Source organism: Platichthys flesus, chromosome 14, assembly GCF_949316205.1.
Source record: "Platichthys flesus chromosome 14, fPlaFle2.1, whole genome shotgun sequence".
NCBI lineage: Eukaryota > Metazoa > Chordata > Actinopteri > Pleuronectiformes > Pleuronectidae > Platichthys > Platichthys flesus.
The window spans coordinates 11,614,516-11,671,224 of record NC_084958.1 but is presented as its reverse complement, the minus strand read 5'-3'; the positions used below and the strand labels follow the sequence as shown (position 1 = coordinate 11,671,224).

Here is a 56,709-nt window from a genome sequence, read left to right as displayed (position 1 = left end):
GAACATATGACCTGTATACAATGTGTCCAGTATCAAAAACTGGTTGGCAATATCCTCAAAGGTGATATTATGCTAATGTTGTTTCCCCTGAAGAGAGGACAATATTATTGAAGGCCTGATTTTAAGTTTTCAAATAATGAGTTTGATTGCAATAGCTCACACAGTCATATTTAGGAGAAGTGGAGGGGGGGGGGGGGGGGGCAGTCAGTGATGAGTCAGTTGGAGTGTGATAAATGGACACACCCTCCCTCATGGTGACCAGAGAGCCTCAAGTCAAAACACCAACTGAAAGTCAAATAGTTTTTTCTATATTTGCACTTGTCATCTTGCTTTGCATAGATCTTTCTCGGCCGCTGTTCTAACCTAACCGGTCTCACTTTTGAAAAGTTGCCATTTTCTCTCTCAGGTCCTTTCTTGTTTCCAATCAAGTTTAAAAGGTGTCGTGTTGCTGAGTGGGCGGGCGCTGTACCACTTGTGACAGCTGACGTCACAGCGGACGCCGCCATGCTGCAGCTCCTGCGACGCTCCGCGCTTTTGTGTCTGGTGGCGGAGAGAGGACTAGTACGAAGCATGGTGAGTGGACAGGACTCCTCCGTGTGTGTTTCCTCGTTGACTGTTTTTGTGTGGTTCAACCGTGTACGTGTCTGATGCCTGTTTAAACTGCGCTTAGAGGTCAGGCAAATCTAGGACGTCTATTTTTAAATGCAGTGCAACAGAGAAATAGGTCCGACTGTGATGCAGCTCGCGCCGCTAGCTTCCTGCAATAATGTCGGCATCTTGTATATACAGTCTATGGTCGGCCCGTGTAAATCCAACCAGATACTTTCGTGTTTCTGCTGTGATGTCGTGACTGCTGTCATCGGCCAGTTTCACTGAGACACCCTGAGATGAAGAGATATGGTTAAAGCTGCTGATAACATCCATTGAGATAAACTTTAAAAGCTGCGTGTGGTTAATCCCCTGATTTTGTAATTCCTTCACTTCCTTATTTTGTAATACCCTGTTCCTTTGTGAGATTTAATCACAGACATGTGTTTTCCATGTAATGTCATGGGTCAGGATGTGTTTTATGACACAAACAGGCCGAAGTGCACTGAGATTAGGGAGAAGTTGTGGACCTCCACGTCTTTCCTCACATCTGGATCAGTCATTTTCCTGCTGAATCACTCATGCCAAAACTTATACAGATATTATTATTTAAAGTCAGTCCATAACGATTATTATCTTGATGAATGTCACATTGTTATTACTTTTAAGTTTAAAGAAGAACTTGTGCTCCTGAGTGATCGCTGTAATTTTAAAGGATCGATTAAACAGCAAATCACAGAATCATCTCATCAATATAAGTTGAACCTATGTTTTATTTATACTGATTAACATAACGTTGCGATAATGATTGATATTGTTTTATTGCCCAACCCTGACTCGTCTTTTGTATTTCTCAAGTTGAAACCTATATTTGCCCTTTGGCTTGCCACAATGGACTTTAACCATGATAAGCTCCACTCTCCGTCTTACTCAATCATGCCCCCTCACCTTCCTCCACCTGTCTGCAGTGTGCTCAGGTGGGAGACCCGAAGAGCGCCAAGTCCATCTACGAGTTCTCAGCCAAGGACATCGATGGCAATGAGGTGTCTCTTGAAAAATACAGGTAAAGTGAATGTATACAACTTTATATCATACATCCTTATGCCCTAACATAGGCTTTATACAGTTCACTCAAACATAAAAATTAAGTGAGAACTGAGACAAGATCAGTGAGAACTGTGTTCTATAACAGAGGATATTTAGGCTGAAAACATGGTGTAAATGAGCCTTGTCCGAGTCAAATTTGAATGTCAGGGCTTACAGACACTGGGATGACACCACAGGAGCACTATGGAGGCATTTTATGTTTGTTTTTTTACATTGAAAGAAGTATTTGCCATTTACGCTGCTTACCCCTGAAGCTCCTAAAGTCTTTTAGTCGGAGTCAAACACTTGACTCCCCTCCATCGGCATAGTAATGAGTAGATAACTAGTGAACTTTCTTTTTTGGGTGAATTATCCCTTTAAGTTGCAAGAATTGGAATAGTATGGAGTTGAAATGTTTTGTGGTTGTTCTGACAAGACGTCATTACAAATATGACAAACATTCTTGTTTGCTTTTTGTTCCTGCCAGAGGGTTTGTTTGCATCATTGTAAATGTTGCCTCCAAATGAGGAAAGACCGACATAAACTACACTCAGCTAGCGAAGATGCACACTTCCTACGCTGAGAAAGGTTTAAGAATCCTGGGCTTCCCCTGCAACCAGTTTGGAGGACAGGTAACCAGCATAGCCTGATGACTTTTGTTTGTTAAATTTTCTCTATTCTTTACTGTATCACGAGAATGCTGCCCAGTGATGCAATTCATACAACACATCGCCCCTGAACTGTTAAACTATTGGCTGTTCATCTTGAACATTCCTTCCATTTCCCAATGTTTCCTGGTTGGATAAATATTTACATGCTTTTTCATCGTACCATTACACAGCTCAAACAGACAATCGTTTGTTTTCATTCCATGTAAAGCTGTATCAATTCAGTTGCAAAACTACGAGCAGTATAATCTTTGACTAATATATTTGTTTGTGTTGTTCAGGAGCCAGGGACTGAGTCAGAGATTAAAGAGTTTGCCAGAGGTTACAATGCAGAGTTTGATCTCTTCAGTAAGATTGATGTGAATGGAGATAATGCTCACCCTCTGTGGAAGTGGATGAAGGCACAGCCCAAAGGCAAAGGAACCCTGGGAAAGTGAGTTACTGGCCAACTTTACTGTCGACTTAATAAGTATGATGACATTGTGCACCAAACATGTTCATCAGCCAAATGTTGATTATTATCATTCCTCTGCAAAGGAGTCATACTGTGTGTTTGTTAGTCTATTACTATGATGTCTCAAAATGTTTTGAATCTTGTTATTTAATCACCATCAGTGAATTACAAACTTGGTTGGAGGCCTTCGCTTTTCCCCTTTTTGAATATAATATATAATTTATGTATATTTAAACAACCAATAATGAATGGCTTTTAACACTAAGTGGATTAGGAAATATGGTAATTCCTCACTTTGTCCTTCTTCAACTTAGCAATAGCTAAAGGCAGCTCATGATTAAAACACTGCAGGTGAAACAGCCTTGACCGTGTTTGCTCCGTTGCTTTAAAGGTTTGCTTCATTATTAAATCCAATGAAACCAACTGGAATTAAGTTGAACTCCACATACTGTGTTCAATGGAGGATGAAACGGCAGTCTTCGTGTTAATGGCTGCTGGTTGTGTTATAATAACCTTTTGCCTCTCTCTCCTCAGTAACATCAAATGGAACTTCACCAAGGTAATTCACTAATATACTTCCCATTAACCTTTTTTTAAACGAGCACACTCAGTTCTAGCTCTACTTTCTTACCGCAATTTCATTACAATTCATTTTTGTGCTAATGTGTTTTTGTCTCATTACTCCACAGTTTCTTATAAACAAAGAGGGACAAGTGGTGAAGCGATACAGCACAATGGATAACCCCGTTGTAAGTTGCATTCAACCCAAAATAGTTTTTGTAGTTTCATATTGCCATGCACTCATGCAGATGCATCATTTACACTATATGAAATATATGCATTTAATTTCATGATCTTTTGATTTAGTTGGAACATTATTAATCTCAATTTTTTTGGATTTTCGTCCCGCAATTTGTTGCAATAGATTTGTCATGGAAATAGTGGATTATAAAGGGAAGATAATTACTGATAAATAATAATCCATTGATCAAATATGTAATAAACAATTACTCTCTGCCCATGGTCTGTAAAGGTTGTCATTCATTATCTCTGTCATAGTAAAAGTTTCTACTTGTTTCCGTTTGCAGGTGGTGGAGAAAGACCTGCCCTCTTACCTCTAATATGACTTTGTCTTCGTTTGACCCTTGACCTCTTCCATGGACATGAGGGTATTTGTGGGTGTCTGGACCAGTGACGGCTTGTCTGTAAACCCAACATTGGGGAGGGCAAGCCTGATGATCGCCAGCGTGCAACTGACCTACCAGAACTCCCCCACAGCAAACCCTGTTAGACCATGTGAGAGGACAGTTTCAACAGTTATCAGAGTAGAGAACCTTCACATTTCACATCACCCTAAAAACGGCCATTCCTTTGTCTCACACAAACCCAATCATATCCTTTCTGAATGTTAGTTTACAAGCTTCTGCATGTTTCAATGTCAGTTTAAAGTAAGGATATAAGATGCCAGAAATCTCACATATTTCTGAAATACTACTGATAACATTATATTGTTCGTACTTAAGTTATGAAAGAGACTATATGTACCATATGAATCTGTTTAATTTGGAAAATAAATGCTGTGTGAATGGTTAATATGGTTGTCTTATTTTAATATCATATATTGTTTATTTGAATAGCTTACTTGCATTTTGTAACTGACATTAGGTTTTACATCAAACATTAAGATTAGATTTTAGTTAATAATGCTTCACAGTTATTTCCTGTCAAGTGTAAAGCTTTATAGCTTTTTTTATATTTCAATACAGTTTAATTTTCAGTATTACTCAAAGTACATTAAGAGACTATTTGGTACATTTTAATTGACTACAAGTGAAGCCCAATTGAACAGAAAAGTTTGAACCTCTAAAATGAGACATTACCTTAATTGGTATTGGTGGAACTATATATATATAAGAAACAATATGATTGAGTGAAGTCTTGTTTTAAGTATTGAACTAACAATATATAACTTACTGAGCGAAAGCGCCCCCTACAGTCACATGTCATTCATTTTGAGTAAACTGTTTCGATTTCTTGATATTTTATATTTCCTCACTGAATATTGGAGATAAACACTGTTTTTAAGATGTATTCATATATATGAATATTAGGTGGTAAATATATTTAAAAGAAACTCTTTAAATATATTCAGCTAATAATTCATGGCATATTTGTCATCTTCACATCAGAGAAGGACTACATCCAGATCTACCAAGATAGCATATTAGTGTGGTCTTCTTCAGGGAATGATGTGGTACATGTGGCCTTCTTGTGGTCCAGACGAAATGGAAGAGAGCCTGAAGTTTACCACTTGTAAAATGGCACATGTGTCCCAAACATCCCGAAAGACACGTGGTCCCTTTTTTGGAAAACACGTTGCACTCTAGGCAAGGTGTAATCTGGATTTGAACCTAACAGTGCAAATGGTTAATATGGCTCAAATAGCACAAAACAAATTGGCTGACATGTGGTATTGCTGTGATGAATTTGCGGTCCAGATGTGGGAAACACGCTAACACCGCCCAAGTGTCATCTTCATGTGGTACCTGGAGCGGATGTGGTTAAAAATTGGTCTCCATTGCAAAATATTTAGTTTTTATGCTGCTACTACACTGGCAGCCATTTACAACAGATGAAGAAAAGAACATTTATCAAAAATCTTGACTTGAATTAATAATTTATCCTTGTGTGATTTATTTATGTTTTAGAACAGGACAATTTAACTTTCATCGTGTAAGCTTCAGTTTTATTTGATTTCATTATGTTATCTGTAATGTGGGGGTTATCACTTAATTTCATACTCTAACAGGGCCGGCCCTGGCAATGTTGGAGCCCTAGGCAAGATTTCAAATTGGCGCCCCCCCGACATACATACGCAAATTGTCATGCGTCCCTAGGAAGTTTTGGACTGTATTTTAAGAGGGAAGCTGACAGGAAATATACTTGTATTTATTGGACTATTAGCACATCAACTCTATCCATCTCTCATGCTATGCCTTGATGTGTTGTTTCTCTACTTCCTTTGGACTATCCCTCCATTTTATGTCCCTTCAGAGTGTCTGATCGTACCTCAAAACCTTCTGGAGCTGTTTGCTGATATTGGCACAGAAGCACATTGTGTGAATAGTTTATTTTTATTATTTTTTTCAACTTAACTTGAAATAACTTTTGGATGCGACCCACCTTAAAAACTGTAACTGGCTTTACAGCTGACAATGATGCACCTATATACAATACACTGTTACACAAGTTCAGTTCTTTTTTAAAAATCCATTCTCACATTTCATAATTAATACTTGGCCTGCAGAAAGTTAGTTAATGTGCCCAGACAAGTATTAGGAATCCAAAGCTGTTTTTCAAGACATAACACACCTACACTTTGACAAGTGCATGTTTTATTAAAACTATTTCAGATAATTTTTGAAATTATTTAATTCTTTGCTTTGGGTTTTTAAGCCATATTAGGATTGCTCTGCAACAAGAAGGTTGCCGGTTAGAATCCCACTCTATCCCATCTTCATGCCTAAGTGTCCTTGGCAAGATACTGAACCCCTAAATGGGGGAGACGACAAGGCTGGAAACTACTGGGTTATTCTCTAACAGTAGGTTTTTAAAGCATGTTAAATCATCCAGTATCTAAAATTACCTTAATGTAATTAAGGTGTAAACAGAGACAGTTTCTCTGTTTGAGAAGGAAATTCTCTTCTTCTAATATTAATGATTTATCTACGTTCTTCTAATAGACCTGTAGTTTATCTACTTGACGGTTACTGAGAGGAAGGTCTTTTAACAGCTCATTTGTTTTGAATACCCAATTATCTACCATCGCTACAACTGTGTACCCATCATCCACATTGTTTTGTGTACGACTTTGAAGGAAGTTTTCTCCTGTTAGTACAAAACATTTGTGTCGTTTGTACTGTATGCAGTGGAATTCATTTTAATTTTCACCTGACACAGTATGCTTGTTGCACACAGAGTTCCAAAGGAGATGTGTTGGTATTAACATTTATTCCAGGATGCTGTGCTCTCAACGCATACTGCATGTGACTATGCAGTATTCTTTCTTTAGCAAAGCTCATTCTGCTGGAGTGCAGAGGAACCCAGCAGCCAGCAGGGGGCAGACTCAGGGCATCACATGGAAACAAGCAGCAGCTTGATTCTTGAAAGGCATCAGACGTAAAGGCTGGAAACTACTGGGTTATTCTCTAACAGTAGGTTTTTAAAGCATGTAAAATCATCCAGTATCTAAAATCAAAACATATAAAAGTCACTTTTAAGTAAGGCTGTCAAATATATGTAGAAAAGTAGAAAATATTTTCTCTGACGTGTGTCAAAAGCAGCATAGAATAAGATGGACACACACGATAATTTGTCCATCTTCTTAGAGTGCTTGAGAATCAGCAGTCTGTGTGGCCTAGTCGGTAGAGGGACTGTTCTTCAATAAGAATGTCCAGGGTTTGAGTCCCACTCTCAGACAACATGCTGGCAATTTACTAAACTAAACTTATTAATTGCAAAATAGCTTACACTATGTAAATTTAAATTAATTAAATAAAAAAACAGGAAAAAATTTAATTTAAATTAAATAAAAAAAAATAAACTGTGCGCAACTCCTGCGCAATGGCCTTCTGCACAGAATGTGTGCAGTAGGTTTCTGCGCAGGATGTGCGCAGTGGGTTTCTGCGCAGGATGCGTGCAGTTTTTTTTTTATTTATATATTTAATTTTGACTTTCCCCAGGAATTCAGTTGTGCTTTTGAAAAGCGCCTGCAAATTGTTGTGTGATAAAAAATAAAACAATCCAAAAAGACTGCGTGAAATGTGTTTGACGATGGAATTGTGAAAGTAAAGTTACAAAGCTGGTTTTATCGTAATGAGTCAAACAGCGCGGTTCCATTTGAAAAGATTCTCTGAATACAGTCGAGATGGGGAATGTCTCTTTTGAAATGTTAGGGACACAATTTGTGCAACAGTTGTTTCGCCCTAATCAAAATCCCCCCCATCCTCACCCATGATTTCGGACCCAGCTCCTGTGTCCACTGGTGTCCTGCTTCCACCCATGGCAGTGGCGTGGTGCTGGCTCATCCCCGTGGTCCATGGAGCGCATTTCTCCGCGCTGGTTCAGGGGTAAATGATGCCGGTCTTCACAGATCACTGACCTAAGCAAGCCTGTAGCTGCCACCCCTCCACTGGAGATTATGTGCTTGTGTGTGTGTGTGTGTGGCGCTTCCCTGTTCTTCCCGGCACTACGCTGCCGGTGCAAACAGCCCAAGTATTTAACATGGGCGAGGAAAGGAGGCGGACTGCTTTTCGCGGCGCTCCCGTTGATGCCGGTTAGAGGATGATGGTGTGACGTTACTGTATTGTTTTACATTGCATATGTGTCACGTCATGATAAATCAGTCTTTTGAGCCACCCTCTCGGCCATTTGCGCCCTAGGCATCCGCCTATGTCGCCTGTACCAGGAGCCACCCACCCCTGTACTCTAATATGAATATGTTCTAACTCGCTCAGACGGTGAAACGTCCCTCGTGATCTGGACACGACGATGCCGGAGCTGCACGCGCCTCATCCTTTGCGTGAGAGCGCTGACGCACAGCGGCAGCAGCGGCACAGATGAGCGGCACCGCTGCCTCTCAACCAGCCTCCGAGTCTGACGGGGAAAAAAACAGAGAGATGCACACGCCCGTGGAGCTACAGGCCAAGACCGCAGCAGCGAACATCGAACACGGTGACACGGCGGGATTGCTGGATTGAGTGGAGGCGCGCATCTTCTTCTGATTGAGGAGGGACACGGCTGCTCGTCCCGGAGATGGACGGGGGCACTGCGGAACCCGGAGATGACGGCTCTGCCAGCCTCAGCATACAGCTTGACCTGGGGGACACTGGTGTGTATGTCTCCGTCTGACTCATTCTCATATCCTTCCATCATGGCACGGGGTGTACCCAAACCTGCTGGTGCACTGGAGGAGAGAAGATGGATCTATAGGGAGCAGATCCTGTCATGCAGCCATATGTAAATGTGCTCAGACTGAAAATAGATGTTTTTATTCCCCGATGAGACAGAAACAGGAAATAGTAGTGAGAGGAACCTAAGCTGCCGAAATGAATAATCAATAGCTTGGTTAGATAACAGTGTCACAGTCAAGGCTGCTCAGCTGTGGATGCTCCACAGTGTTAGTGGTTCACTGCAGGTTGGCACAAACACAAGGTGTGTAGTGGCATGCATACACACAACTGTTTGCAGGTTATACACACACATGCACACAGCCTTGTACGTCTTTCCTAGTGTAGACACTCATTGGCATAATGCATCCCCCAGACCCTTATGCCATAACCTTAAACATCACAACTAAATGCCTTACTGAAACCTAACTCTGGGTTTAACCCTAAGTCGTAACCTTCAATCAGCCCACTGAAAGGGGGTCAGAAAATGAGGACTTACCAAAATGTCCTCACTTTACCATAATGTTCTCATTGCATATGGTTTATTATGTATTGACTTTGCATTGACTTTTCATTTATAGGACATCCTAACCAAAACCTGAACCTTAACCATGACCAATTCAATCATGGCCTATTCCTAACATTAATTTATATAACCACAAATCACATCTTTCCCATAACCTTAGATAGGACCTAAAATCTAACCTTTACCCTCATTAGGACTGGGCTGTGTTCCCTACTGCTCCTGACATGATTGATGTTTATGCTGTGAAAGGTCCTAAATATGCACCGAATACAGTAATTTGTATCTGCAAGAACAATATCTCTGTGTGACAGGGCCCCTCAGCACTATGATAAACACATTCTCCCTCCTGTGTCATTTTGTCCCTCTCCTCAACCTCTGTGTGTCTTCATAATTCTTCCCATGTCCTCTTTAGAGCTAAATCTGAAGAGTGCTTTACATAATCTGATATGGAATTATAGCATAAACCACACTCTAATCCCTCGTGGGTATCAATTTCCGGCAACTCTACAGTGTTTGTGGGCTAGAAAAAGAATGGCCGGATATCCTCGTCGGGTTTATGATGTTGCAAATATAATGTTCTGAACGGGAGAGAAGCAGATTTGTTCCTCGTTAGATGAACAGGTCCGACAAGTTTTTTTTGCATGTGCACGTTCGGATAAGGGAGAGATATAATCCTCTTATAAACACACATACAATTAGGTAAAACATCTCGTAATATTACCACACAATATTTTTATAGTGTTTTCCTAACACATTAAAAACACTCATCGTTTTACAAGTCGTCTGGTCCTCACATAATGGTCAAAACCACCAAACAACTGTTTGTTGCTCGCAGCTCGGTGGCACATTATTCTGGCGTGACCCTAATCCTACAGAGATTGTGTGTGTGTGTGTGTGTGTGTGTGTGTGTGTGTGTGTGTGTGTGTCTCAGGACACTCATTGTACTGTCTTACAGGCTCTAATGCAGCATTAATGAGGTTTCAGGTGTGAGTAGCGGTGTGCGCCAAAATGGATTCCAGGGATTTTTTGTTTGTGCAGAGGAATGCTGAATTTTGGCACCATGGTGGGTTATGGCACAATTTTGTTTCATGAACCAAAATACTTTCAGTGTTGTCCCTTTTTCAGCAGCACTAGTGGCATGGATCTAGGGTCGGAGATGTCAGATACTATGTTGGTCCAACCCTGGTCCTCACTCAATTTGCCATATCATCAACAGCAGAGAAATAATGTAAACAACAGACAAACTGCCACTCAATCAAAACTCAATATATTTACAGCATTAAAATGATGTTAATATGTTAAATTTGGAGCATAGATTTCAGGTTTTCACAGATTTACAGAGGTAGATAATGTTCTAATATAGGACCCTGCTTCTTTTAATCAAAAGGGGATTTCACTTTTACATTGATCGATAAAGAACTTGGCCGTTGACAATTTCTGTCTTCATGGGGCTCAACGTGTTTGATTGCTCCGCTCTGAAACGCTCTGTCTTTGTTGCTATATTTGTATGTCTTGCCTTTTTTCTTAATTCATTCTTATAGTTTTATTCCTTTGATATTTTTTAACTTAACAGAATCATAGTGGAAGGCAAAGTAAGAATTTCATCATAGGGATTGCAAATAGGAAAGTAAACGCTTTGAATTTGAACTTGGCTGATGATATTATGAGGTTTCAAGGAGAACATTTTTTCAAAATCTCTTCTATAATGTTTGAGGCCAAACTACTAAAGTGAATTCATGTTTCCCCCCCATTAGGACACAATGTAACGTGTTTTCATGACTTTGGTGATCTGCCGACTTGTCATCTAGCGCCACCATCAGGTCAACATTTGAAGTTCTCAATTTAGTTTTGACCAACTGAAATCTAATGAGGGACTAATTTGAACATTTAGATGGTAAACCCTATACCAGCAGAACATCAGCATGCTAACTGTCATTATGAGCATGTAAGACTCAGCATTTGACTGAAAGGAACAGTTCACCCAGAAGGGAACATTTTGGGTGAAGTGTTTGACTCCACTAAACCCTAATGCAATGGTTGAACTATCCCTTTAACGTGTCCCCAGGACCGTACTACCTCACCGTCAGGCTTGTTAGTTAAAATGCCATATTTCAGAGTATTATTAGAAGTCAACAGTTTTTATCATATTGTGTATGAATGGTCATTATATTTTTGGGGTCCTCAGTTATAACAACATCCGCTACAGTTGTGTGGTGTGTGCTGGAACATGGCTTAAAGATTCATTATCCCTGCACTCAGCAGCTCTTCTCTTAATCTTCATCCTCACATGACCTGAGACTCAGCTCCACAATGTGGAGTGCTTCGTAGTAACAGTGGAGAGCAAGTCAACTGTTCCTTTTCTCATTCACTTCCTTCCTGCTCAATCATCCTATTCAAAACACAGACGCGGTCCAGTTGTGTCCATCATGTCCGGTGGGAAAGATCCCTCCTAATCCTCCTCTGTGATTGGTCGGCGATGTGATCTGGTGACCTCGGCCAATGACAGCGCTCAGATTAGCGAGGAAGTCAATCCAATAGAGTTTTTACCTTCTCAGTACAAATCTGACTGATCCAGGGATAGAAAAACCAACACACCCTTATCTGCAGTGGTCTGACCGCTCAATGTCACAGGTTGGGTTTGACAGGTTTCTTTTTCTCTCTCTCTGGATGATCAAACTTTATTATTAATTACCTTCAGGCATTGAACTCTTCACCGGTGAGTTACGATTGTCTGGTGAATTAGTTGCAGAATTAGCTTTAAGTTGTATTTGGTGCAATAAAGGAATTGTGCATCCTCCTTTTAAAATAAACAGTAGAGTTAGAATGAGCTGAAGGATGTTATGGTGATATGCATAATATATATAATCTATATCAATCAATAATCAACGCATACGGTCCATTTGTAGCTGCTCTGGAGCTCTGGCTTTTATGTGTTTAACAGTTATCATTGAATAATATAATGTATTTGGAAATGTCTGCATTTCTGTATTGAAGATATTTAGATGATGATAGAATAGAGATATTAAAACTTAATGATTGCAAATTATACATTTCTTAAAATCAAAGAGAATTTTTATTTTTGTCCTGAGGCTGGTTGGTATTCATTCAACTGATTTTATCCGGTCACACTCGTCAACCCCCCAATCCGTTATCATTCATTTCTAACTCATGCTAAATATCAAAAACAACTTTCTCAATGTATTTCTCTCGGTTTCTGTCCACAGATTCAGCCAGGAGGGCTCAGACAACCGAGGTGAGCGGCCACTTCCCACTTCTCCGTTTGTTCCTTTCTGTCTCTCTGCATATGACCTCTGATAGGATCATAAACCATATCTGCTCTACTCCTTGTGACAGATGCCGTCCCCGTTCGGAGCGGGCCTAACCAACGAGAGGAAGATCGGCCACAGGAGGGTCGACGCCTCTGGAGAGACCACGTACAAGAAGGTGTAGACCTCTTCCTCTTTACTTGTCTTTTCTCTGTTTTTCGGTTGGCTTTGAGTCATGATTTCATCAAGTACTCTCCACCCACGCCTCACGCTGCTGTTCTCTTCCCTTCTCCACCTCCAGACCTCCTCCTCTGCCTTGAAAGGGGCCATCCAGCTGGGTATTGGCTACACCGTTGGCAACCTCAGCTCCAAGCCTGAGAGAGACGTGCTGATGCAGGACTTCTACGTGGTCGAAAGCATCTTCTTCCCCAAGTGCGTTTTGTATGCGTGTGATCACAAGTGTGTGGGAAGCGTCTTATGTAAAACTTCTGCGTCTTTTGCACTTTTGGTAACGACCCTGCCTTGCTCCACACAGCGAAGGCAGCAACCTCACGCCCGCCCACCACTACCTAGACTTCAGGTTTAAAACCTATGCTCCTATTGCCTTCCGCTACTTCAGAGAGCTGTTTGGGATCCGACCCGATGACTACCTGGTGAGACTTTGCATTTCTCTGATGACCCCCGGTGCCTTTAAAGAACATCTCCTTGATAACATGAACAAGGGAATTGTTTGCTGTCAAACAACATCATCCTGAATAATGCATACGCACACACCACAACATTCTTTGCGTCAGAACACCTATGATTAAACATTTGCTAGGACCTTCTTTCTTTTTCTGAAAACTGATCATGGAATGAAAAAGAAAGTACATGCAAAATTTATTTTTTGATTTTTGTTGTTTATTTTTCGTGTGTATTGGGTTTAAAATAACTGCTCAATACATGATTAAATATGACATAGTCAAAATAAATGCAACATAAGACAGCAACACACATTTATTTATTTTTATTTGTCAAATTAGAGTTCAGAGAAATCAGTGTTTTAACTTTGTAACCGATATCAGTGGGATATGTCACTGTATGATAAAAGTATATCAAACTTACAGCAGCTTAATGTGAGGGTCACATACGTGAGGGGGATGTGTGCACACACACATCCCCCCCTCCCACATGCGCTCACATGTATTGACATACAGTGAACTATGCTGCGTGTTTAAGCTCACTCTCTCCCTGTGCCAGAGGGAGATTAGAAGACTAAAGCCTCCTTTTTTAAACTCCCAAGTAGTGCAGCAGACAGTCAGGGAGTGGTGTGTGTCTGCATGTGTTTGTGTTGGTGGTGGGGTACCAGTGTTAATTGCATTGTGTGGACTGAGCCACAGAAAATAGAATTACTTGGTTACAAATTAGCAAAGCCAACAGGCACTTTCTCTCGTTTTTCAACTTAAGTCTCTTATTCTCATTTAAGTCTCTTATTGGCTGTGAGACGTCAGGTGTGAATTCCAACACCCTGGTGCTGCTGTTCACGTTGAGCTGACCATTGTGCAGTTTAATATTGTTCACTTCAGTTTAACGTCCTAATTTTCCCCTCTGCATTCAGCACAGACACAAAGCAATTGAAATCAGCATTACCACAGAAATCTTTAGAGTAACCCCCCAAAAAAGTATAGGTTTTACGGATGTTTGGGAATAAAAGTCAAATCGTGCCGCAGTTTACTCTCATAATCACAATCATCTCCTTACACGAGTAAAAACAAAGTTCAATTTTTGATGCTGATGAGCAATACTTTGTGTGGGGGTTGACATGTTGGTGTTTTGTTGGCTATTTGAAAGCTGTTTTCAGATACAACCTCTGCCGGAAATACTGACGTGTTAAACAACACCTCACAAATTACATTTAAAGACATTTTCAACATTATTTCTGCAGAGAAAGACAAGTTATGTCAAAAAGTAAAATTGCCTGACAGATTCTAATCTATATTCATTCCTCTATGTCCCTGCACCTTTTAGTATTCTCTGTGTAATGAGCCGTTGATCGAGTTGACGAATCCAGGAGCTAGTGGCTCCATATTTTACGTCACCCGTGATGATGAGTTTATCGTCAAAACCGTGCAGCACAAGGAGGCTGAGTTTCTACAGAAGCTGCTCCCTGGATACTATATGGTAAGTGTCTCTCTCATCGGCATCTTTTCAAATGCTTAACATTAATATTTATTTCAAACACATATTTCTGGAAACTAGTTATTTTAGATCTGTATTTACACTAGATGAAAGAAAATGTAAAATTACCATTCTGCACATATTGAAAAATGTAAAACCTTTTTGCCTCAAGTTTTACTCAGTACACAGTAGAAAATAGTATGCAGTCATAAGGCACACAGTAGATAGGAGGAGAGTAGTACAAATCTGAATAATGCAAAAATAGGTTGAGAGTTTAGAAGTACTTCATGGTAAATAATGTAATGATAGTGTGCTTGTGTACATGAGCACATGCTTAAGTGCAGTGCAGGGGCTGGAGCTTGTGCTCATCTTTATCCTCTTTACCCCTTGGTGTTGGCCTCAGTCAGCAGTGACGCCTGCAGGCGGCCCTGTAAGAGATAAGAGTAGAGAGCTGGAACCTGACTAAGACCTGGGCTAAGTACTTCATAACAGGTTAAGCATGCACAAAGCAGAGTCACAGTGCTGAGGGCTGAGGCCTGTTGGTGGACCACGCTGAGTGGCAGGTGCACGTTACTGGGGCTATAACACATAGACCAGGTGACTTGTGGCAAAACAATATTTCTTCATTTCTTGTCTCTTTTCCTTTGTCTTCTCCACCAACCTCTCTCCAGAACCTGAACCAGAATCCCCGGACCTTGCTGCCAAAGTTTTTTGGGCTCTACTGCGTCCAGTGTGGGGGGAAGAACATCAGAGTTGTGGTGATGAACAACATTTTACCACGCTCCGTACGCATGCACCTCAAGTTCGACCTGAAGGGCTCAACGTACAAGAGGCGAGCGTCCAAGAAGGAGAGAGAGAAGTCCAAACCTACTTTCAAAGACCTGGACTTTCTGTGCGACGTTCCTGACGGCCTCATTATGGACCAAGACACATACAATGCTCTGGTCAAAACGCTGCAGAGAGACTGTCTGGTGAGAGAGAGGGGGAGGTGGAGGGGGAGGAGTAGTAGAGAAGTAGAATTTATTTTATTTTACCCGTAAAGGATAAACAATCTAGATACTACATGGATGGACGGATGGATTTTTTTTTTTTTGATCTTATTAGATGAATTATAGAGCAAAAGGCAGAATAAAAGAGTAGATTATGTGGTTTATGTATTTCTAAAGCATATGTTAATTTTCACCATTGCCCCAGGCTGCAAAATTATAACATTTACATTAACTAGAATAGCAGTCAGTGGAGTACATGCCTCCATCAAGGCTCAGCAGTTCCCTTACGAAACCTTATTGTAATGACTTATATTCCATAAACAACACACACATTAAACGTGCTTAACTTTTCATTCATCAAGATCAATGAATTAATAGAATTTGAGGATAATGTTGAAAAACACCCTATCCTGCAATGTGAAGGAAGTGGAAAGAAAAACGATCTGGGTTCCTCCCTGATCTTAATCCTGACCAATTTTGAGTGGGTTCTTCTTTGGGTCTCTCCATAGCAATTCATGTAAATCACATCAGTAGTTTTTGTGTAATCCTGTTAAACAACAAACAAACATAACCTTCTTGGCAAACGTAAACGTGTTATTCTCTTGGAAGCTTGTTTTAAAGTGTTGCTCCCGTTGTGTTTGTCATTTGAGGTTCTGGAGAGTTTTAAGATCATGGACTACAGTTTGCTGCTCGGTGTCCACAATAAGACCCAAGCAGAGAGAGACTATCAGTCCCAGGGTTCGCCTCCGGCTGGGGGGGATGACAAGAAGCCGGCAGCCCAGAGAGCCCTGTACTCCACTGCTATGGAGTCTATACAGGGAGGCTCAACATGCAGGGACACACTGGACCATGACGACACGTGAGTTCTAATCTCACAAAGTTTATCCTCATCATCACATTTAACTGTTCATGCGATGGTAACGTTCTCCTCTCTGTCTGCAGCATGGGTGGCATTCCAGCAGTCGGTGGTAAGGGAGAGCGCCTCCTGCTGTTCATCGGGATTATTGATATTCTGCAGTCCTACAGGTGGGCAATAAAAAAGCATCAGTTGAAGGTCTTTCACAGTTTACCTTTGTAATATCAATAAATTAATACATAATTTAAATAAATGTGAATTTAAAGAGAAACTTTTCCATTTTCCCAAAGTGCAAAATGTCTGCAACTCGCTTCAAACATTTAAATTACTAATGGACACTTATTGACAACTAAGGAAACACAAATCCTCTCCTTGAGAATTGATATTTTCATTTAAAAAGACAGGGTCTGACCAGGTTCATATTTTAATGGCTATATATAAATGTTTTAAGTTACCTTCTTAGTCTGAGGTTTAAGTACTAATTCAAATTTATTTTGTATATTATTATTGGACATCTAAACACATTAAAAGACAAAATATATATTTCTCCATGGCTTCACACTGAGGATATGCTCGGGTTTAGCTGACAGGCTTGATGTGTCTACAAGGAAATATAAGAAGATGATGAGAGATCACAGGGAAACAGTTCATGTCTGACTTTGTTTAAACGGAGAAAAAACAGAACTGTGAAGTGAAAACATACAGAGGTGTGAGGGGTCGGTCACGAAATACAGTCTTTTAAAACAGATCTATATCTGATAAAGCAAGTAGGACGGCAGCCTCTGGTTCAGCCTCGGAGTTGCCAGGTAACCACAGTAGTCACTGGTTGAGCTAAATAATTGATTGTCTTGTCTGACAGACTGATTAAGAAACTGGAGCACTCCTGGAAGTCGCTCATCCATGATGGGGTGAGTAGCTTTCACACAACTGGTGTACTATACAAGCTAAACAAACCTCATGAAGTCTGACAAATCTAATGTTTTGCCACTTTTAGAAATGTTGGTCTCTTTCCGTCCACAGGACACAGTGTCGGTCCACAGACCTGCTTTCTATGCTGAGAGGTTCTACAAATTCTGCAGCACCGTTGTGTTCAAGAAGAGCAGCTGTGAGTCTGCAAAATGTGCACGACCCTTATACCTTTCTACATTCTTATGTTTGATGACAACATTGCAAATAGTATCCACATGAGAGTATATGTGTCTCCTGCTGCCACAGCATTGCGATCCTCTCCATCTAAGAGGGGCCGAGGGGCTCTCTCCATGTCCAAGTCCAGTGGACAGAGACCCTCAGTGAGCGACGAGAGGCAGGAGAACCTGGACAACCTGGAGAACCTGGATAACCTGGACAACCTGCGTGGAGCTCACAGCTTCCCAATGCTGGAGGACAACGGTAGGACTTCTAATTAACTCTTAGTCCACTGTGATTGAAAGACCTGAAGTACAATGAAGGGATTTAAGCACAGGGTTCAGGGTCTTCACTTTTCACTCCAAACAACACAAGAAGTTCTTTGTCTGACACTGTTAAGAGGCTTCAGTCTCCATCCCTTGACAAAATTTCATAGAAAAAAGATTAATAGTTTTTATGTAATACTCCTAAATAACAAAAAAGCAAAGGAAACAAACACTTTTACTTTCTTGGCGAAGGTAAAAGTGTAATTCTCTTGGAAGCAAATCTCACAAGGTTAAAGAAAATGGAAAAAGAGATTGTGATTCACATCCAGACCAATTTGAATGGGTTCTTTCCCTGAAGTAAATAACCTCCTTGACAGAGGTGAAGAGAGTTAGCGTGTCCTCAATTCCTTGTGTCTTTCTAAATTTAGCACGTTATTAGCTTCACTTTTGTGCAGTTGAGAGCTGCATTTTCTCTTTAAATGTCATGAAGCGACTCTTTAATCGATCCCTGAGGAGAAATAAGAGCAGCAGCGAAATAACAGAAACTGCAGTAGAATCAAATTAAAACTGAATCTAAACGAGTTGAGACTGGATAGACATATAATGTGATCCAAATGCAAAACGTAAAGAGTAACACCATTGACAGTAATTATCTGGGAAGTGTTGAACATCTAAATGGCAGTTTGCTTGAATTGTTATTGTTAATTTTTATCTTGTTCATTTTCATTGCATGCCGACGTGTCCTTGGGCAAGACACTGAACCCTGAACGGCCCCTTCTCATAGAGAAAGTGAATGGCAAAAACTGCACTGCAACTCGCTTTGAGTGGTGGTGCAGACAAGAAAAGCTCGGTACAAATACAGAGCTTTTACCATCCGTCTGGCACATGTCTTATCTTTTATCAAATGTTTTTTATCAAATGACAGGGAGAGAACCACCCTGCACTCCGCCGTCATTCGAAGACGCCACCACGGCGTCTATCGCGACCACGCTTTCTTCCAACAACTCCTTACCCACCACCCCCTTCGATACTCCGGAGCACCCACGCTACAGGAGGCAGCTGCACTCACCGAATGTGGTCAGGTGAGAATATGCAGCATCATATCTTATTCGTGATATTCTGCCGGGAAAATGTACAAATGTAAAACATGAGGGCAACATCAAACTTTGTGTTTTTTCAGGTCACAAAAAGAGGTGGTTGAGGTTCATGGGGAAAAGCAGGACACCATAACAGTGGAGGTGGAGTTAAGGTGAAAACACATACACAGGATTGTAGATCTCCAGAGCTGCCTGTGTGACAGTATTTTAACAGTGTTACTCGTTCTGCCTCATATAGTAAAATCCCCCAGAGCACGGAGCTCACCCAGATGACAGAGATGACCTCCCCCGGCCACCTGTCACTGGATCATCCGGCCGGCGCCTTCGCTCCCTCCACCCCTCCCTCTGTCAGTCCATCCGCAGCACATTCCTCCTCTACCCTTCCTCCTTGCTTCGTATCTTCCTCCTCCGCTGCCCAAGCCGCCGGGAGGTCCTCCTCCACCACGCTCTCCTCATCCATCTGTCCGTCCACCAAACCACTCACCTCTCCCACGGCGGCTCAGGCTTCCACTCCCTCTCCTCTGTTCTCTCACTCAACCGCACCATCCACACGTCCCACCTCGGCCAACGCCTCCACGCTCCCTCCCGCCTCGGCATTTACTCCCATCTGCCCTGCTTCTTCTTACTCCCCCGCCCAAAGCTCCTCTCACCCTCTCCCCTCGACACCTCCCTCCTCTCACCCTCTCCCCTCGACACCTCCCTCCTCTCACCCTCTCCCCTCGACACCTCCCTCCTCTGTCCCTCCGAGCCCCCAGGTGCCTCGGCGGGAGCCGCGCACGTCGTGCAATCAGCTGTCCTTGTCCAGCAGCCACAACTCTTTGGATGGAGAGGTGCAGGTGTCCGACATCTATTTTGTAAGTTTGCTCTCCTTCCATTTATTTTGGCGCCTTTCTTATGAAGAACTGTTTCAAAGAAGTGAAGTTAAAGGTGTAGTTTCAAAGTAGAAAACGAGGTATACATTATATCAATAATGGATGAGTCCACTTCCAGAGGGTAAAGGGTTTTCTTCTTCCTCTGTTTTCCTTTTGTCCACTGGGTCTCTTGCAGTGGAACAGTCAGGACAGCGTGGTAGAGTTGTGATGGTGAGGGCGTGGGATGTTTGTGTGTGTGTGTGTGTGTGTGTGTGTGAGTGTGTATGTGCGTGTGTGTGTGAGCGTTTATGTGCATGTGTGAGTGTGCATGTGCGTTTGTGAGCGTGCGTGTGAGTGTGTGTGTGTGTGTGTGTGTGTGTTGCGGTATGCACGTATTACGCGGTGCTCTCGTTCTCCAAAATGCTTTTGATCTGAGTTCATGCCTCTGGATGCACCAGCAAAACACTGGGGTTGTCTTTCCTTCCAGCATGATGCATTTCTATCTGTCAGTCTGCATTCAATTGCCTGTCACTGTCATGCACAGCTCTCCATTACTCTGTCTTTTGTATGACTTTCTGCTCATGCATTATTGCGTTTATTCTCCATTTCAACTTTCTTTCTTCCTCCCAACCTCTAATAATCGCTTCACATCATCCATTGTCGTTCTCCTTTGTTACTTGTGTAATATTTAAATTCCCTTTCTTTTCCTGCCCACACATTATCTCTGTGTTCATCCGTGTGTCTGTCCATCAGTACGCAGACGGCAGATACTGGGTGTACTCCCCAGTGCTTGGCCGTCGTAAGCTAAACTCTAGCTTGAGTTACAATGTAAGTCGCCACCAGGGTAGTGGGAGTCCTTTGTAATGCTGTGAGATGTTCCCATAGACGGAGGCATTTCTGGTGACTGTTTTGAACTGTCACGAGAAACAGATCCTCAGAAGGATTTAAAAATAAAAGCTACAGCGCATTATACATGACTTATTTACTGTCATGTGCAAAAAGAAGTACTGCATGTAAAAACTGCACCTTCCCATGCAGCCTCTCCATGCTTTTACAGGGAGCATGAATCTGCACAGAGCGCATTACATAAACTGGGAATGAAATGTCTGAGGATCTTGCCCTGCAGTTCGTCACCTGTTGTCGCTTGTATTGGCTTAGTGATCCCTCGAGGTTACGCCCCCTGGCACCCAGGTAGAACAGAGGAGCTGATCACTGTTGTCCGTGCTTGGCTACAATGAAATCTCCTCTGTCACGATGAAAATCCCCTGTTTATTAAAGCTGAACATGACAGTAGAGACAAGAAATCATAAGCACCCATTAAATTTAATTCTAATGTTACTGAACTCTGATGCACTTGACATTGAATCATTAAGGGAATTAAGGGTCTGATATAAAACTAAAATTAGACTTAAAATGCTGAGCTCCTTGTGGATCGTAGTCCCAGTTACCTGACTGAGAAAATATGATTCCACTGTCTTGGAAGTAAAGTTGCACTCATTAACTCAAATTTCTACCATTCAAACAGAGACTCTGCTGAGTTTCCTTGTTTCATCTAAATTAAATTGCGGTTTAAAATATAGGCCCATTTCTACAGACAAGAAGTGATTAGTATTTAAAACATAACAAATCATCCTCTGGACAGTAAGAATGAGTCACATACCGACTGACCGATCATATGAGATCACACAGTTCAGCTTTAATCAACTCAATGTTTTTATTAATATGTCTTTTCCAACTCACTCCTCTGCTCTCGTCCTCTGTCCCCCGCTGCTGCCCTCTGCTGGATGGATGTGACCACAGCAGACTCAGGAGGATCGGAGCTGGGTGTACTCTCCTCTGCACAGCTCAGCAACCAGAAGGGGCTCAGATGGGGAGAGTGAGACAGTGAGTGTGCATCTCACTCAGGAGTTACAGCTAATGCACAGAGCAGAGTGCACGTGTTTGCTTTGCCTCGTTCTTGTTATAATCTCCTGTTTCCCTCTCAGTAACTCAAGGTGAAGACGGCAGTGACAGGAGCTGAGAGGTTTAATAATAAAGGCGCCAGGACTCGATGAAGATTCGACCCCGGGTGGCCAAGCTGCACGCGGACACCCCGCTTCGCCAACTGTGACAGACTCGAAGGAATGAATTTAGAAGTATACAACAATACACAGACAAACAGTTATACAAATATTATGCAAGAAAACGTATTCATAAATCTTAAACTATCGATTCACAGACAATCTGACTGACATCAGGTGGAGAAATGAACAAGGGAAGATTTCTGTGGCTTCTTAGTCAGGTGGTGTTGTTGGTCCTGCTGTGGAGGTGTGTCGTGTCCACGAGTCACATGCACTGTGCCAGCTCTGGCTATGCAATACAGACGTACAGGACGGGATCTCGGTTCCTCTTTTTGACTGATTATGAGTTTATCCATGCTTTTATTTTCCATTAGGGGCATGTCGATGCTGTATATACTCTTAATTGTTTAGCACTTTATCGGTCATTTGAAATCATTTATGTTGGTTATTATGTGAAAAAAACTGACACTGAAATTGTCAATGATGTTGTGTGTCTGCACCGTGTTCTGTTTCTCCAGTGGTGTGTGGTGATCCACTTGATCTGACAGTGAATGGTTGTGTTTCAAAATGCCTTAACGACAAACTCGTTTTTTGATATTTCAGTCCCATCGTTTTAAAAGCAATCATTTAAAACTAAAAAAAACAGTAAATATATATACAAAAAGTATTATATTATGCATATAATATATAGCAGCCATGCATTTACACCTTATCAGGTTTAAAAAATGTACATCAAATGAGAGAGAAGAAAAAAAATCTAATTATCTTTTGTATATTGTGGAGAAAGTGTGTGTTGTGTGTGCTCAGGCACATGCATGTAAGTCTGTACGTGCCCTCATGTGTCAGTGTGTGCATGTGTGTGCATGCATGTGATACGTGATGGGGAGATTTTTCTGTCTTCCCTAATTGTCAAAATGTCAAAAGCTTAAATGTAACGTCCATTTAATGTTATGAACCGTGAAGGTCTGAAGCAGCTATGAGCATGTTGGCTGTGACATATCTGAGAAACTTCAAACAGGACGTGAACGACGCTGGATCAAACAAACTGAGCTTCTCTGTCCAGTTTAGTGAGAAACCACAGAAAACATGTTCCTCCTTCCATCCATCATACATGGTGATGCTTGGTGAAACCAACCTGCCCGTGTTCAAACTTCCTGTCTGTGTCGGTGAGCACTGCTGTAACTTATTACTGTATCATGTGAGTGTGCTGCCGCTAACCTGCCAGTTTGTGAGCGACAGTGTTTGTAGCTGATCACTGTGTAAAAGAAATAAAAGATTATATTGTGTAAAAAAAAATTGGCAGTAGATTTGAGTGTTTCCTTATTATTATTATTATGAGACGCACAACGCAAGCATCAGTGTTTTTTTGCATAATCAGCCACTAGATGGCACCATAATGTCCCACACAATACATTTCTCAGCATTGCCTCATATTAAATTGAATCCTTTATATTCAGTCTATGATTGAATCCCATGTTGCACTACTGGAAAAATTCAAAAACCTTAGTTGCACTGTAAAATGAAATTGCACGAAGACATCTGCCAGCCTGCTGAATGCCATAATTCACTTTAGTGTGTTCTTGATGGATCCCAACAGATTAAAGGCTCACCCTGCACATCGCTGTGACATTTAACACAAACAAACATAACGAGATGAAATCTTGATTGTTTTACTGGAGCTGGCCGTTTTTTTCTTTTTCTATATCTACAGAGGCTTTGCTGCTTAAAATAAACTGAAATAAAAAAGTTAAGGATCAATATGGCTTCAACCACAGCAGCCCAAGGGGATGTTAGCTCTCTCTCTCTCTCTCTCTCTCTCTCTCTCTCTCTCTCTCTCTCTCGCCCCCCTCTATATATACTCACATACATAAACCCATACATTCATACATGCCAAGAAAACATTACAGTGAGTCGTGTGTGTTCTCTATGTTGCACATACAAGTGTGGGTTCACATTGTTGTGTGTGTGTGGGTTACGCGTTGGACAGAGTTGTGAACACCACTCAGTGTGACTCAGTGTCAGTCATGTCAGGTCAGGATGGAATGTGGGATGTATCAGTAGCCACCTGTCCAATTGTCCCTCTCCCTACTTTTACCCTATTATAACTTCACACACACCACACATACAGACACACACAGACACACACACACACGTGCGCAGGCATATTTTGCTCTCTGACGTGAAGTTTCTCCTTCACCAGTTAATTGGTGAAACTGATGGATTGAGGCAAAGAAGATAATTATTAGAGAAGCCTGTTCTCAGCGCCACGGCCCTGCACTGTTGTCTAACACAAACCAGTGGCTGGTTTATCTTTGAATCAATCGTGCCACTACCATAAGAGCCCCAATTAGGTATTAATCACGGGAATAAAATAGTCTCACAAAAATATTTACTCTTCTTAGAATGATGCTTGATAACAGTAGCCAGTTTATTACTGACAATATTTTGCCATTTTTCAGATCTTTCAAAAAGTAACACACCAAAAGGCGTCGAGTTGTGAAGCTGGTTGTATAAGTAGGAAAACATATTTTTGTTTTTTGTCTTTTCACAGGATTTGTTGACAATAACCAAAATAGGGGATGGGCAGGGGACCCTCTCTGAGCGGAGTTTGTATGGTTAGCCAGCGTCCACTTGAGGCTGCTCTGGTTGTTTTTCACAGGGTCCAAACTCATGCACATCTGATTCATGTCTTTGTGCTGCTGCGGCTCCTCCCCCCAGCTGTGTCCGCCAAGTGCAGGCTGGGATCGGTCATCAGACACCTGTGACTTTGAATAGAGACAATATCGTCATGATTTTCATTAAAAACACACACACACATAGAGAACAAGCCAGATACAAATGACTACAAGGACAGAGTGCCCATTGTAAAAAGATTCGATGAATTTACAAAAAAATGGAAAAGCATCTGTAGCTCAGGTGAAATGAGGCGTCACAGAGCCGAGCTTTCATCTCCAGGAAACATACACAAATGTCTTTGTTCTTTCAAAGGGGAGCGGGGCGAAAGCCACAACAAACAGGGCAGGGTGTGTGTGTGTGTGTGTGTGTGTGTGTGTGTGTGAGTGGTGCAGGTATTACTCATGTTGTGGGGACCTGTTTACAGAGTTACATAATGGGGTCTTGTAGACTAATGGTAAATGGCTTTTCTATCCCTGATGAGCACTTCCAAGCTGTATTTGCCGTTCACCCACACGCTCGCATACAGCACTTTCTCTGGGGCGATTTTGGGGTTCAGTATCTTACCCAAACCAACCTAGTCAAGCTAAATGGGGAAGACTGGGATCAAACGGCAACCTTCTGGTTAGAGGATGACCGCTCTACCTCAGCCACAGCCGCCCTAAACTTTTCTTAATTATGGGGACAAAAATCAAGTCCCAATACTGTGAGTCATTACATTTTAAGGTGAAGAATAGTTTTTAATGTTAGGTTTAGTTTAAGATAAAGGTTAAGGGAAGGAAAGCAGTTAAAGTTGGAATCAGTCTCCAGGAACTTAATATCTATCTATATTTTTAAGCTTATTTTGGTTCAATTCCTTCAATGTGAGGACATTTTGACTTTCTTAGGACATTTTGGCTTGTCCTCACAAATTCTAAGAGTTGTTTGTGGGTCATGACTGGGTTTTAGTGTTAGAATGAGGTTAAGGTTTGTGTTGGTTCAGGTTAGGCCCTAACCTAAACCATCACAACTAAACGACCGTTAGGGTAAGAGGCTGGTGATGAATTATGCCAATGAGTGTCCTCCAAACTATAGAGAGACAAAGTGTGTCTGTGTGTGTGTGTGTGTGTGTGTGTGTGTGTGTGTGTTTGTGTGTGTGTGTGTGTGTGTGTGTGTGTGTGTGTGTGTGTGTGTGTGTGAAAAGAGAGATAGAAAGGGAGTGAGTGAGTGAGTGAGTGTGTGTGAGAGAGAGAGAGAGAGAGAGAGACAGAGAGTGAGAGAGAGAGAGAGATCAAAGCAGGGGGCATGTTTTTGAATCTCTGTGTGGGAAGTGTAGCCTCACCTACCCAGAATGCCTTGCCTCGCTCCTTACAGCCCACCAGAAGCTTTTAGGAGCATCACTCCTCTTTGCGGCGAGCCCTTTACAACGCCACCTCTTCATCACTCATCTCCAGCTTTTCTCAGAGAGTCTTGAATCAGTGACTTGATGTGAACTAGCTATCAATCTCTGCTCCGTCGCACACACACAACCTGCAGCTCCCACGCACAGTTTAACGTGTGCACTACAACCACTCCGGCACTGCAGCGTACTGAGCAAGAAGAAAATAGAAAGCAGAGTCTCGCGTGGATCTCGCTGTCGAAGACGACCACTAAGTTGGATCAGTGCCCATCCCCCACCCGACCGATCTCATGAAGGGATCGAAGCGTCTCTTTTTAACTCAGCATGAGAAGCTGCAAACAGATGTCTGTCAGTCCACACACAGCGAATGTCATGCCCTCTCACACGCAGATGAAAAGCCGCGAAAGTCTCTGTGCTGCCCTGTCAGTGTCTTAAGGCAGTGTTTATCTTTGGCAGGCCGAAGAAAACAAAGCCATCGATTTCTAATCCTAATCCCCCTCTACCGCTTCTCTCCTATTGATCATCTATCCATCCTTAATGAAATGGAGGCAGAGAGCAATGGAGGGCTGATGAAGGACATAACTTTCCCTTTTCCCCCCGACTTGCCATCTCTCATTTCAATCGGCCTCGCTCTCGCTCACGGGGCTCTCGCTCACTTCGGTTTCTGCTGGAATGGAAAATAAATGCAGCTCCGGTGCTTTTGTAGAAGTTCATCAAACCTGGAGGCTGACGGAGTCGTGGAGGTTCGACTAAATATTGAAATTGAATGACAAGGATGAATGCACTTAACACACAGGAGCACATCTCTGCTTACACAGTGAGAGGAGATTGAGTTTCACTACCAACAGCAGTAATAGTGTTTTTTTTCTGTGTGGCGCTGGTACTTTCACATGTTTATGTCTGATATACCTTGGTTTAATTCATTGGAGTTGGTTGGATGTTCTTCGGGTCAGTTTTAGAAGTTTGCCCTATTCACTAATAAGGTGGAGGTGGGGTTTATGGCCTTTGCTGCAGCCAGCCACCAGGGGGCGATTAAGACTATTTGGCTTTACTTTTGGTAGGTGTCATCTTTATAAGTCAATGGATTTAACAGATATGGGATGTCTATGGATATGTGTCTTATATTTGGCTCATACGACATCATCAGAAACCAGCCAATGAGCAGTGGTTGAAAGATCCTCTAACACAATCATGTTAAAGGATCTTTAGTAAGTTACAGAACTTTATTAAGTTTATAAACACCAGAAGTCACAAAGTTAACTAGAGAATGTTTTTTTAAATATTCTATTTGACGAAAGGTTGGAGAGACGACGATCCTTTGTGTTAAAATGCAGACATTGCAATAACCTCAAAAAAGTACTAAACCTGTTTGAAGCTGCTCCACTTTAGAAAAGGTGAAACTTCCACCTATAATATGAAAGGTGTCCCCTGCAGTGACAAACCCACAAACCAGCTCTGTGAAGTGTCTCAGCATTTTTAAGTTCACTGTTTGCAAACTTTTTGAGTTAAAAGTGAATATTGGACTTTTACCTACAACTGACAAGTAGAGTTTCTATTGAGGCGGATGTGATATAAATCCACATATATTATATTTCCATAGGGTTAGGGTTACGTAGCTATGGACGACTGGTTTCTCGTTCTAATCTTCTTAGCGAGCGTGTGTCTGACTTGTGTCTAATGAAGACAAGTTACTAACTAGAAGAATCAATAAATAAAGAGTGAAATACAAAAAACTGATTCCTGATGGAAACATGTCGACTGACCGTGACCTCTGTATTGAATAAAAGTGTAAAGACCAAGACTGAATCTGGACACAACGTTTAACGTCGGTGACGAGAGGCTTTTGAACACCTGCTGTTGATGTGGGCCATCTTGAGATGGTATTCCTGTTGTTTGTGCACAGACTTGTAGGATTAATGTTAATCACACTGGTATTCCCTTGGGGCTCACGGGTAAACAATCAATTGGATGTGGGAGGTCCGTGGGCCACACCCACTCACATTCCTCGAGTCACCTCTGAGACCAGCTAGCAAAAAGCAGCACAAGCAAAAATATGGGAAAAAAGAGGGACTGACCAGATCATAGGAGTGTGGCACTGAAAAAGCTTTCAGTGAAATTAAACTAAGTCTCTTTTTATCAAAACATTGCTTTGCTTGCAGACATTTGAGAAAATTTGATGTTTTTTTGAATATATAATGCATGCCACCGCAAAAATGGCCACCTGGGGATGTTTCAGCCTAAGTGTGCGATAATGGCTGCAGCGAAAGTCATTAATAGCAGGCTAATGTGTGTCAGATGCTACCTGTCCAGCAGCAGCAGCAGCAGCAGGGGAGAGAGAGCCAGGACACGAGTGACTGGCCAGCATAATGAGAGGGACATGGCCTGCCAACTTGTGCAGCTGCTTCTCCAGTGGGACGAAGTGTGTGTGTGTGTGTGTGTGTGTGTGTGTGTGTGTGTGTGTGTGCAGATATGCCTCTTCTAATTTTCCAATGCTCTCCTCCTAATTCCCTCCATGTATTTCTCCTCTGCAGCATCACACACATACGGCCTCACACACACACATGCAGACAATCTCATCGGGGTTACCGTGGGAATGCCTGTGGCATAATGTCAGTCGCTGAGGTGATGCCTCTAATCCTGAAACAAATCTGGACTTTGTGTTGTGTGTTTGCGGCTGTGTGTGAGTGAGCGTGCCCGTGTATAAAGCTCAATCTCACAGCCATTAGATTCCGGCTGGCCGCGCAGCAAAGACTCCCCGCTGCCACTCCCACATGGAAGAGCGGGCAGGATTAGCCGGCTCTATACTCGCACTTATCTGGGGACAAAACCACACAATCCCCTCCCACTGAGACACAGAGACAGAAAGATTTGATTTGATCTGCCCTCCTCAATAGAACAAGAGTGTCTTTTAGGGTTAAATTACTACTGCTCACTCTACCATCGGTCAATGTGCATTCCGCCTTAAACTGTGTCGTTTTTATCCCGAGGATCGATCTCCTTTGTCACGATTTGGAACACCTACAGGCCTCGTTCTGTGGGGATGAATGCAAATGGGTTGTCCATTTGTGACGCCGAGTCGAGGACTATATCACAAGTGTCTGGTTGTGAAAATGTGCTGCTGCTAAATGGAGGGTATCAGAGCTCTTTGCTCTTTACATTACCGAATCTAACATCCATTAAAGCCTGCAGCACGGCAGAGCTTTGGTAAACAAACCCGATGCACAACAGGGAGAAAATCTGTGTCTGTGTATTAATCTTTTCAGTCTACATGTTTTTGTGATTTCAGCTAAATGCTAATGTCATCATCTCGATGGTGACATGTTTAGCTGGTACATTGGCCTCAGATGAACTTTGTTGTGCTTATTGAGAATATCGACAAAGCACATGCTAATAAATCACCATTTCCTATAACCTCAATGACTGTTGCTAATAAGCGGAGACTGATGTACCCAGATAGCAAAATTATTCTTCCGAGTACTTCTGTTATTGCATAAATCTCCTCTGGAATTAGCCCTGATGAGGAAATATATGTGTCAGATTTGAACCCGGCAAAAAGAGAGTTCATTTTGGCTTCCTGTTTTGCAGCTCAAAAAAACAAAATATTGGACAAGTTCTGTTTTTCACTGAATAGTTAACAAGACTAAACTAAAAAGCCAAAAAACGTATGGCTCATGGTGGCGCTACATGCAAAGCCAGGGAACAGTCAGTTGGAGTTATCCTCTGGGGACCGATGCCAGACAAGTTGTGCATAGCCTATGTCTTGATAGGTCTGGACATTTCCTGGAGTTTGCACATATGAACAACTCAGTAAGAAGTTGTCTGGCAGAGGCGCATTCGCAACAACAGGAAAATGAGGAATGGTGTCTGGGCAAGCAGGACATATTATATATATATATACTTATTGTTTTGTTTTTTCTGTTTGTGTCCCTTTCCGTGTTAATAGGGTTAGACCACATAGGTGAAGCCGAAACAGTCAATATTTTGTTTCTCGGTTTCGGAGTTCCCTACGCGTTTTAGCCCTTAAAGTATTTCTTACAGAAACAGATATTTTTTTTTCTTTTCCAGTAGACTTAAGTGTGTGTGAGGCATCATCACAAAAGGCAACCTGATGGTGTCAGTGTCTCATTATTTGACAGAAGCTTTCAAGTTTCATTGCCCCCAAGCCAAGTCGACTCTTTCCACTTTCTGTCTCTTACCGGAAAGCCTCTGCCTCATTAACCACCATCAGCATTTTGTTTGCTCTGTATAATTTGGATGTATTGGGAGGGAGGAAGTGGGTGGTACGTGTGTGTATGTGTATAAGCGCTGTGCATTCACTTGTGCGTTGTGTGTGTGTGTGTGTTTGCAGGCAACTCTCATTAGGCTGGAAAAACATTGACATTTTTGCCAGAATCGAGGTCTCATCTTCTCTTCCCTTATATATCAAAGGCTTCCTCCAATCAACTCCCCAGTATTTGTGTAAATGTGTGTATCTGGTGGTGCTGTGTTAGACAGATGTTTGCTGATTTGACAAGTTTGTGCTGCAAACTCAGCCCAATTTAGTCGATAAAAAACATGATGCCATACAGACACGTGAAGTGACAGCCCACTCTTAATATTCTCTCCTTTAAATTCAAGCTGGCTTTCTCCCCTCAGTTTTTCTCTCTCCTATTCTTCTTTCCCTCTGTGTGTTGGTCCTCTTTCACACTCACACACATGCACAACACACACTGGGTGTTCTTCTGGAGTTGTCTTCCTTGTTTCAGGAGTCTCTGACTAAGTCCCAACTTTCACAGAGGACATTTTCTTCTGCCAATTCAGAAATGACAAACATTAAGCGCTCGGAGATCCACTTGATTCTCGGACTAATTATAATGTATGGCATCCATTGAATACATTAGAATGCAAATGTTGTGTTCAAAGAAAGTGAAACCCTGCATAAATAGATTTTGGCATTTATTGCGATGCAATATGGTGATCATTACAATATCTCCTCAGTGTATCTATTATACAATGTACAAACTAGATTAAAAAAATACCATAAATAAACAAAATGCTTCATGTAGCTAATTCTCAGCATCAAACAAGAGACATGAACATAGACACAGATAGACCACACTAATCTAAAGGACTAATTCCACAGAAATAATAATTCATACAGATAAAACAAGAAATGAATAAAAAAACACAAGCAAATCACATAGTTTGTTAGTAGGATCCTCCAGCATGAAACTGGTAAGAGCTTGTAATGGTACATTCTGTCTGGCTCCTCCCCCTCCCTCTCTGGTAACTTTGCATATTCAGAATATTCAAAGATCGCTGGCGCCTTGACGAGGGAGTTTCCATGTTGTGTGGAATTCACGCGACACACACACACAAACACACTCACGCAAACATACGAGCAAACACGAAACACATTTTTATTCAAGTCAAGCCCAAAGCAGCGAAATAAAAAAGTTGGAAGCCATTCTGCTTATGCACATATCAGCCTTCACAAAACGGATCATAAAAGAATCAGAAACAGAGTTGGATTAGAGGATGAGGCTTCAGTCTAAGCTCTCAGTAGCTCAATATTATCTGTGGCCGCGTCCATGTTTTTTTTTGTTTTTTTTTTAGAAAACTCCACAGGATGGAAGTTCACAAAAGTGCTGCTTTTCTCTTCTCGTTTTCTTCTTCTTACTTCGGATTTTGTTCACTTCAATCCACTCCTTGTATTTCCTCTGGTGAAAGGTCTCTCTAAAGTGCATGAATGAGGTAAATGAAATTCTTCTCGTAACAGGTCTTTATCAGTTCTGCAATTCAGACGGGAACCATTGTGTGTTGCATGTGCTGCATCTGAGACAGCATTTCTTGTTGCACACTGGCAATTAGTCTGTCCTGGTGTGATGGTGTGATTATTCCCAGTCTGTCCATCTCCCTGTTGGTGCAAAGACAAAGATACTCATTCAGACGCATGAAGCTACGATTTGTCTTCTATAAAGGAAGAGGCAGTGCAGGATTTTATGCCTCAATGATAACAGCTGGAGGAATAATGATTTTAGTTTTTTAGGGTTTTACCTATTTTCATGAATGTGATATTTATGAAACACCTAAAAAAAATGTCATCATTTGGCACAAACATTTGCTTGGGCACATTGATGAAATACATAGATACATTGGTTGGCAAGGGTCAAAGGGCAAGGTCACTATGACTCTCAGTTCAGGGAGTGATTCCTTCAGAGGCTGCATTTGAAGACAGATTGCATCACAGAGGCGCTGCTTGGCTGTCACAAAGGCTCCTTAAAATGCTTCCTTTCATCCGGGGAAACAAACTACATGTGTTCAGCTCTTTTGCTCGGGCAACAGCGTTAAGAGCTGGATGAGCTGGTGACGCAGATCATGGAAAACCTCTATAGACCAGACCGTGTCTCAGTTTCGTTCGGCCTTCACCCTCCACATGGCCCACGAAGACTGCGTCCTATTGTGTCATGTCGTATAGTGTCATGTCGTTCTGTGTCATGTCGTATTGTGTCATGTCGTATTGTGTCATGTCGTATTGTATCATATCTAACGTAAAGTTTCTCATCGTATCGTGATGTTTAATTGGAAAAAATGGTGAAGTGGTGACAAAGGTCAATTTCCCTTTGACATCACAATGTTCTGCAGAAACATCTTTCTGGCTTTTACTTGAATCCACTCGAGAAAAGAAGAAGACATTATCACCATGTTACCTGTAAGGTAACTGGCTGGCTGAGACACCCATCAGGGGATATTTTATTTTCTTCTTGTCCTGATCATTTTCATTTAACACAACAACCACAACTGATGTTCCATTTATTTGTCAGACATGTTGATGAAAGAGATTTAAATGTTTCCCTACATAAACAAGAGCTTCCTGGGCTTCAGTTCCTGCTCAGTGACTCATCTGAACCACTGTTTAACCTCTTCTCTATTAATAGCCAACCCTGTATAACAATCAAGCTATAACCATAATATCAAGTTGTCTGTGCAGCCACAGCCTGATATAGTTTCTGCCATTGTGCTTCCTGTCAAGCTTCTTCCTGTTAGAAGGGAGTTGTTTCTCTCCACTGTTGTTTATCGAGGGAGCTGTTGAGGTTTCTCTTAAGATCTCTTACTATCTAAATTACTTCAAGATTGAGATTTTAATGTATGTGATTTGGTTCTATATAAATACAATTGAATTGAATTGCTGTAAACCACTGTTGTCTTTCAGATCTGTTTAAGCACATAGAAGAGAGTGGTAAGATAGGAAGTTAATATTAGAAGACAGGTCCCTGAACATGCTGAGTAACATGAGAATACAGTTCCAGTGTACATACACATAACACTCTTAAGAGCACTATTCATCGTAGTGGAGGAATATGTTGTCCATGTACAGAGCGCTTTTATGAGTATTTAAGTGTGAGTTGTATGACACAGAGGAATAAGCTATATCAGACCATTCAGTTGAAAGATGCATTAAATAAAAATAAATTTGACATCAGGGAGATGCTCACGTTTCTCAGCACGTAGGTAACTCTCACTATACAGGAGCTTCATGTGGAATCTGTAAATGTGCTGGATTATCAAACACTGACTCGTCAAACACACACCTTTGTGATGTGGGAATTGTTTTTACATTCTGCTTGTTGACAATCCAACAAACAAACCTGCCGATAATAGAAGTGTCTGGAATATTTCTCCTCCCGATCAGTTTAGTTGAATCAGTACAACGGAGAGCAATGCCATGAATTTCCTTCAAGGTGAGTCCGTCCAAAACGGTTCGGTTGGGGCAATATTTCACAGAAACAAGTGTATGACAAATAACTCTGTCAAATCTCTAAAGGTGAATGTTTAATTAATATGGGTTAATAAAACATACAAAAGTCACTTCTTGCCAGAAGTGACTTTTTTCTTGCCAGAAGTTACTTTTGAGTACTAAAAGCTATATGTACTAGTTCCTAGATTTTTCCTGGAGCTATTGACTCCTCTCCCATTGCCAGTAGATTTTAAACTGAGAATCTCTCTCTCCTCGCTTTCTGGCTGGTGTCGCATGTTGCACAATCCAAAGACGAGAAATCCCTAATCCACGTTGTTGCCAAGATGTAAAAAATAATTAGAACACAACTGTTTATGGCTTTTAAGACGCCAACGCCAGGAAGTTCAATGCCGTTTTGAAGGCTGCGCAGACAAAGTTTGGTGACATGTGTCTAGACTGAGAGAGCCGATAAAGATAAATGTGGACTGCGTACTCATTTGACCTTGAGTGAATGCTGACTGTGTCCGTTCTCATTGCAGACGAAAGCCAGATGTTAGTCGCTCTTTGACCAGTGGAAAAGGGACTTTACTGTGTGTAGTTTAATGCTACAGAGCAGGCAGTGTTAGTGTTTAATGAGGACGAAATGAATTTCATCCATTCTGCGTAAATTCTTCAGTTTTGTTTTTTGGTTTGAGTGTGAATGGGGCGCAAAGGTAGAAATCCTGTTTTGAGTTTCTTTTTTTGGCAGCAAGAAATGTGATGATTAAAAAAACGACTCTCACTTTAATCCATTTCTCACATGAGGGTACACTTACTGGTGTGTGAGAGCCAGAAGACTGTCGATGCTGGTGTATCCCGCTGCTGCCAGTGTGTCTGTGTACCTCTCCAACCCTGCGGACTGCAGCCACTCACAAACCGACCACTCCGGCACACACACTTCTGGCACCACTGACACACACACCTCTGAAGCCATCCCTGACTCCAGCATGGTGGGTGTAGGTCTGTAAACGCAGAGAAAGAGAAGAGGAGGCAGGTTGGTGGAGGCAGAGTTTATGAATAGTGCGAAATCAAAGTGAAATAGTGTTGATTATATGTTTCAAAACATGTCGGTGAGGGTGTGAGAACATTTTAAGGGTCCCTATAGAAATACACATGTATTGGTCCCTGCATACTGCTTTAAATGTCTGTGCCTACGTGTACACACCTGTCCCCTCCTGTCCGACGCAGAGTCCCGGGGTTACGGATGAGTTTATCCAGCATGTTGAGTATCTGGCTGAAGGTGGGTCGCTCGGCTCGGTCTCTCTCCCAGCAGTCCAGCATGAGCTGGTGCATCACCACGGGACAGTCCATGGGAGCTGGCAGCCGGTAGCCCTCCTCTATCGCTTTAATCACCTACAGGACAGGTAGAGGTGGAGGATGAATGTTTTTATCAGGTTGAATCCAAAAGAAAGAGTTTCATAATCAAGACTAAAGAAACTACAGCTCTATGAGGTTGTAAAAGTGCAACATGTTGCATGTAATTCTAATGCAAGTGTGCCAGTATTTTCATGGTGACAATGCTAACATGATGATGTTTAGCAATATAGTGTATTATATGAGGGTGTTTGCACTAAAAACAGAACTTTGCATGGCTTTCCTCTTGCAGATGCACCTCTATTTGACATGGCAGTTCTTCCCAATCATGTGCACAACAGCATCCTGTTTTTTTCAGTTATCATGTGAATAAATCAATTGAAAACCACTTTGAGGTTTTTATATGAGAAAAGACGAGTAGCTCATTAAAACTGCTTTAAAACACAACTGCTGAATAAATAAAAAGAAGAGATAATATTTATATTTTAAAAGCTTCATTATTTTTTGGTTTTCACAGATCTTTCTGGAGCTGTCTCGTCGCCATCTGCAATTTATTCTAATATATTTGAAGCTTTGAGCAGCTCCTGTATCTCTTGTGTGCAATGCATTGTGGGCCCATCCTTAACATAAATAACACACTCAGAAATAATGCACCTTTGGTCAAGTCTAAAATGGAAATGCGACATTAAACTCTGCTGTGGATGTAACTGGATCCCCGAGGAGTTACATGTAGGTTCAAGGATGCTTACACAAACTTATGGTTGGTTGTGAGGTCAATCAAAAAAAACAGAGAAAATGAAATGCAGCTCAGTGTGTATTAATTTGCTGCTATATACAAGTAATTCAAAAATATGCTGGATAAAATGTCTCATCAGTAAATTTCTCTGAAACTGCATAAGCTGAGAAGATGACATCAATCATCTTTGAAAATGTCCATATGCCAGACTGGTCTCTGTGACCTCCTCAAACTTAACAAGCTTTGAGCTCAAAGTGATGCAAATTTGCTTTGAAACAGCATTTTTCTCTCAAACTCTCCGAAACTCTTCAGAACTGATCACCCCAAAAATGTATAAAGTGTGCTTGAGCGTCGCTGAGGGATAATTCTAAGCAGCCATTTCTTGTCAACTTTGTATAAAGTTTAAGTTTTTATCTTCAATAAAAATGTCCTGTGACTGGTGGAAAGCATTATTTCTGCTGTTCGGATTATTTAAAGGCAAAATTTGCAGAGGTTGAAGACACAGGGTCAGAAAACAGCACGTCACACAGAGGGCAGTTTATTTTCCCCAGAAGTCGTCTCTATAAATATCCTAGAGACGGAGAGCCGGTTTCATTCATCCATTTGATAAACATGCTTATTTAAAATCCAATTTGAGGAGTGTAAAAAAGTAAAGGTTTAATTTGACTTCTCTAGAAAGTGGGAGCAAATAGATTATTTATAGGGAAACCTTAATTAAATAATGGGAGAACTGTGACTGATGTTACTGTTTGTCACTGAATCCAGAGCTATTAACTGTTGTTTAGACAGGAAACTTGAAAAGACACTTATCAACATGACTTTATTATTTTTTGATAATCTACCATTTCACTTCTGATAATATTTAACTCATCAATTTCACTGCTTATAATTAATCCAAGTCTCGACAGCAGAGTATCATACAGATGCATGATTGATTTTGTATGAAACAGGTTTGATAAACAAACTGGTGGAGGTAATAACAACGCAGATGATCCAGCGGTTTCATTTGATCGTACCTTTAAGTAAACATCTCATTTCAGGAACTAGCTCACTCTTTTGTAGGTGAGTGGTCTAATAGGTTGGACGATATAAAGATTACTCACATCCTGGTTGTTCATGTCCCAGTAGGGTCTCTCTCCATATGAGACCACCTCCCACATGACGATACCGTAACTCCACACATCGCTGGCTGTGGTGAACTTCCTGAACGCTATCGCCTCTGGGGCCGTCCACCTGATGGGGATCTTCCCTCCAGGGGAAAGGTAAGTCCCAGTGGCCTCCTACAACAGCAGCATAAGTCATAACCGGGTCAGGGACTGAGAGAATTTGTTGATTCCATCATTTAAAAATAAACATTGTTGAATGAAAGACATACTGGCACATGAATGGCATATAAATATTCAATTAATGCACATGTACAGCACATGCCAACATTAGTTTAAGTTTATTTATGCTGTGTGTCTCACCCTTGTAGTGTAGGCAGCCTCTGGGTCGTCCTCCAGAACCCGACTGAGGCCAAAGTCCGACACCTTACACACCAGGTTGCTGTTGACCAGGATGTTCCGAGCTGCCAGGTCTCTGTGAACGTAGCTCATGTCTGACAGGTACTTCATACCGGAGGCGATACCGCGCAGCATGCCGACCAGCTGGATCACCGTGAACTGGCCGTCATGTTTCTGAGATGTTTACACGACAGAGACTTTTCTTTACATTTTCAGTTCACCGGAATAACGTCACAGACAATTACAGAATAATAAACTGTGCTTACGCGAAGAAAGGCATCCAGGGATCCATTCTCCATGTACTCTGTGATGATCATCAACGGCTTGCCTAAGTGGGAAAGGAGTTTGAAACATTAGGCTGAATTCAAACCTGCACATTTATTATCAACACACAACTACCACTCACATCTGGTGATGACGCCCTCCAGCCTGATGATGTTCGGATGGTCAAACTGTCCCATGATGGAGGCCTCGGACAGGAAGTCCCTCCTCTGTCTGTCAGTGTAGCCCGCCTTCAGACTCTTGATGGCCACGTAGATCTCCCTCTTTCCCTGCACACGCAGCCGGCCGCTGCACACCTCCCCAAACTCTCCTACACACACAGAGCAAACAGCAAAGTCAGCGCCAAGTCGGCATGTGTGTGTGTGTGGGTTTGCATGAGCTTGTGCAAGCGATATGATCAGACTCACCCATGCCAATAACCCTCTCAATGTGAATACTGCTAACATCGATCTCCTTGGCGAACTCGTGGATGGCCTGATCGGGGTCCTCATAGGTGAACGGGTCCACGTAGATCTTCACCCCTGGAAAATGGAAGGGAGGAAGCGAGGGACGAGAGGAAGGTGTGCAGAGGAGGGTGACAAATATGAGTTGTGTAACGGCTGCATATGTTATGTAAATGTGTTTGGCAGTGTGTGTATACGAAGTGCAGAGAGACGGAGGAGAAAAAGAGCATCCATCTGTCTCTCTGTTGTTTTGACAGTGTGTGTGTGTGTGTGTGTGTGTGTGTGTGTGTGTGCAATGTGTCTACCTGGGTTAAGATGTTTCTCCTCCTCTGAGTCCTGCCTTGTTTTGCTGTACTTGCTCCTCCTGATGAGACGTAAAAAAAATAATGGACATTAAACACACCGACAGAAATGACAAGCAAGATCTTCCCTGTCACTTTCTCTTCACTTCATGTTTTTTACAGTTGGGTGAACTGATAAAGAGACAGTCACTGTGCGACGCATCGCTTTTAATTTGGTTTCTCTTCCTGCAGTGGCGCACTTTCATTCACTGGGCTTTCCAGGGTTCACCTCGATGAAATGAATGAGAACAGAGAGCCACGGGCTGCGGGCTGCGGGAGAGACAGCGAGCGAGCAGATGAAAGCATTTAAGGCAGAGAGGGAGGAGGGGCGCCGCCTCGGGTAGCACAAGATAAAAGCTGTTTTCCATTAAACAAAGAAACTGTCAAAAACACCTTTGTGGCTGAGCAGGTGTATGTGTGTGTGTACGTGTGTGTGTGGGGGTTGTGGACGTGCATGCACTCGCACAAGCTACTGTGCGAGACTGTGCACGCGAGGGGAAGCTGACACACAAGCTGCGCTGGTGAAGAGACAGTAATGACAAGTCAGGGACAAAGGGATTATCACTGTCTCCACTCTAATCCCCTTTAGAAGCTCCAGGTAACGCACACACACACACATTATTTCGGCGCTCAAAACTAGGAGAGCTGTTTGTGTCTGTGGGTGTGTGTGGTGTGTGTGTGTCTGTGTGTGTGTATGTGTTTTTGTGTGCATTAAGTCAGTTTGGTCAAAGCAGTGGTCAAGGCAGAGGCGGCACTGATGGGAAACTTCAAGCCGACCTAACAAGCAGATAGGGCAGCACGCTTTCCAGGATGCCTTTAAGTGTGTATTTGTGTGTGTGTGTGGGTGTGTGTGTGTGTGTGTGTGTGTGTGTGTGTGTGTGTGTGTGTGTGTGTGTGTGTGTGTGTGTGTGTGTGTACATGTGTGCGTGTGCGTGTGCGTGCATGTGTGTACCTGCGGCTAATGATGAAGACAGCTGCAGATATCAGCAGTAAAATCCCAACCCCGCTGACAGACAGCAGCAGGAAGGCTGAGTTAACTCCTTCTCCAATCAGAGGGAAGGGATCTAACGGGGGAAGGACACAAAAGTCACCCGCCAGAAAGTTAGAACTTCATCATGGTAATAAAAGTTGTGTGCGCGCTCTTCAAGTTCTGAACATCATTGTCACAATACCTGAATTGGTGGAGAACTCGAACGGAGCGCTGAACTCTCCGTACCCGGCCGCTGTGCGGGCACGCACATGGAACACGTACACCGTGAGGGGGTTGAGACCCGTGACGTCCACGCCGCGAGCGAAGGTCCTAATTATGCGGTAGGACCTCTCTCTCTGATCCTGATTAGGGGACAGAAAAGAGGGGTCAATTTCCATTCGCTGACAAGAAATCTATCTTCATCATCAGCGATACACAAACAGCGGGGCCGCATATTGACATTCCCGAGAGCTGCCCGAGCTGCATTAACCTGCAGGCGGCTCACCTTTTCATAGAACTTGACCTCGTATTCCAGGATGACCCCGTTAGGCCGGTCTGGCTGTTGCCACGACAACGACAAACTGTGCCTGGTGACATCGATGACGAGGATGGATGACATCGGAGAGGGAGCTGAGCGGGAGAGAGAGAGATGGAAAGAGATAATTCAGGCACAATGGTGTGACTTTCTATAATGAAATACTGGATGTTCTGTGATAGTAACGTCTCTAATCATTTCACAGGCCTGCACACAGCCCTAAGGTATGTACGCTGTCTGTGTGTCAACAGGCCCGTTGACCCTGTGCACCTGAGAGCTGACCCAAATCCCATTTCTGCCTATTCCACAGGGACGAGACCTATCCTCCACTCTCTCTCCTCTTACATCCCTCCATTGTCGGGGCCTTTGTGGAGTTTGTCCTCCTTTGTGGCTGTTCACATGATACCGGGGCCATATGGCGGCGCAGGTCGGACGTGACACATCCCAGACACGCTCTCGTGCTGTGCACACACAGCCAAGTTATTTCCCGTGGGGGGACAACTGGGAACCGGGCAGGTGTGCTACTTTCTAAAACGCCAGCATAAAGTCTTAAACCAATGACAGTTGAGATGTAACAGCGCGCAACAAAAGGAAAGCAAACTAATGGAGAGCATGTGTGAGGGAACGCCACGGAGCAGCTGACACCCTCTCAACTAAAATGAAACACGTCATAAAACCGGGGTGATTTTTCAAACACTTCCCCGGTCAAGAGCTGACGCAAGGAAAATCCCACAGTTAGATTAACTGAGGTTTTTATTTGTCAAACAGTTTCCTCTAGGACTTCAGGCAGCCCTGTCTGTTTGTATTTAAGTCAGCGATTTACATTTCCAAGAATGCTTTCTTACATCCACTTGAGAACACCCCTACAATTAATTGAGCGGTTGTTAAGTGTAGGAGGACAGAGTAATAACTATGGCAACTGTGACAGTGATAGTTAGAGCAAGCTTTTCCAGTTGAGAGAGAGAGAGGGCGAGGGAAGTGTCTTGTAGTTGTGTTACATGCTGATGCTAATGGAGAATAATCTCTACCTGTTCCATGATGGATGTGTCCTTTGTGTGTGTTCGACGTTGGATTTATTCTGTGATGATCCATTGTAGTATTATACTGTATCATCAATGCAAATCTTAAGCAAATGTATTGGTTATATATATAACCGTTCTCCCTATCGGCTTCACACTTGGCACGTGTATTTTGAAAGGCCAGAGGAAGTGCTGTGTTCAATTTGGTGCGATTTGGTCACGTGATATGTTCAATGTTAATAAGCTTGGAAAAAAACGGGCCACCAGCAGTCTGTGGTAACAGAATGAACCTCCAGAGACTGTGAACACAATAGGGTCCAGACTTTCTCTGGAGTTGGTCTTTCACACATGAACAATGCAGCAGAAGATTCTCCGGTTCAAATGTGTTCACAACACAACACGTGTTCAGAGCAGCATGCAGGACATTACGTATAAACTCCCCGGCAGAGATCAAGTGTTTTTGTTAACAGGACACCAACAATTGCATCGGACCTCATCAACAAAACTCTGAAGACATCTTTGTCTGCGTCTTCTATGTGTATGGTAGTACTTTTTCATACAGAGATATTTGTATTCTCTTTATTTACTTTTTAGGTTTTGCAAACTGTGAATTTTTTAGAGCTAATTTAGTTCGTAAGCTTTATAATCTTTTCTGGACGAATCATGCAGTGATTTTAAGCTTTAAAATATATATAGTCTATATTAGAGTAAAATATATCAATTTCAAATATATTTACTTATTATTTTTAACGCAAAAATGCATCAGCAGTTGGTGTTCTGCAGTGTTTTAGAGTGGACACCAGCACTATCATGCTCATATATAACTACATATGGGGCTTACTCATATCATGCTTCCACAATTTTGAACATTACCCATGGGGCCTTGCTCCCTTGTGGACCATGTGCACCGAGCAGCAGATTGCATTGTGCTGACCCACATACAGACAGAACATCTATAAGCGCATTTTTACTGCAACAGTCAACAGTCTGACAAACTCAGTTATAACACTCCTCATTCTCACCAGCTTGGTTGGTGGTAACGGTGACAGACACGCTCTGGGCTGACCCTGCACCGCTGGCCAGGGAGACCCCGTTGCGTGCATGGACGATGAAGGTGTAGTGCGTGTGGGCCCTCAGCTCGGTCACCACCACCCTGGTGGTTTTCAGGCGGGTCTGGCCGGGGGAGAAGAGCACATCGGAGCCACAGGGAAGGCAGAGCTGAGAGCCGGAGCCAGAGCCGAGTCTTGGGTATTCTTCAGATACAGGTCTGCTCTGGAAGACGCCCCTCCCTGACTGGCTTTCTGATCCCACAATGCCCTGGTCTGACTGCATCCCTAGGCCACTGTGCTGAACCTCAGGCTTGGAGACGTTGTGATTCCTGGGGAGGTCCTTGCCGGCGGTCCGACTGCGGCCCCCTGTTTGACAGATGAGACACTCCAGGCTATAGCTGGTGTCGCTCCTTCCTCCCAGCCGACGGGGGGGTGCCCATTCCAAGACCACCGAGGTCTCATTCACAACTGAGATGAGCTGCTGCGGGGCCGAGGGCGGCTCTGAGGAGGACACAGGGAAAAACCTGAGTATTAAAAAAAACGAACCACATATACCGCACATCCTGTACTACACATCAGGGATAGTTGTTGGCACGGGGGCTGAAGTGTAGACATATTGGATCAGACCCAAAACCACGTAGTTCCTAGATGTTTTCGGTGGGCTGGATGTTTTACTTCAGAGGCATTTCTCTCTCACTTTGTGTGTGTGCGTGTGTTCATGTTTCCCAGGCGAAGGAAACCACGTGCTGTATATAGGCATAATTAAGTTTACGACACACAGGCTGAGGTCTCTAGCTCTATCACACACACACACACACACACACACACACAGAGAGAGGGAGAGAGGCGGAAGGGTGGGTGGGTGGGGGGGGGGACATTTATTCACTCCTCTTTAGTTTCTTTAGTTATCACTCCCAGACAGGATGTAGATGGTGGCTTAGTCATAAGTAATGGGATCATGAAACAGAGGTGGCATTCAGACAAGTTTGTGTCTCCCTCTGTTTGGTAAAGATAGAGAGAATGGAAAACAATGAGTGTTTTTTTTTCGCTTTATTTGCCAGCAATGCACACATGTTGTCTGTTTTCACTTATGCAATATCTTAATAGCGCGTGTGTGTGTGTGTGTGTGTGTGTGTGTATACTTACGGGTGCAGGCCATAGAGGCAGGGTCACTGTCGGCACGGAAGAATCCAGAGTGGCAGTCACAGACTGTTGTGCCTTCTCTGAGCGCGTGGCTGTGGGGGGGGCACTTGGAGCATCCTGAGTCAGAAGACTTGGCCTTGTAGAAACCAGCAGAGCAGGCTGCAGAGAGACACATCTCCACTTTAATATTCATCCGTGCAACATTAATAAAAGTCTACAACATTCAAAGATTCAATGTTAAATACCCACAAATATTCCTAACTTTTGAGTGCATTCAATTAGTATAGGCCACTGTACCAGACTCTTTCAAGGCAATGTATGGTCACATGGTCACGTATGTGTCACTGTCCCAGTGTCAGTGCGTAACAAGACACGCAGAACTATCAATGAGAATAACTTCTACAACTTAACATGGAAGCTATTTATGTCAATAGCTAGTGGGGTTTCTATGGTGATGCACATGTAGTAATAATAGTATTTGCAGCATTCAGTAACTAATTTGGACGTTGGTTACCATGGCATTGGCTGAGGCTTTGAAGCTTTTACACGAACAAATGCAGCTGGAACCGTAAACTCCTCGATGGAGGGACAAATTGATACGTTATTGTTTTTCAATCACACTAAACTAGATTTATATGCGTTTTTCTGACAACAGAGAAAATATTCAATCGGGCTTAGGGTTCAAGAATGAGCATATGAGGTGGAATGATGTTTTACTAGTGATAAAACAGTAGAGAAAATCCAAAATATTTCAAACTGATACCTTTCATAATATTTTATGTGGAAGAAAATGTATTAAATGCATCTTTCAGGTCATTTGTTTTGGTAAGAAACACTGCACAAGGTACTTTTAAAATCTTAAATTATTGGTACGTTTATTGAAGCTGACCCCTGACCCTTCATACATGATGTCTTCTAATTCGATCTCTTAGAGAGCCCAGACAAGTTACTCAGCAGATGGGATTTTTTTTTTTTTTTTGCATTCAAGCATTTGAATCCACAGACAAAAAGTATAAAGAGAAATCTGGAGAGAGACACAGATACAGCACGAGGAGCAGCGGGCACTTTGATTTCTTTTATCTTTGGATTTTGATGAGCAAAGAAAAAAAAACACACACGCACAAAAGAACGCTCGCTGATCAGCTCCCACTTACACACACAGACACAAGAATCACTAGCAGCGACCGCATCAGAAACTCCACGACGCCAGCAGCGTATAACTGACATTTAAATATATGAACGAGGGGGAAACAGAGAAAGAGAGAGGGTGAGGGAAAGACAGGGGGGGGGGGAGGACTTCATGCATTGACGGAGCAACAATACATTAAATGGATGCATAATTATACTGCTTGACATCCACTGGTGAAGCAAAGGAGATGGCAAAGTGTGCCTGGTTAGAGCCTGGCTCTTTTCTCTCTCTTTAATTTCAGGAGGAAATCCTTCATTTGTTTCAACAGCAATCATTCTTTTCAACACCTTTTTCATCATCACTCCCTATTCATTCTCCTTTCTCAATCCCACCATCTTTCCGGGCTCCCTCCATCCCCCCAACCCTTTCACGACTGGGATGAAGACATCCCAGTGGGAGTGGAAAGGAATGTGGGAATTATCTGTGTGTGTGTGCGTGTGTGTTTGTGTCCGGTGTGTGTGTGTGTGTGTGTGTGTCAGCATGCTTTATGACACTCTCATCAGTAGATGAGAGGGAGAGGAAGTCTCCCCTGTAATCTACTCAGGCCGACCATCCTGCCCCATCTGCGTGAGCCTCCGTAGATTTGCTCTTTCACACACTCACTCGCCCCCCCCTTTCACATTTTTCACGACCTCCCTCATTCGCTCCCTTGTGCACTTCCTCATCGACCTCCACTTACACGGCTTTGTGCCTCTGCTCACTCTTTGTGCATCCCCGTACTGATCCCTCTCACAGTCAAAAACCCGGAGAAAGCTTTGAAGCCAGCGCACGGTGTTTACAGCTCGATGAACTGATACCGATTCAGATGAGACGCGCATGTGGACCCTGTACTCTAAACCAGTGAAATCATAAACACATTTACAGCTGATAAGAGCGGCTTTCATCCGGCGAATGGCTTATCGTACAGTCAGCTGATATCATCAGACAGAAACACATTGTTATCATTCTCCTGCTGTTCGGTACATTCCTTTCTTTCTTCTTGTCATCAGAATAGTCAAGTCAGCCGTGGACGGGAACCAGAGGGAATTAAAAAAACACTGAGAAAAGTATTTGACCTGCTGAGGATTTAGAGGTTGATTACAGGGACTCCAGAAGACGCTGCCAGGGGGTGTAGCACGCCGCCTTTGTCTCTGTCCCACCCAATCCTCCATCCTTGTCCCCAGCACAGAGGACAAAACGAAGAAGGAAGAGAGAGAAAGGAGGAAAGAAAGGAGCAAGTGCTGAAGCCATAAACTTCCTTCAGAGCCCTCTCATGTCTCTGTTCTCTCTGTTCTCTCTGTAGCCTTTTGTGTCTCTTTAAGCGTTGGTTTCAAAAAGAGTTTGGGGGGGGGGGCTAGTGCTGGTGACCTGGAATAAGAGCTCATGAGGGCGTCATTAACCCAACATTAACCCTGCACTGCGCGGGAGCCTGAGCTAAACTGGACACGACGCACACACCTACTGATAAGATAAGGTGAAACCTGGGTTAGGTGTGTGTGGCTGCGTGTGTGTGTGTGTGTGTGTGTGGGCATGTTCACGTTCTGCCTGTTAGCACGACAGTTAATATGCCGTTATCAGCTGCTGGGCTGTTTGAGACAAAGAGAAAGTGGCAGAGTCTATAAGGGATGGGAAAAGGTTGACTGGGAAAGACAGAGCGAGAAAAAGACTGACAAAGTGTGCGAGATAAAGACGAGGAGAGAAAGACGGGGGGGGACAGGGAAGAGATACTTAGGGGAAGGTGCCCTTTGATTACTATCAGCATTGTCGGCATTTGCATATGCATTCTTCTGCCCGCGAAAATGCAAATGCTGCTCATTGTAAATCCAACTAAGATCTTCGTCCGGCACACTGTATGTGTGTTGTGTGTGTATTCTCCTTGACCCCGTGTTATCTGTCATCATCCCTTGTTCCTTCCCTGCGGAGGGGTGTAGTTGGAAGGAAGTACCCCTGACCGCTCCACCTGTCTCTGTGATGGATAGAGGGAGGGACGGAGTGACGGATGGACGGACGGATTGATAGACTGTCACTCGAGAAGGCGGAACGCTATTAATCACAGGGGTCAAGCCCTGTTAATTAAAACCTGCAGAAAGGCTGGAGGGGAAGACACGATTCTTATCTTTGCCTACTGTATGGCTTCATTGAAAGGATCGCCTGCCTCCCTCAAGGATCAAACCGACCTCCCGTGTGAGATTGGTGCAAAATTCATTTCATATCTTCCATCTCCTCACAGTCAGTTTGCATTTAAAACCTTGGGGAGCGTTCTCAATGGAAGCCGCGGCTTTAAGTTTGTCTAAATTTAAATACTAACAAAACACTGGTGGTTCGAAGAGAGAAGTGTGTGTGTGTGTGTGTGTGTGTATGTGTGTGTGTGTGTGTGGGTATGCCTGCCCAAAGCCAACAGAGCCATCATTAGCATGTGAAAGGGGCTCGACAACAATGCCCCCCCGCGCTCCCCATCACACTCCGATCACCCCCGCCACCAGCAGCAGCAGCACCCCCCACCTCTGACCGCGGATCAGGGAGAAGAGACGGAGAAAGAGAAAGGAGGGATAATGAGAGCAACATGGAGAGAGACGGAGAGCGGAGGTTGTTCCGCTGCCAGGGAGCCACAGACGGACTGGTGGAGCTGGCAAACCGCCTCTACATTAGGAGCAACCTGGGAGAGGGAGACAATAGCTCTCTCTCTCTCTCTCTCTCAAACACACACACACACACACACACACACACATACCTCGATTGTGATGGTGGAATGCAAACCATTACCCCCACCTGGGTTTGACTTGCTTCAGAGTACAGACAATCACTTGTGCCATTCCAGTGTCTTTGGCTGCCTTGTCACCTGCCAAACAGACACTCACACACGCACACACACACACACACACACACGCACTCTCACACACACACACACACACACACACACACACACACACACACACACACACACACACACACACACACACACACACACACACGCACTCTCACACACACATACACATACACTCCTTTGCCCCACTCCTCTCTGGGCACTCCCGGGCAGTCCTCCAAACTGTCTTTGTTGCTTATAAAATTGGATATAGAATACACACACACACACACACACACACACACACACACACACACACACACACACACACCTACACACTCTAAATCTCAAATCCAACATACTGAGTCCAGAGACGCGTTGCAATAATTAGAGGCACTGAATACAGCGATTACGCACTCTTTCTATCATCTGCTCACTCTCTCTCTTTCTGTCATCTCTCTTTCAGTGTGGCTCTCTTTGCTTCTGCCCCTGTCTCTCTCTCTCTCAATCTTCCCTCTTTTCATTCCTTCAGTCCAAATGCTTTCTGCCGCCGACGAGTCCCTGCAGGTGCATTGCAAAAAAGAAGCATAACCATGAAATCTCTCCGGATGGAGGATAACACAGAATCACACACACACACACACACACGCACGCACGCACGCACGCACGCACGCACACACACACACACACACACACACACACACACACACACACACACACACACTCACACACACACACACACACACACACACACACACACACACACACACACGCACACACGCACAAACACACACACACATTCACACACATTCCAACCCTCCCAGAATCTGAGAAGAAACGACCAGTGGAGAGACAGTGAAACAAAAAGTAGGAGGTTTCTCTGTCATTCCCCCTCTCCAACCATTCACATTTTAAATTCTCTCTGTTCTTTCTCCACCGCTCGCCCCTTGTCTCTCCAACCTTGTTTCCGATCCTCCCAGACGGATCGCAGCTGTCAAACTTTTGACGTCTTCATCTACCTCGGTCATGACCCTGCACTCTGCAGCTAAACTCCCTCTCTGTGCATATGTGTGTCTGTATGTGGCTGTCAGTCAGAGCTTTTGACGTCTTCATCGGGCTCAGTCGTGACCTCGGTCTTAACCAGGGGTCTAAAGAAGAGGGGGAGTTCCCTGTCTCTTGTGTTACCCCGCTCGTCTCCTTTGCACCCGTTGACGAACCCCCAGCAGGGGAGGGGCGGCTCGGCATTGATGCCTTCTGCTGTCAGTGGCCTTCTTTCAATCCCCCTCTCGGCCCATTCAACAGCTAATCCCTTCTTCCTCTCCAAAGCTTCTCCTCTCATCCTCTCCATCCTCATTACTCTGTGTCAACACTGAAAATGAACTTTTCACATTTCACCGCTTTGGCTAAGTCGACTCTTGTTTCAGCTCAATTCAGCAGCAGCTCTTGGGGGAAGTTAGATCACACTGACAATGCAAAGGTATTCCTGCAGCAGATGGTAGACAGTGAAAAATGAAAAACTGCAAGTTAAACAAATTTGCTGAAAACTGCAATGAATCTAACTCATGAGATGTACTACACATAACAGGTGGCCATTTATAACAGAGAAGAAGAAGAATGTGCAAAGATTCTACGCAAAACAAGGATGAATGAACAATTTGTAGGATTTTGTCTCAATGAGAGTCTGGATTAGTTTTTGAGCGTTCGCTATAATTTTGGTTACTTAAAGGATTAAATTAAAGAAATAGAGAAATCCATGCATTTTATTCCTTTCACTAGAATTATATGGGAAGACAGATAACATCATCATGTGCCTTAACATGTGAAGCTGGAGTCAGGGGATGATTAGCTTAAGCTAAGCATAAACTAAAAATGAGGGAAAAACTGTTAGAAGTCACTTCCAGGACTCTTAGTATAAATCTCTCTATCTTGTTGTATAGAGAATGTTTGTGTTCTACAAAATGCGGCACTATTCCTTTAAGAAGCGTTGTCAATGCAGCCTGTAATCACAGGGGGTATCTGTCCCTGCTATGTTTGAACTAAGTCTACTTGTCTGTTATAGAGACTAAATGAAGACATGAGAGTCTAGAATATCCAGAAACCTTTTGACCTCTGGGACGGGACGAGACACAGAACATCTAAATCTCCTGACAAATCCATCTGCCTTTTACCTCCATCTTGCTCTGCTTCTCCCCCTCTATAAAATTCAGATTTAAAATTGAAGCAGCATTAAGGCGAACCATCCAATACCGCAGGGTCAGAGTTTTTCGCTGAGCAGCGTTCGGTATTCATCCAGACTTTGATGGATTCCCACTGATGCAGCTGAGCCCGGCCAACAGCCTGACAGGCGGCGAGAGCGGGGAGACGGAGACGGGAGCAGCGGATAGATAGATGGCACTTCACATCTGCTTGAGGTTCAACAGAGTCAAGGGTCTCTCCTAAATCTAAGTGAGGAGGAACATCTTTCAGGCCTCAGGGACCCCCCCGCAAACCTCCTCCTCTTTTCTGTGGGAACAAACGGGTTGAGCTGGGGTAAAGGTTTTTGAGAACGTTTGTCACTTCAACATTTTGGCAACTGCTTTTTCCTGTTTCAAAGAAAAAAAAGGATTTTTCTTCCCTCTTTAACGCCAACTGGCCACAACGGCACCCCTCTTTTTATGTCCGTCTCTGTCTTTCTGTCTCTCAGCATCTCTCCGCCTCTCTTTGAATTATGGGCCTGTTTGTTATACAATTAGCCTTCTGGGATAGGCTGCATAAATAAAACCGAGGGAACAGATCCGTTAGTCCCCCTCCTCTCCCGGTCTCTCTCTATCGGTCTCTGTCCATCTGCGTATGTGTTTGTGCAAGCCAACATGTTGTGTGTCTGTTGTGTGTGAAACTGAATTAGGGGAGTGAAGTTGTAAAAGTGTCTCCAGCGACTCTTGTCCGACTTCGCCCAACTCTCTCACAAAGACGTGCACATTTTCGTTGTCACCACAATCCCAACACTCACTTACAAACATTCCACGTCATCCATGCAACATGTATGTTGGGGAGAGGTGTGAACAGCTTGTATAGTTGTTACTGTAAAGTTCAGGCCAGATTTGTATGTGACAGAAAAACCGTTTTGACCAGATGGCCGTTGTTATGTCAGCACACGTCACACTAAGACCTGAGAGCTTTTACTCATGAGACTGCATTCAACTGTAAAGACTGCATGAAACACTGTTCACAGCCTCGATTTATTAGAATAAACAGTTAAAGTAAAATATAGGACATAGATTGTTTTTTGATTGATTTGATTCAATGTGATTCATAATATAGATATAGTTATTGTCACTACTGGCAGTATAATGGAGTTAGATTTCAACTAATTGCGAGTTACTCAACAATGCACCTATTTCATTTTCTTGACCGTCCATTGAAAAGGATTCTCCTGTCAGGATACAGTTAGTTGAGCCCAGCCCACAGTACAGTAAGGCACCTGGTCAGTGTGTTCCAAGTTCCATAACATCAGCACCCAAAAGTTCCTTAATTAAAAGTGTTGGGGTTGTTTTTTATTTTTTCAGGTAACAATGCAAAAAGTAGCATTTTATATAATGGGTTCATTATTGACTTCAAGGTGTTTTTTTGGCAGAGCCAGGCCAGCACATGTCCCTCTGTTTCTAGTCTTTGCTCTCCAGCTAAGCTAAGATAAACTAAGCTAAGCCAAACTATGCTAAGCTAACTGTCTCCTGGATCCAAGTCATGTCAACTCAAAGTAGCCGTTAACGACCAATTGAATTAGCACATTTCCTCTATTAATGAGGGTATGTTTTTACCCCTTTCAGTTTGTTTGTGGGCAAGATAACACATACACTACAGGATGGATTACCATGAAACCTGGTGGACGGATGTGGTATGGGTCAGGGAGGAGCCTATTACATTTTGGTGGGGATCTGGATCAGGACGGATCCAGGATTTAGTTTTTTCACTTTCTTGAACATTGCGAGATTTAGGCAGGATATTTTTATTTTTTCCCCATTTTCACAGGCAGCAGTTCATGTATCTTGATGAAAAACCAGGCATGATAACTATCTATGGTATGTGTCCAATGTTGTGCAGCATTATTTAATTTAAAAGGACTAGCCTCGGCCTGAGGAGAAAGTCCTGATGTAATTTATGATTGTGGAATAGGTGGAAGAAAATACCCACATGAATAAGTTTTACTGTGGTGTTGTGGAATGCAGTGCATGGTTACATTCTGCCATTACCAGCATTTAACATGGGAATGTCCCTTTAAGACAGAATGTCTGAACACATTCTCTGAAAATGATGAAAATAGTCCACAGAATAATGTTTTCCATCATTAGCGAGCAGCTTGTGAAGTGACTGTCACTCATAGAGACATGGGATTTAGAAGTGGCGACACAAGGGGAGCAGAGGGTGTAGAGCTGGAGAGCAAAACGGATGAGACAACTCCAAACAGCCAATCACGGTGAACTATTCCTGTCGCATCCCTTACCTTTACACGCTCCCCCCTTCTCCTCATATCCGGTGCTGCACAGACATCCACCAATAGGCACGAGCCACTCTCCATCAGCCCCGCAGTACATTTTTGGCTCATCTCTCTCCTCTGATTGGTTGACACAAGACCCCCTGACCTCCACTAAGGAGGACGTATCAGCACCGGTGACGGTGTCGGGGAAAGTCGCCAGGTTACGGATGGTGAGCGGGCAGGTTTTGAAGAACACCCTGACAGACACCAAGGCGATGCAGGCACCAACGTCCTGAAAGGCCAAGTAGAAGCCCTTCCTGGTTGTGACCTTCACGTCCCGCACCTCAGTGTTCAGCTTCATGATGCGGTCTCCGACGTCCACCTGGATGCAAACAGAAGGGAGCTCGATTAACGGAATGTGCGCTAAACTGTGTCAGCGATCAATCCGCTTGTTTAACCCAAAGTGGCAGCTGCAATTGGACCACGACGGATCTTCACATCTTCAGCATTTGGTTCTAGTCCAGATGAACCAGCACTGATTACTAAGGTGAAATAAGCTTTAATGCCCACAACGCTTAACCAAGATGTCATGATAGTAACGCCTCCTGTTTCCCCCCTGGGATGGTGAAATGGACGTCTGAGATAAATACCCTTGTCAAACAAATAAAGAAATTACAGCCGAGTGCCAGGGCGGTTTACATTTTATCAGGATAAGAGCAAATTAAGGAGAGTGGAGGAGGAAGGATAGAGAGCTCAAGCCCTGACGGAGTTGATTAGTGTTACCTGGGTGAAGCTCTCGTCTGCCGCCACGGTGTCGACCTTAATGAAGCTGCTCTCTTTGATGTAGCTTTCCCTGTCTTCGTTTGACTCATGGTAGTACAGATTGAAAGTCTCCTACAAGACCAAAGAGACAGAGAAACCCCCCAAAAAGAGACTGAGGTGAATTAATCATTTTCGGTGCTCGTCTTTTCTCTTAATATGATAATGAGTCAAAGGAAGTTGAGGGAACACAGAATGATGATGCTGTACCTTGCAGGTGCCGGTGACGCCTGGCAGGCTGTTACAGTCTCTCAGTGTGAACTTGACCTCGACGTAGACCCGCTGGGCACCGGACCTCGGGATCCAGTCCGTCCTGAGCCAGTTGTTCTGACTGGGCTCTAGGACGTTACACACCTGGTACGTTCTGATGGGGATGTTCTTCTCGTCCATGATGCTCACTTCTTCCCACTAAGAAACAAACAAAGAGACTCACGATTGTATTACTCCACTCAGAAGGTCATAGGGTGACTTCATTTTGCATGTTTTGTGAACACTATTACGCTCCGTAAATATTTGGATTTAATTTCTAACTTTTCAGGCACCTGCTGGTTTCCAATCATGCCAACAGAGGGAAAATCAGCTTCGAGAAACTTCATGGAAACAGATGCTCCATAAAAGAGATCATTAATCATTAAAAATCGATTGCCAGAGCAGCTTTTCCTTATAATCAGCTGCCAAGTGGGAACGCTACTGTCAGAAAACAATTTCTGGGGGAAACAAACTGCAAACAAATGTTTTGAAAAGGAAAATGTGACTGTGGAAGAATCTTGTATTTTTCAAGTTCGCAGATTTCAGATGATCATAACAACAAACAACATATTAACTTCAACAAATAGGGGTCTCTCAATCAAAAACAATAACGAAAGGCCTTGTTTGATGATGTCGTGAAGCTACAGAGTTGTTGTCTTCAACACCGTTGCGTATGAAAATCGACCTGATGCAGCCTAAATCATGTTCTCTCATGAGGTAATGTATTAAAGAATTATTCACGTTATGCAGCAAACGAATTAATGAATGATAATGATCCATCACGAGTGACCAACACGAAGGATGCAATCAATGTGAAACCAAAACCATTTGGGATAATGTAAGAACACAAGTCTATTTATTTTAGTCATTTTGAGCCATTTTCCTCAAGAATTGTTAAACGTTATATCGTTGAAGTCTCAAAACAATTGTGGCATGAAGTAAAATCAATGACATAGCACTAAGTTTGAACCAAACTCTAATCACCAGCCCTGTAGGCACAAGCCTTGTCAGAAATACTCTACGGAAGCGGTCACCAGAAAAGGCGTGCTCACAGCTGAGGACTCATCGTGTTTTTCTCTCTCACTGTCTGGCTCATAAATACAGACAAACAAGTTCAAGTACATTTCCGAAGCTGGGGAGCATCCTCTGATTCACTGCTGTCATTTGAAACCTCGCAGGCCTACATTCGTCCCGCAGTGGATGCTGGCTCAGATTTGTCGCGACTCCCAAGGTTTTCGCAGTCACATTTTCATACAAGTGGAACAGGCTCATCCTTCACTGCACCATCCATCTCCATCGAGCCGACTGTTTGCCTTGTGCCGTGACCCTCCCAATGACTGCCGGGCCTCCCCACTCCAAATTGGGTTTTTATTACCGCTGAATGATAATATGTGCTCTCCCTACTACTGAGAGCTGTATACACACCAAATGTGCCGTGTCCAAAGAGGGAGAAAGAGAAAGGAGAGTGGGTGTATGTGTGTGTGTGTTTGTGTGTGTTTGTGTGTGTGTGTGTGTGTGTGTGTGTGTCCAATTAGGCCTGATCGATACGCCATCAGGGACTGATATTACTGACTGATATCGGCTCATCACAAGTATATTGATTTAATGATATTGATTAACAGATGTGCTTTGGCTTAATTTGACCTTTAGTTATTTTAATTTAAATGCATTATTTATGTTTTTTTGTATCAATCGTTGGATCTTTCAAATACATTTTCATTTCTAATAGGGTTCCCTTGTGAAAATGTACTGCTTTAATGCCTTAACTTATCAACATTGGAATCGGTGTCGTAACCGTGTCTTCCTACATGTACAAGATGTGAATATAAGTGTCCGCATGAGCATGAGCGCGTGGTTCTGCCTTTGTGTAGTGTGTGCTTTTGAATGTTTATTATGTGTGTGTCTTTGTGCGTATTGGGGTGGAGGGCTGAAAGAAAATGCTGTCATAGGGTATGATGCCTCCTTGTCTGGTCTCCTCTGGAGTCTTTGTCAGTAGACAGAAATCACAGCTGTCGGAGAAGAAACAAAAAACGCTCTGCACTTGCCCCTACCATACAGAGATGATGTTTTGTGTGTTTGAACGTCGAGCTAAAGGATGCGGAAGGTGGGGGGGGCCTGTAATCAAAAGCTCAGTGCGTGCAGACCAAGACCCTGTCAATCACGCAGCTTGTGAGAGAATGAGAGCACGGCGACTGAAGAAATACGAGTCAAGTTCACCAATAACTCTCAAACCAACAAAGAGGTGAGGGACGTTCTGAGGAGAGGACAGAGGGAGGGAGAGAGAGGACACGAAGATGGCAGATCGCAACGTGCCAACAATAAAAAGTACAGAAAAGATAAGAGGAGATGACATTAAAAAACAAGATTTTTCCAGGAATCATTCTGGCAAATGCATGGTAGTAAAAAATCCCTTTAAAAAAATCACACCCACCACCAGGCTGGTCCATGCCTTCTCCTGTGCCAAACACAACGCCAGCACTCTCATATTAGCACTTAAGCTCGGTGAACAACAGCACATTTCAAAAATCTGTGGGATGATTATTTACAGTTTCCAGAACAAGTGTGTGTTTGAGAGAGGGAGAGAAAGAGACGCTGTGTTTTCCAATGAGAGAACGGGCTGTAAACAGAGTATCTGTAAAACACAAAAAAAGAAGAAAAATGCTCCCACTCACCCCTCCCTCTGATGGACTGGCTGCCCATTTCAGCTCTCCTGGCACTGTCCTGGTATCCAGCAGGGTCACTGAAATGCACACACACACAGGTGGCATCAAATACAACATTAAAAATTATTGATTTCCATAACAGTGTGGATGAGCTCAATATTATACTTTGAAGTTAACCACACCTCAATATTTCCTTTAGATCACTGGGACAAATTGGTTGGTTCCTGTTTATTTGCTGTAGACTAAGATTATTTATATTGATTATCTTCATGTTTATTCTATATTATCTACGTGATTTCAAAATGGCATGTTGGTTCAAGTGCGTAAAACCCATTTCGAAGTCAAAGAAACGAATAAAAAGTGATTTTTGGGCTTCAACTGCTCATAAATAAAAGTCTTCCACACAGAACTCATCACTACACTGCGCGCTGTAACTCGTCCAGAGAACATATCCAAGAAACAACAGACAGAGGGACCCTGCAGCTGAACTCCCTGAAGACACAACTCTGCGAGGAACCAGGAGCCTTAACAACTGGGCAATGTTTCCGCCCAAAACCTAAATTAAGTGCTGTTCAACTTTAACGCAGATTTGCATCCATGCTGTATCTTCCCTTCCCATACTGGCTGGGACGATGCGCACCGCCACGGCACCAGCTCCGGAACCCCCCCTGCTCTATAACTCACCTTCGTTCGGCGGATAAATCCTCGTCCTCGAACACGAAACCAGCGAAATTATCCAGAGCAGGGTGGAAAATATTCGGCATAAATCCGCAGCCATGTAAGATGCGTGGAAGCGTGCGTGCCCCCAGTTGGCTGCAGTGCGCGCTCCTGGCTGAAGCGGCTCCATCCCGGTGGGAAAAGTGTGCGTGAATGAACCCAAGTGTGGAAGCGAGTTGGATGCAGCGGCGGATACGCGGGGCGGTCTCTTCACTCAGATGCTTCCCACAAACGGCATGTGCCAAATGACACAGGGTTTATGAGGTCCGTATCAGCACTTAGCTGCTTATTGTCTTTAAAAACATCCTGAAACATTTCTGGAAACATAGATGGGTTATAATTTTGTAGATTTGGTTAATTGTGAGGTCTTGGGATTTCAAACACGAGCCTTTGGGGAAACATTAAAACACTTTACTGCATATAGCTGATTGTAGATCTTAAGATTGATAAACATTGGTGAGATGTTTTATTGTTGAGTTTCCAATGAGACGTTCTATGATCTGAAAGGAGCAGTTTTGGTCAAACTTTGAACCCAATGATCCCAGTTAAATATTAGGATACACTAATCATGTAACAGTGATGACCAATCGGACGCCACAGCAGGCATGAGGTCACAAACGTCATCACCTTTTTTTCGAATCGCATGGCTGTTGCATGAATTTCAAATCCTGATTTGTGTCACAATTTCCTAATAAGATTGTTTGAATTGGGGAGGAAGCCTGTAGGAGGCCCTTTGTCTTGAGGAGCATTTACACTGAG

At 43.1% G+C, this 56,709-nt stretch overlaps 3 protein-coding genes across 7 annotated transcripts; 2 read left to right on the top strand and 1 right to left on the bottom strand.

Annotated features, from left to right (window-relative positions):
- The first annotated feature begins 419 nt into the window (after positions 1-419).
- On the top strand, positions 420-4,389 carry LOC133968777 (phospholipid hydroperoxide glutathione peroxidase-like). Its single transcript, XM_062404970.1, has 7 exons — positions 420-573; positions 1,557-1,651; positions 2,162-2,306; positions 2,624-2,775; positions 3,331-3,355; positions 3,486-3,545; positions 3,885-4,389. Exons 1-7 carry the CDS (start codon positions 505-507, stop codon positions 3,915-3,917), a joined length of 579 nt encoding a protein of 192 aa, XP_062260954.1. The 5' UTR covers positions 420-504; the 3' UTR covers positions 3,918-4,389.
- Positions 4,390-8,152: 3,763 nt separating this feature from the next.
- LOC133968982 (phosphatidylinositol 4-phosphate 5-kinase type-1 gamma-like) lies at positions 8,153-23,218 on the top strand. 5 transcript variants are annotated; one of them, XM_062405272.1, is made up of 18 exons: positions 8,154-8,686; positions 12,495-12,523; positions 12,625-12,714; positions 12,838-12,968; positions 13,072-13,189; positions 14,544-14,696; positions 15,365-15,664; positions 16,333-16,541; positions 16,625-16,708; positions 17,398-17,446; positions 17,559-17,643; positions 17,754-17,927; positions 18,855-19,011; positions 19,110-19,178; positions 19,265-19,880; positions 20,631-20,705; positions 21,681-21,761; positions 21,863-23,218. In XM_062405272.1, exons 1-18 carry the CDS (start codon positions 8,611-8,613, stop codon positions 21,863-21,865), a joined length of 2,499 nt encoding a protein of 832 aa, XP_062261256.1. In that variant the 5' UTR covers positions 8,154-8,610; the 3' UTR covers positions 21,866-23,218. The 5 variants fall into 5 exon arrangements, with proteins under 5 accessions (XP_062261258.1, XP_062261259.1, XP_062261256.1 ...); XM_062405271.1 differs by having other exon boundaries at positions 8,156-8,686; positions 21,678-21,761; XM_062405274.1 differs by lacking the exon at positions 20,631-20,705 and having other exon boundaries at positions 8,153-8,686.
- An 8,233-nt stretch (positions 23,219-31,451) lies between these two features.
- On the bottom strand, positions 31,452-56,156 carry LOC133968804 (ephrin type-A receptor 4-A-like). Its single transcript, XM_062405014.1, has 19 exons — positions 55,918-56,156; positions 55,243-55,310; positions 52,532-52,729; positions 52,286-52,396; positions 51,530-51,884; positions 43,082-43,237; positions 41,909-42,436; positions 39,838-39,962; positions 39,535-39,694; positions 39,315-39,426; positions 38,327-38,385; positions 37,986-38,099; positions 37,703-37,888; positions 37,563-37,624; positions 37,261-37,470; positions 36,898-37,074; positions 34,910-35,097; positions 34,521-34,706; positions 31,452-31,884 (listed from the first exon to the last, which is right to left on the bottom strand). Exons 1-19 carry the CDS (start codon positions 56,078-56,080, stop codon positions 31,767-31,769), a joined length of 3,276 nt encoding a protein of 1,091 aa, XP_062260998.1. The 5' UTR covers positions 56,081-56,156; the 3' UTR covers positions 31,452-31,766.
- Positions 56,157-56,709: the final 553 nt, after the last annotated feature.

Bases quoted from the DNA above. Each gene is read 5' to 3' on its own strand.
- LOC133968982 (XM_062405271.1), top strand. From the start codon at position 8,611: ATGGACGGGGGCACTGCGGAACCCGGAGATGACGGCTCTGCCAGCCTC. The intron at 15,665-16,332 runs GTGAGAGAGAGG...TTGTCATTTGAG, and splicing joins CGCTGCAGAGAGACTGTCTG to GTTCTGGAGAGTTTTAAGAT. The intron at 20,706-21,677 runs GTAAGTCGCCAC...ATGTGACCACAG, and splicing joins ACTCTAGCTTGAGTTACAAT to CAGACTCAGGAGGATCGGAG.
- LOC133968804 (XM_062405014.1), bottom strand. From the start codon at position 56,080: ATGGAGCCGCTTCAGCCAGGAGCGCGCACTGCAGCCAACTGGGGGCAC. The intron at 52,397-52,531 runs GTACAGCATCAT...TTGGTCTTGTAG, and splicing joins GCGTCACCGGCACCTGCAAG to GAGACTTTCAATCTGTACTA. The intron at 42,437-43,081 runs GTAAGTATACAC...TGTCCTCCTCAG, and splicing joins TGCCTCTATGGCCTGCACCC to AGCCGCCCTCGGCCCCGCAG.